Raw genomic sequence first — 69,217 nt, forward strand, 5'->3', positions numbered from 1 at the left:
GTCAATTAGATTCTTTCTAGATGGTACTGCAAAGTAGATCAAAATCTGGTGGAAATTTCACTGTATTCTCAGTGTTTTACCACTGTCCTGACCTCCTCCATATATACTGACAATCTTAACCAAAATTTCAAATTTGGATTCATCACTCCACAAGACCTTTTGTCACTGATTTTGAGTTCAGTTCTTATGTAATTTGGCCTCAGCCTTTAGTTCCTGTTTCCCTTCCTTATGAATAACTTATTTCTTTACCATTACCAATGACCAGTAAACAGTAGATGGACCAACTGACACAGGACCTGACGAGTGGCCTTAGTGGCCTAACAGACCACTTAACAGGCACAAAAAACCCACACACAAAAAATAAACAACAGCAAAAAAAAAAACCACATTCCTCTGAAAATGGTCAAGTACAAGGACTGGATTGAAAATGATTGAATAAGCATCCGTTGTCAAAAGAAAACATTTGAAAGACCTTCAGATCACCTGGAGAACTATTGCTAACGACCACTTTAAAAATAAAATTAAAATGAAGTCCCACTGCTTGGAAGCAAAGTACAAAGAAACTCATGACAGAAAACTGTGTTATAAAATGATTTGCTCACTCACCAGAGATTGTCAGAGTTGGCTACAAATATTGATTACATAATGCTTGGGCAAAACTAATGAATTACTCTCTTAAAGGTAAAGGGACCATTACACATAATTACAATTAAGCCAATTTTACATTGGTAAATTTAGTCATTAACGCTTTTGAAACTTTACCTTATAATTGAAAACAGTTTATATCTCAGTGCAATACTGATGCTTTTCCAGTCTAATCACTATAGGAAACAGAAAAGGTTGATTTCTTTTAATTCGTGTAATGAGAAATAAATGCTCAGATCACTTGTTTTCCCCCTGGATTCCATACATTAAGAAGCCAGCAAATATTTTAATGCAAAGAAGAAAAAAGTAATTTTGAAACATACACATTGAGGTTTGTTTTGCCATCACAAATATGGCGCGGTCTGTACACATTTCGTCACATCATCTAAGTAAAGTCATTAAAAACTCTTGACAAGCGACCATTATCACATGCACACCATTTTAATTCAGATTCTTAAATTTATTTATATGACCAACAGATTGACCTTCATACAATCATGTGAAGCCGACAGCTACCGGTAAGCCAGAGCTTTTCTTAAAGTGGTTGTTACTACTTTCAAACCTCTTTGTGTTTAGATATTAAGACCTCAGCTGGTCAACTACGCCATCTGCTGGTCATATGATCTAATTTGCCAGATGCCCCATCCTGAAAATCCTCCTGAGTATGCTTGTATTTACAAATGTTGGATAGGCTTTTTTTTTTTTTTAATTGATTTTTTTTTTAATGGCTTGCTATTGATCAAGTTTGGGCAGAGACTTCGATTAAATTAACATAGCACCGATCTATACATGCAGACCGGTATTAAGCCAAAAAAATTTACATGTTACAATACTAAATATAAAGTGTGCATTTTACAACGTAACAGAGAGTAAAGTAGAAGTATTGAACACAACAGTATAAAGCAAACTTTAAAAATCAAACTGAAAGAGAACACAACAGCACTTTGAATCAGGATTAATTGTAGGCACATGCGGATGTGTTTGTATATCTTGCGAAAGGCTGGAAAAGGCAGTCTTTAGCCTTCGAGCTTCACGCCTCCAAATCTCAGCTTCTAAACAGCACTTCTGGTTCTTTTAAATGAAAATTACTTACAGCATTGACTGAGGTTAAACAGCATCGGTATTAGTTCCCATACTACTGATAATCATTCACAACAAAAGGAGTATACTTGCACAAAGAACTGAAGCAAATTCTTAGGAAGGCCTCACACAGAACACACTGCTTGTAATTATCATGTGCATATGGGACAATCTGCTCTTTTTTTCTTTTTTGTTTTTTTTTTCTTCACACTGGCTGAACACAGTGACACATTCCCTGACTGGCACCATAAGCATGGGAGAGAAGCATGGTGTAAAGTGTGAACATTGCTCGTTACCCACTCTCTTCTTCACACATGCATTTGCAGTGGCACAACGAAGATGCAGCATCCACAGGTCTTTGGATGGAGACGTACGCAGGTGCTTGTGTTGTAAATCACTGCGAACAACAGCCAGGATCTTGCAAAAAAATAGAAAATAAAAAAAATAAAATAAAATCAGCCACGCATGTCTGCAAATCACCATCTTGTCCTCTGGAGAGGCATTCGCACCTACAGCCGTCTTCCTCCTTGCGGAGGTTCATCTTTCGTCACAGGCGTTTTCAGGTTCTGGATCATCACTGCTGTTGGCGCTTACCGGCTGCCCATCCTTAGACAAAGCACTGGCCTCCTTTGATGACCTCCTTTTGGAGTCACGAGTAGATTGCTGTGAAAAGATTTGGAATGCCACTTCATTTAAATGTCACCCCACTAGACAGACAGCGAGTGGGCAAAGATGGCCAATTGAGAGGTGAGTCACTGAGGTTCTGCCATGTGTGGAAGGTTAAATTATTAATATATATTTTTTTAACTGTCATTTAGAGATACTGAAATATAATTGGTAAGATAAAATTATTTTTCAGCTCATTTTTTAAAGCTTATTTCAGTTTTGAAAAGAACAAAAGTATTTTCAATTTAAACCTCACAAAAAAAGAGAGTTTCTGTTATTACTTTTCCTTTTTAAAAAGATAAACTCACCAATCACTTTATTAGGTACACTTTGCTAGCACCCCGTTCAGAACTGACGTAATTCTTCAAGGCACAGATTCAACAAGGTGCTGAAAACATTCCTCGGAGGATTTTGGTTGATACTGACACGACAGCATCACACAGCTCCTGCAGATTTGTCTGCTTCGCATCCATGATGTGAATATCCAGTTCCACCACATCCCAAAGGTGCTCTATTGGATTAAAATCTGCCGACTCTGGAGGTCATTTGAGTACACTGAACTCATTGTCTTCTTCAAGAAACCAGTTTGAGATCATCTGAGCTTTGTGACGTGATATGTTATAAGAAGCCATCAGAAGATGGGTAAACTGTGGTCATAAAAGGATGGGCATGGTCAGCAACAATACTTGGGTGGGCTATGACATTTAAACAATGGTCTGTTGGTACTGTGGGTTCACAGTGTGCCAAGAAAATATCCCCCACACCATGATGCCTAAACGTTTGATACAAGGCAAGATGGATCCATGCCTTCATGTTGACAACAATGACGTCACAATCAATGTCGCCTATATCACCTTTCTTCTCCATTCTGGTGCTCAGTTTGAACTTCAGCAGGCCGCCTTGACTATGTCTACATGTCTGAATCCATTAAGTTACTGCCATGTGATTGGCTGATTTCTTGCATTAATGAGCAGCTGAACAGGTGTGCTTAATAAAGTGGCCAGTGAGTGTACAAATGATAATGAAGGGATGTTAATTTTATACCTGACGAAGGTCAGATGAACTGACATTTTGTAATATAATGAATGAGCAGTAAGTGAGACAGTATGCGTGAACTATATTTAAGTGTCTTTTCAAAATTTCCCACAGCAAAAACAGCACAATGAGCTCAAAGAGTTTCTAGTATGTTCTATAAACAAATGCAAAAAATCTCACTAGAATAAGTTAAATCAGAAATATTAGGAATATCTTACATTTTTTTAATAACTGTTATTAATAAATGTTGAATTTGACTGTGAAGAAACAATGAAATTATATCATACTTATCATACTGTTTACTTATTTGCTTATAGTTGGATTGTAAACCATCTATGAACATTATTGTTATGTAAAATTGCAAACAATGCTTTTATGATATTTTAAATGCTGTGAGGCCCTTGCATAAATGTCATGTGGATGGCTCGAGCTGATTAAGCTTCTCTAGCTGCGCTCTATGTAAACATGTTAAAAGCTAATGATGAATATAGTTACACTTTAATTTAGATGACAGTGGTTTTGCAGGTTTGGTATGTGGCATTACTGGTGATGCTCAAATCCTGCTCATGACCACGTGTGCAAAGGTGTTTTAGGACTCACACATGCCAGTACCTGCTACCAGTGACACCTACATCACTAAAAGAGCGCCTGGGTCTCCTCTGGTGGTTGGAGCTGCTGGTGGTGAGGGCCTGCTTCCCACACTGGGTGCCCGTGTTCACCATCCTCTTCTCCCTTATGTTGGCTTCCAGAGGTTTACCTAAGGGGCAGTGGTTAGTGTTTGAAATGTGGCACTCTTTCAAACATGAAAACAAGATAGTAGAGATGGCTGCGATGGCTGTGTCAGCTCGGTCAAGTTGTGGTGTGAGTGGTTTGTTTAGCTTGTGGCTGCACCCTGTCAGCATATATGGCACCTAAAGAGAATGCATTTGGATTTGCATCTTCATGGGAGATCTTTCTCTTTATATTTTAGAGATAACGGAGGCTCTTACTGTTTGCTACTGGAAGAGGGGTCTCTACATCCGTGTTAGTAAGCCATGTCGATTCTGTTTCTCTTGTCCAGCTTTCATGGTACCTCGGCTCGATGATCGCGTCCGCCCGACTCCCTCCACAACCCATCGAGATAATCATCCACGGCAGGTGTAGCTGAGGCTGACGCGGGCTTAAACACGGCTCGCTTTGTCTCACAGCATCCGCAGCATCTCCTCCCCGGCTCTCTACTAAAGCTCCATCCGTGTTTCCATCATCAGTCGGCGGCTCTGAAGCTGCTGCTCTCCTCAAACAGCAGTGCCAGCTGACCAGCACGAGCTACCTGCGTCACCCGGAGAGGGCGGAGCTTAAAGTGGCTGCTGATTGGCCACGAGGGAAATCAACAGCTGCATCATCACTACGGCCAGCATCCTCATCATCAACATGGAAACGTGTGTGCCAAACGAAACTGCTCTTTCTGTTTTTAATGTAATTCATCGAGTTAAATCCTTACAATTGACAACAAAACGTCGATGCCATTTGTTATATTCAATAAGGCGCCAATAATTGACTTTATTGATAGGCTTTGGAGATTAATTAGAAGTCGCTGAAGTCGTAAAGTATACGATCTGGGTTGCTAAGGTGGGGCATTTTTATAGGAGACGTGCATTTGATAATAATGAAGCTTTAAATGGCTTAAAATATTTTATGATCAGAGTAAACATGCCCACACACAAAACAAAAAATGTGTGTGTGGATGGATAGCTGTGTTTGGTAACAGAAAACGAATAATAGGCTCCATCTTATTAAGAAACACTGAATATGTAGAGTAGGTTTTTTATAAAAGACAAAAAGCCAAATAATGAGAAAAAACATTTGAATCATGAGCTTGATGTGCATCTTTGTGTAAAAACAAGTGCATATACATGCACAAAAAGAAATATAAGATGCAATTTGGAATGAGCATGCAAGACAAAACTTCACACCCTCCTGATATCCCTCAGCATTGTCACTGGAATCAGTTTGTTTTCATTTATCTTTGTTTTGCATCTCTTTGTAGCGTCTGGTCATTTTGCACATGGTTGTTTTTGTCTTTAACTGATTAGTGTATGTTTTATCTTTAAGATACACTAACAAAAAGTAACCTTAAAATGATCCTTGTAGTACCTAAAACCACATCTTTATTTCAGAGATGTTATTTCCTCATAAATTATCACACAGCTTAACAACTTAGCCTTTATCTTCTTTTTTCCCCCCATTACTCTGAGCAGGTTTACACAGCATAAAAAGCCAAAGTCAAGGATCTTTCATAGAGTATTTAATTTCACATTTATTTAAATATGTGTTTTAATTTATAGATATACTGACAATACAGTATTTGCACATATACACATTATTCATTGTTCTCAAACGGCTTGATATACAGAAATCACAGGAGCATAAGATCAGCGAACATATTGCTTCTTTGTACCGTAAAATGACCAGTTTCAGTGTTTCACAGGTTTTAGCTTGAGAAGCAGAAACAACTGTCAACATCTACTTATAAACAGGCATTCCTTACATGGAGCTATAAACATGTCACTTTTTAAAAACTGAACAAACATATTCACTGATTTTGGAGGTTTGAAATAAATACTGTAGATAACACACACACCGATTTATTTATTTATTTATTTATTTTTATTCCCACTTACCCCACATATACCTTTCACGTTAATTTTAACAAGTAGGGTATGGAAGTAGTGACAGTAAAAACACTGTATTTTACATAGCATTTGAAGCAATGAGGGAATACCAACTATTGAGATGGAGGAAGCGGTTTACTTAAGTAGTGTGGTACAAACAGAAAAAGACAACAAAAAAAGTCAGTCCTCATTTAAGTATGTTGGAACAGAAGTTGTGATTAGAGACCAGTTTACCTCTAAAACAGATCCTAAGTATAGTCGCTAATCAGCACTCTGATTCCTAACAACTTATAAGGGAGGAGACCCAGGAATGTACTAGGAACATAAAACACAGGAAAGGAAGGAAGAACACAAAAAAAAGTCTAGAGTAAAAATAATTTAAGGTTTGTGGATGTGAAAGTGTCACATCAGAACACTCCTGCACGTGATGATAATGTATCTAGACCTTGAAATCCAGCAGGTTGCAGTCGATCTTGTAGTAAACATAGGGGTAGTACTCTTGCTGGCTCAAGTTCAGCCCTGGGATGTCCATGGAGGCCTGAAGGCAGAGAACAGTAATTATACAAGAGAATATGACAATACATTATCGTTCCCTTTGGAAAAATATTTTTTCACAGATCTGTGCCTTAGTTTAATTATTACAATACGCTGTCTGTGTGTCTTGTGGCCCAGCAGGAATCTCTAGAACTGAAAAATGAAAGAAAACAAAAAACAAAAAAACCTGCAGTTCCTCTAGAGACCACTTAAGGGTGCCCTTGAAAGTGAGTCAGTCTCCATCCTATTTTAAAAAAAATAAAATAATAATTCCCATGTTACTTGGACAAAAAACATTTGTCTCCATTGCCCAATTTTCCCATCCATGATTCATGATTCACTCACCCACCCAGTGCCTCAGTCACACAGTCCTAAAGACCAATCAGCAACCCTTTGCCCCTTGGCAGGTTGTTGCCGGCATTTACTTTGAAACCAGTTAACTAGTACTAATGAACGCATCATGCAGGCCTAGAGACAGGTCAGTGATCAGTCAGTTATCCCTTCTTCACCACGCAACCGAAGGCCGCTGGGAAAAATGTGCATTCCCCAACCAGTTGGCAAGTGGTTACTGCAGTCACCTGCAGCTAGCATGGAAGCATGGATGCTCTTTTCTACTCTACGTGAGCACTCAAAAGCGCTTTATACAACACATCTCATTTACATACTCACATGCACATTCACACTGGGATGAATGAACTGGGTTACCCAATACATTAAGTACGTTACACAACAATATTTTGGCATGTAGACTGGAGTAGCCCGGGATCGATCTACCAACCTTAAGATTAGTAGCTGACCTGCTCTACCTCCTTTAGCCACTCCAAAAACAACTGTGATGCAAACTGGAAATGGAAACCAGTCGCGTTCATAGGTTGCAGTGCTAAGGCACAACTTTTACTCTGAAGATGAACAAATGGTTACCAGGGGGTCATGAACTGGCCTCTAGGCCTGTCTGAGTGAGGTCAAAATTGTCTTAAGGTTAAAACTGCATTTTTAGGGGTCTACAAACAAACTGGTGGCCTCATGGTGGCTGCATTTATCCTTTATACAGTCTGTGTTTTTAGTATAAAGGTCATTTAGACTCGAGGTCATAATCTGTGGTGGATTTGTACTTTACTGTATAACACAGTCCTCAGATTACTTCATTTAACACTGCCCCCCAAAAAAACAAAAAACAGGTAAGTAACGAACAAATGTGCGGCTGAGACTCACGTCAATGATTGCAGCACTGCTGTCCAGGTGCTTGTACAGGTCGTACAGCACCTCTCTGAGTTTCTTCATGTTCTTCTTGTTGGGCTGAAGCAGCATAGCCTGGAAGTTGACTGGCAGCCCATATCTATGAAATACAAGGTAACCATGAATTTGAGCGCCTGGTGGTAAAGGATGCACATCTGTACATTAATAAATTCATAATCTCCTGCATGACAACTCACCTGAGCACTGACTCCACAAACACGCGTAGAGCTTTTATGTGAATCCATGCGATGAAGGCCTCACTGAAATTCACCTTCAGCCATCGTACCAAAGGGCCCTAGATTGAATGCAACAACATATCATCAATTTTTGCCATTCTTAAACGTAAGGGTGATAAATACCACAGCAATATGAAAATGAAACCGCGTGCTTACTTTCTGATTACTAGTTAACTATAACTACAAACAGCAGTTGCAAACGGATGTACAGATGTACTACAAAAGCAACTCTTTCTGTACAGAGCGAGCTCCACTAACTACACAGTCAGCAGCATTGTTAGTGAAGTAAGCAGCAGGCATACAAACTGTTTCTTCTTGTCGGTGGACAAGCGTGTCATCTCTTCTTTGTCTGCCTTCATCTCCTCCTCATTGTACTGGAAGTCCCGCACTGTAAACCTGAGCCAGGACACACAGCAGAGAGGTGGCTATCAGCTTTCACAGAGATGAGTATAACCAAGCACCTAATACACACATACGTCCTCAAAATATGTTTAGCACACACAGTCGTGCTAATGTAAGAGCCCTATGAAGCTGAGAGTATAACACAAGCGCAGCCTATTTCAATCCTCATGAGCCACTTATCCATTTATGGAGCATTTATTACTAAAGGAAACATTTGTCATTTAGAGAAAACACAAAGCTGGATTGGCTGGAGTGTATCAAGTGCAACACACAACATAAGCTTTAGACATTAACTCTGAAAAGCTCATATTCTTTTGAGTAAACAGAAGTGGAATAGTTTACTTGTTTTCTCTAGCCTTGTGTTTGAAGTCGTCTACAGCTTTCCTGAAGAGGGTGACACTGAACAGACCGCTTTCGTTGTCTTCAAACAGCAGCCTGGAGAAGAGGACAGAATGCACAAGAGGTGTGGGAAAATAAATATCAATACAGCAGAGTATTGTGACATTTTGTGGAGCAACAATGCAACCACACAGAGACGCAATATATTTATATTTGATCATAAAATAAACATTATGTAATATAATAAAAATACATTTCAGATGCAAATCAAACTTTTTAGCATAAAAATAATAAATTTCAATAAAACAAAAGTTTATTTTATTTAACAGTAATTTACTTTCCAATTCTTCAGCTGCCGACTTTTGCAACTTTGCAAATTGGACTGTTTAAAATACCTGTAATTGTACAACAGTCCACACATGTTTGCACTCAGTTAAGTTGGACTACACTTGAATAAAAACAGTTCAGTTTGTCAGAAATAAAAATGACTGAAGTGAGAAAAATACAGAAATTCATGTTAAACCAGACACTGAGAAGGTTGGGAAAAAACTGATACACTGTGGCTCGTCTTACCACCATGCCAGTTTAGAGGAGTTAAAAAAAAAACAAGAACTGGTGATATCTGTTAAGTTGGATTTACTATAACTATAATTATACTATAAAGTGAAACATCCCTCACTGGTGTCCATAGAAATGAACACTGGAGAATATTTTCAGCAGAGAATAAACTCTGTTTAATCAAACTATGCAAACCATACAGAATGTGTCTGTCTTCCTGCTGAGAATGCTCTAGATTTGGATCACCAGGATGTTGAGGTCACATTTGCCCAGAAAGTAAACACAATGTCCTAAATCACCTGGCCATGTTGACACAGGGTCAATTGCCTTCTACAGGTCAACCACGTAACGTCTTCTATTCTAATACGGGTCACATCGTTTTTCACAGTTCACACGAGAAATGGTTCCAGTTTTAATCAGAGTCAAGCACAAAGCTAAACTCAGTAGAAGACACAGGAAGTGAAAATTCTGGTCTACCTCAACTATTATCATAATAACATGGAGCAGCCATGTGCAATTCATGACATGCACAAATATATTAAAAAAGCAAACCGTTGTTGGACCTTTTGTATTTAGCAGCGTCTGGAGAGGACTTACTTGGTGGAGCGTGGTACGACCATTTCAGCCAGTGTTTCGTATGTCTTCTGCCAGTCAGCGTAGCTCGTCCTGATGAGGGTGGAAATGAGAAAATAACATCTTTGACTTTTATTTTACTTTGATAAAAAAAAACATTCTCAGACCAAAATTAATAATTTAACAATTTCCACAGCCAAATTCTGTACAGTTATGAAATGACTTCCTCATAAATTAATGATCACAAAACTTCTTCACAATGTCTACAACCTTATGCAATTATTCTGCAAATCTCATAAACCCCGCAATTTACAGTAGGACATGCAAAACATATCAAATGTTTACAATGACAAAATGGACCATTTATGAGCTAATTTTCAAGTTGATGGCATCAAAACATCTCAAAAAAAAGCAACAAAAGGCTGGAAAAGTAAAAGTAAGTGGTGGTAAAAAGAAACTGTTTTCTCAACATAGAATTGTGAAGACTTTCTTTAAACATATCACCTGCAATACATAATATCAACAGAAGAGAAATCTCTGTGCGCAAGGAAAAAGGTTGAAAATCAGTATTGCACGTGATCTTCAGTGTCTCAGGCAGCACTCCATTAAAAACATGCGATTCTGTCATTAAAATCACTGCGTGGGCTCAGGAACACTTCCAGAAATCACCATCTGTGAAAACAGTTTATTGCGCCATCCACAAATGCAAAGACTCCACACGTGAACATGGTTAGTGTTGTTTCTCGGCACTGCTTTATATATATATAGGAGAGTGGCCTCTCAACCTCTGAGGATCTTTGAGCCTCTCTATGCAAGTCTCCGCCTGATTGGCTGAATCCATGGCTGGGCCATGTGACATGCCAGCTGCTGATTGGTCCCTATCAACATCTGGTATTTCAAAAAAATAAAATAAAATAAAAATCCTACTCCCAGCAGCACTTTCCTAGCAGAAATGACAGCAGCAGCTTCTGGTCCTGTCCTCGGCCTCCAAACCTTCGATAGTTTTGTGCATGTTTTTTGTGGAGACACATTAGTTCTGCTAGGCCCTGTGACTGTTAGCTGTTTATATTTTGTATATAGCTTAACTCACTCACTGTGTGTGTGTATCACTAAAGCAAAAGGGCTGAACTCCCTCTTTGTTTCTGGTTTGCTAGTGAGTTAAGTTTAGCACACCTTTTGTTTGGTTTTGCTTCATGTAGGGATTAGGTAGTAGTTTTCCTTATAAGGTAACTGGTTTTATTTGTTGTTTTGGCCTCAGTTCACCTTGAACTTTTTTGCTCTGAGTTATGGGTATATTGGCCTTGTTCTTGACCAAGCATGTATTAATGAAGTGTATTTTAATTGAGAATTACTGGTTGGACACTGGTACACCTTATAACTTGTGTATTACGCTTCGTTAGCTCATTAGAAACGGCGCTAAAGCTCATCTAAAATAGACTAAAACAAACTGGAAAACTGCTCCTTGGACAGAGAACATTGACATTTTAAGCTGTATTTTTCAAAACATGGACGCAATATCCTTTGACATGCCTCCTTGTCAAGGTCATGCGACACAGTAGTTTGGTTTTTTTGTTCTTTTAGACATGGCCTTGTCCAACCTTTTTGACACTTGTTGGTATCAGATTGAAAATGACTATTTTATATTAAAATGGTACATTTACATAGTTTAAACATTTGATGTTTTCCGTGTTCTACTGTGAATAAAATGTGGGAATTATGAGATTTACAAATCATTGCATTTTTATTCACATTTTACACAGTGTCCCAACATTTTCTGAACTGGGATTGTACCATGAATGCAAGCGCTCAAGAAATAAGTATTCACAACACACACACACTGCATACAATGATGCTGGTGCACTTACTTTGGGACGACCACCAGCATGGTAATCAGGTACTCTGAGTCCAGCACAAAGTCCTCTTTCTTCACTATGTCAGCCAGACTTCTGGTCATCAAGCTCCCCCTAGAAGGAAGACACATGCATATACACACAGAGCACATGAAACAGAAAAGATGTTGAATAAAGTTAGATACAAACAGCATTGTTAACTATATTGAAGCTATGCTGACAAGGAAGATGGTTTGACATTATGCTCACGCAACAACCTAAAACATTGTTTTGCTCTACAGTGATGAGAAAAAAAAATCCTATACATATGACAAAAATGCATATAACATACAAATTTTCAGTGCAACTCTAAATCCAGTTTTGTTTTGTTTTTTTAAATAATAGTGTCCATGTGTGAAAGCTCTTAATGCAGAGCACCCGATTCCACAATATCAATTTGCAAATATATGGAAACACAATGAATGAAAAAAGCATGGTTTTTGTTTTTGTTGTTAACTTTCACTTAACCAAAAGTGACTCTTGTGAGATGAATAATCTCTTTTGCATGAGCGCGCTGGGCTCACATAGGCGGCATTAACATATTTATGCAGGGGTGCGCTCTGGTCTGAGGGACACACATTTCATTACGAGGCTCAGTGCAGATGACTATGTGCCCTTTAAATTCCTTGTAATCACACACAACTCTTCAACCATGCACAGATGGACTCCAAGCAGACTTGAAACAAGCACAACAACAACAGCTACTCGTCCACAAACGTCTGTGTTAACGACGGCTGTTTTACTCACGCGTTCTTCCTCTCCAGATTCTGCAGGTTTCCCTTTAGATTGTTGTAAGCCGAAGCTCTGGCCTTCAGGTCGTTGTCTATCTGAGTCACTTGCTAGAAAACCAAGCAAGTATGGGTGAATACATCATTGCCGATCAGTGCAGCTGGAAAAATCTGATATAGTCAGTGTACTCTCTGGGACAATGAATGTCTTAATACAATACATGAAATCTCAACTCATCAACCAGGACTTTAGCAACCAAAACTTAGACAAAAGAACAAATTTATCATGGGGATATACAACACGAGCCATTAACAATTAATTGACTAAGAGAGCTGATTTTACCTTGGAAATGATCTCCGAGATGTTTTTCAGAGACTGTTTGATCGGATATTTTGCCATATCCCACTGAAATCTGGTGACATAGGTGACCAGATCAACTGTATCAAGTAGAAACAAGATCAAAGACATCAGAATCAATCTCCATTTCCATATACTTTAATAGGTGTAAAGCAAATAGACTTGTTTTTCTGAGAAGCTGCCTGATTATGTATGCAGAGGTTACCTCCATTGGCCAACAGGTTCTCCTGGACTTTGTCTCGGCTGTCCTCCAGAACATCGGCCATGTACTGAGCAACCTTCTTTACCACACTGCATCCGATTTCAGGATGAGAAGTGAATACAAACCAGCAGAGAGAGCAGAAAAACGAAACAGCAATTAGCATGATTCTATCTAAATGTTGCATTCACTCTTTATAAAACTGAGCTCACAACTCTTCCGCTGCCTGACAAACACATAACACAAAACTCTGCCATGTTTCAGTAAACTTTACCTTTCCACAAAAGTGTCTAGTTTAGCCAGCTCATCTGACAGGCCCACTAAGACATCCAAAGTCCCAACCTGTTAGAGGTAGACCAGAAAACATAAGCAAAAAGGCAAATAATGGCCACGCTGGTGTCCACCTATGCATTCCTCACTGAGGCCTTAGCCACAGAGGACTGCTGTGTTTTGTTTTGTTCACCTTGAGGTCAGGGATGTTGAACTTGTTGTTAGTGGAGAGGTTGTTGGTGCGCGTAGTGGCCACCATCAGCTTGTCCCAAGTCTGCTGGCAGGTCTTCTCCCCGGGAGCCGAGATCAACCAGAATTCTGTCATGGCTGCTGGCAGGAATTTTGTCCCCCGTGCCGCTGATGTAAGGAAGTTACTGAGGGTGAAATAACAAGATTTACTTTTTTCATGTTAAGTTTTCGATTTACAGCACTGCCTGAAATGCTCCAGTAAAATCATAATCTGATAATATAATAATACTTATCTAATACTTTGGAGGCAGGTTATTCATTTTGCATCGTTACTTAATTAACATATGAATGCATGGCTTTTACCTTTTACTTTTACCTTTAGACCAGACCTGGGCAATGTACAGCCCGAAGGCCATATCCAGGGCATTGGTTTTTCCTGATTGGCCCATTTGAGGTTGGTGGGAAATTAGAATTAAAATAGAAGTATATATCTTGCAGTTTGTCCTGTTTTCAGTCTCAAAACACTCTTTGATAAATTCCTCACCATAAGCTGTAATGAGATAATAGCTTACAATTTTTTCTGATTTTGTGGATTTGCTGCCTTTATTTTAAAGGTGACTGCTATTTCTTTTTTAATGTACATAGGTAAGTGTATGCAAGCATCACTGTAAATGTTGCTTTGGAACCAACATTTATGAGAAACGTGAGTTTGTTAGTATTGAAAGATGAGTGTAGAGTTTTTAATAAGAAATGGACTCAAGTCAGAGGCTGTGTGTTTAGTTTGTGGAGAGCTTTAAATTGTTGTTTAAAGATTACAGTCTGAATCGCAATTATGATACTAAACACACTGAAAAATACAAGAACTTGACTGATGCATAGCGGGGACGGACGTCTCACATTTAGCTAGCAAAGCTGCAAAAGCAACAAGGACTGTTCCTCTGGACGTACAATTAGCTTCTTGATTCACTACAGGCAGAGCACTTTAAGTCAGTATCACTGCTGGATTTGTATTCTTCTCTCAAAGTTAAGGAGGCATGCTCAGAAGATGTTGCTTCTCTTTAGATCAACCTTCATATGTGAGCAAAGATTATCGGTATGAAGTATAAGAAATACAGATCAAATACAAAAGATCAAATTAATATTGAACAGAACTGCGTTCGGTTAAATGGTGTGGCTGTCCACAACAGACCCTGCTTTAAACTGTGTTCTCACATCTTTTGATTAAGAAAAATCTCAGTTCTTTTCCGATCACTTTGCATTAGACAGACACACATGTCAAACTAACACTGTAAAAATCCTCTTTCTTCCTCTTTTGACTCTTATTTGGTTCTGAATCTTGAACTTCCTCATTATTTCCCACTGGTTTTAAAGAGTCACACAGACATACAGAAGTGGCTGATTTCATCACAGCTGCACAGCAGAGACTGACAAGTCTCCATGTCTGCTGACTGACTGTCATATGATCAACTTCTTGTTGATGCAGACCGCTAAAAAGCGACCCTCCTCTTGATTAAACACCCAGAACGCCACATGAATAGAAACCGCCGCTCTTTGATTTGTGACTCGGTATCAGGGAAAGGAAAGAAGAAGAAAAAATCAGTGACAGCAGAATAAACCTGTTTCATGCAGTGTTAGCTTACTGCTGCTGCTGCCAGCAGCTTGTTTATCAGTGTGGCCTCACGGTGTCACGACGTCACTAACCGAAGCACCGCAATACTCACCGACGCGTTTAACGGCTTCAGCGCGCAGTCCACTCGGTATATTTCAGCCAAACACACGCAGTTTCCCGCACATAGCGCAGATAGAAGCAGGTTTTCGACACACGGGGCTCCTTCAACAGAGCATCTCACTCAAAGTCAGCTGATCAGAGGAGGAAATCTGCGCCTGCGCAAACGGTTGCCGTCACGTGATCGACTCCTCGTGAGATTCAGTGAAACATGTCTTAAGCACGTTGTACTAGGAACAAGGAGACTTAAGCATGAATTATAATTAATTAAAAGCAAAGTTTACCGCATATTTAAAAACTACTTATCAATGTAATACTGAGCAAATAGTTGATGGTGATAAAAAAAAAATGGTAAAAGACATCAACCTAATGGGGAAGTGGGAGAAAATTGCTAAAGTAACAGATACATTATACTAAGCTACTTAAAATAATTGATGAGAGTGCGAGTCATAAATGTTTTTCGTGTGTGTGTGTGTGTGTGTGTGTGCAAGATATTAAAAACAAAAACGGAAAGAAAACAGCTCCATGGTGCTGAAGGTCAAAAACTCTACTGGAAACTTTTGAAAAGGGAGTAAAACTTATATTCATTTTTATTCACATATTACACAGACTGTGTACTCACCTAGCCTAGCAGCCGTGCGCCTGGGCTATTTTCAAGTATCATTAAAGTTACAGTATGTAAAATCTCACCATTAGATGTCAGTAGATTGGAGTCAGTTGAATTCACTTTTCTTGTCCCTCCTAATTCAAGTCCATGAACCGAGCTACAGTGGGTAAGTAGCTCTGCTAAATCAGGTAATTCCAAAATATATCTTTGATTAATCTCTTTAATTGCTTTTTGGACAAGTTTTACGTTGGTCAACAGAAAGAAAAAAAAAACATTGCACACTGTTTGGGCTAACTTTTCATAATGTGGGACATCAGTACTGAATTTTGAAAACTGAATTTTATGCTTTTAGTTGTATTTAGCTACCAAAAATATTCTGACGATATAATTATTATGATACTGAGAAGACAAATAGTCAAAGATGTGCTGTCAGATAAAGGTGGAGGTGTGGCTGTCTTAGTTCCATTTCTGTAGCAGAACTTCAAAAAGCTGACTCAATTCATCTGACCAGCTCTTGTCTGAGGTTTAGACCAGAAAGAATATAATTATGAATATATATCTTGAACCTGAAGTAAGATCCTCCAAGACACCAGGGAACCGCTCCCAGCTGTGGGTTCACCTCCTCCTGCTGAACTCACAGAGCAGCAAACAACCAGTCCAAAGACATTTTACATTACACAATGTTTGGAGTGTATTTGACAGTTTTTATTTCCGACTGTGATACAACAACAACATTTCAAAGCTGACAAACTGAGAATCGACTTAAGTAGCAATAAGGAACTTCTTATTTCTTTGACAGGTGTTGTTCAATACACCCATTTATAACACAGCTGTGAAGATCTGCTGGGATCTTCCAGGCTACAGGGCTCAGGTAAGACCCACAGTTGACATAAAATATCAGGTAGTTTCTGAGGACCTGAGAGTGGTAGTGATGAAATGGCTCCTTTTATTTTTAGATTGCAATGATGATGGAGTTCCTTAGACTTCAGCAGGGGAATCAAATCCCATCGCACATCCCTATTGAAAATCTGAGAAATCTCTTGGTGGAGAAGAGCAAAGCAACACTCAGAGAGCAGTGTGTTACTGTGATACCTACAGACCATCCCCATCACACCTGACAGTCTGTTTGTGTTAAAGTGTAAATGCTGAGAGAAAACCTCTGTTTTGTTTTCTTTTGAAGGCTTTGAGAGTTTGAACTTGAGGATTTTGACGAAAAAGAAGCCAAACCTCTACTGAAACTGGTGAGACTAGAAAACTCACAAGACCTGTAGTAATTTGGGGATTGTAGATGTGTTTTCTGTTTCAGGTATGGGCAGTGAACATTATTAATAAAATGAGGGACTGAGAGTTTCAAGCCTGGATGCTCCTTAAATTTCCTGAATTTCAGTGAGTTACATCTGACGTACATTTGTTAACAGCCCAGCTACAGTGTTTCAATATTTCTGTGATGCTTTAAATATGTTCAGATCCTTCTTTTAACTTTATTCTACAGAACACCTGAACTCCTCAACATGGTCAGAAATTACATTGAAATCCTTAAAGAGAAGAAGCAGGAGCATTGCTCCAAACTGCTCACCGCACAGGAAGTGGTAATAGAGGTAGTTCCCTGCATCCTGCACGGCTTCTGGGAGCTTCCTCCTCCCCCTCCTCCCCCTCCTTGATCCCTCTGGATCGAGTCTCCAAAATTATCACATCAATAGAAACCCAGGCCATCTTCTCCCGTGGCATCAGAGATGACATGGTCCAGACAATCCTGACAGAAATCAGAGAGAAAAATCCTTTAAAGGTTCTACTCAACAACATTGCAAACTTTGTACCAGTGCTGCTCACTACAATTGCTAATGTGGCAAAGAACCACATCAGCATCATCATCATCATCACCTTTATTTATAAAGCACTTTAAAACAACCACAGCTGACACAAAGTGCTGTACATAGGAACTATATAATAAAAGTACATAAGATATAAAAAAAAAAGCCAAATAAAAGAAAAAGTAAAATAATGAATTAAATAACTAATTTCATTACAAGAGAACTAAGTCTCACTGAGGTCAAAAGCCAAAGAATAAAAGTGGGTTTTAAGACGCGATTTAAAAGTGGACAGTGAAGAGGCCTCTCTAACGTGCAGTTGCAAATTATTCCAGCACAAATCTAGAGCGAGAGAGTGGGCTGGAAAGCCTGCAGTGAAATGCTGTATAAAGTGCTTGTACAAATAAATGTTGTGCAGGAAACTGTCTGCTGGTATGGGTCCTTGTTGCATGGGGATATACTAACTAAACAACAGCTTTGTTCAAGTCAAGTTTCTCTCTAAATCAAGCATAACTAGGTCTTATTTATACTTTACACCTGTACACTTGATCTTTATTCTGTACATCTGAGCTATGACATACTGCCACAGATCTCTTTTAAAGCCATTTTGACAAGAAATTGTGTTTGAATAAAAGTGTTTCCTGTAGCCTTATGATGGCACTGTACCTGAATAAAAGTAACAATTTTCTCATAGGGTTAATAACATGTCTACCAACTATTTCATCTCCAAATAACTGCTGAGAGTTACTTCAAATGGGTTATTTAGTAGCAGGTTATTTAGATTTTCATGTAAAAAGCTCCAAAAAGGTTAAGTATGCAGTGTACTGTATAACGATAGAGGTTGCTGAAAAATTACCAATACCTGAAGATTGCTGTCTCATAGACATTCAGTGCCACCTAAAGGCAGTAACTGACAAGTAAGACAGCGCAGCAGTTACATGATTACATCTTACCACAAGAGGTCGATACAGAAAGGAAGAAACTGAACTTTAAAATCACAAATACATTAATGTAGTGGACACAAATTATGCAGGTTAAGGCATAAAAAGGTACAGGGTAGAAAGGTAAGTGAGGTAAACAGGTTGAAATTAGTTTTTTCTTTTTCTGCACACAGTCCAGTAGAGACTGTATACTTTTCCTCTGCTCTAAATGTGTGTTTTTCAGGCTTGTTGCTTCTTTTTTTGTTCTTCACTTACAGAGATTGTTGCATTGGAAAATCCCAGAGGAGTTTCTGAAATACTCCAATCAGCCCATTTTACACCCGCAGCGATGCCACGTTCAAAATCCCACCATTCTGATGCTCAATTTAAACTTTGGTGGGTCATCTGGACCATGTCTACGTGCCTAAATGCACTGATTTCCAGCCATGTGACTGGCTGATTAGATATTTGTGTTAATGAGCAGTTGAGCAAGTGTACCTAACACAGTGGCCAGTGAGTGTATACTGCCATTTCTGTCTTAATATTTCTAGTAACAGTACTTAAACTGCAGTGAGCACATGAAACATCCCTGCAGATTTCTTACTGCAGTCTTCACACAATGGAAAGTGTGTTAACTTTGAAAATATTTGTTAGTTTTGGTGGTAAATTGAATTTATTTGCTACAGACAGTGACTAAATCTAATTTACTCCTGACCCCATGGGCCCCGATATGAAACTTGAAGCACATACTTTTATACTTCAGTTGATGGTTTTCTTGTCCAAATTGCCCAAATAGACTTTGAAGTTTTAGAAGAAGCTTTAGAGTAATTTTTCCGAAGTCAGAAGTACAGTAATTTGTTTAGTTGTTTCTACAATATGTGCAAAACAGTTGAAAAGACCGGTCAGACGAGGGTCATAAATAGAATCACTGCAGTGCTTCCAGATGGGACTTTCCATGTTGTTTGGTTAAGCATTTCTGGGTCATGCTGTTTTGTGAACATTGTGTCTACTGCAGCGTCATAAAGCAAAGATAAGAGCTGTAGGACCTCCATGCTGTTTACAAACACATGGGTGAAGACGTGCAACACGTTGTTTGGGTGCAACAGAAAGTCATACGACTAAAGTGCCTGCAGGCTGTGTTTCCGCACTTATCTTTGCAGTGTTCCAGTGCTTTAGCGTCATACTGAACTCCGTGTTTGTTGAAATGAATTTTACATCCCTTTTGAGCTGAAATTATCACAGCTGAAATAAGGCTATGAGAGACCGTGACAGATCTCGAGGATCGAAGAACAGAACATTCTGAAAAAAGTCTCACATCTTATTTCATCATGTGACGAAAGCACCAATACCAAAACGTGTACAACTGAAACAGGAAGCATGTTTTGTGTTCTCAGTGTCATAAAAGTGTGAGTCACCAAGCAAAGCTTTAGGAAAAGACTCGGGTGGCTACCTAAAGACAGGGCAGGTTGAGTGGGTATGACTTTATTAGATACCCTTTTAATAAAGTTTAACAAGTGCGGGCCTTATTCCCATGCATACATTCTCTAAGGTTTGGCCTCAGGTTCACGTTCACCTTCAGGTAACCCATAGTTACATTTATTCTGAAGTGGGGATTCATCCATCTTTACATGCACACTGTCAATACAGCCACAACAGACAACAATTAATACAAAATAATACAAAATACTGAAAAAAAAAGACTAAACATAACTTGGACTTGATAATATATTATTCAGCTGTGGTTCACCATTCAGCCTGTTAGTTTCTTTCCTTTACAGATAAGTATTTAAACCACTATACCAAAGAAAAAGATCAAACATATTGAAGTTGTTTACAGGCAGAAATGCTGAAAATAACAGAAATCCAAAGCACACTATTATACTATTATACCATTGTAAATTTAATCTGCATTGTTTTGTCACCATTGACTTTCATAAAGACAGCAAATAATCTGAAGGTATTTGCCAACAGGTGCAAAGAATCCACAGTGACAGCATATTTATTGCATATTGTTTTTTAATGTACTCTGGAAATTGAACAGCAAAGTATAATTTATATTTGCAATAATATGTTTATAAATAATTTCACTTTGGAATCCTATAACTAATAGTCGGACATCTCCTGCCTTGTCCATGTGATTTTTACATGCAAAGACGGTTGCTTACATTTTACAGTGCTAATAATGCCAGAAGTTTTCTCTTTGGCTAAACAGAATACTGGAAGATAATCAGTAAATGAAAACCACAGATATAAGAGTATACACTCGGCACAGATAGCTATTTTCATCTGATCTGTGTTTTTTTTTCCACTAATGTGGTAAAAACTTGCTGTGGTAATGTTCAGGTATTTTCTTCCTTTTTCTCACAAGTTTGATGCAGCGTTTAAATACTGCATTCAACAGAAATCAAGAAAACATGTTATTTTAATCTGTTGTGTTCATTGTTCATTCACAGCGAACTGCTGAGCTAAACACAAAGCAGGTGCAAAGTTTCAGCCACGCCTGAGCAATACTATTTAACTCTGGAAATTAGACAGATGCTGATAGCTGATATCTTTTGACAAATATGACATTTAAAAAACAATTACTACTTTCTAGAAAATAGTGTTTTCACATTCTGTTTATGATTTTACTTAGCGTGTATGCCCTATACATAGTATTTTCCTATATGTATTTTCCTAAATATAAAATATAGCAGCTATAGCTCTGTAGCAACCACAAAAGTCCGTGTGAGCTGTTCCCTGACAAACGGAGCAGTTGTATTCTTGAGCTCATTTACTGGGTGGCCCTCTTTGGAAAGTTTATGGTTATGTAACCTGAAAAAACATCACAGATGTACTGCAGCCTGTATAATTTTCGGAAATGCATATTTGGTATGCGCTCGCGAATGCAGAGCGTTAATTGGTCAAACTGAACGTTCAAGCCACGCCCACGAGCCGTTGATTACCTTTTCCTCTTCCCCAGCCTCGTTTCCAGTCTAGCTCCACCCCACTCTCAGGCAGAGAAGACACTACTCGAGCGACGCGCGTTCTTAGCCTAAACATATGGCAAAAACAGCCGTCTTTCTTTCTTACATCATTGTGCCCACTACTCTTTAAAAATTCCGCCGAAAAAGAGAAGACGATTTTCCAAAACCTTCTGGCCGTTATCTCACGTAAGTACAGCGAAATACTTCGATTGAGTTCTTTGGGTTCAGCGGGCGGACGTAACATGGCGGGCTCGTCTTTCTGCCTTCTTGCTCCACATGACCGAGCCACGCATTGAAATATGTGTTTTCCGGGTATTTTCGTGTTCAGCTCAAAGCTATTAAGAAATTGTAACGCAATCACAGCACCACTATGTAGCTTTTATTCGTTTATTGTGTCATTTAGTGGCTTGTTATTGAAAATTTAAGGACACCCAGCTCTAACGTAAGCTCCTTCCGTCGTCAGTTAGCGGCTCTGTCGTTTCCATGAACCTCTCAGCAGTGTGTTTTGTCACAATGGCGTTTCCTTTAAGCAATACAAATTTCTTGTAACTAGTCAAATGTAACGTATTACATCTATTTGCTCTAGTTGGGGGTTATGCTTTGTCTGCGCATTGAAATAATACTCAATTTGTCAAGTTGTGACACTGTTGTCAGTACTACAGCGCATGCGCGTGTTTTATTTGGACAGCTATCGCGTAAGGAGTACCAGCAGCCATAAAAACACTGACGACAGGGGTAGTAGTTTAAGTACAGGCATTAAGTCTGGTGTAATTGAACCGATAAGGATGTTGTGTCATTCAGGTTTTGACCCATGACAAATATTCAATAGATAAGACCTAAACACCAAAAGCAACAATCAGGATTGTTGAGCCTCGTTAAGAACGCTGTGCTACATGTTTCCTAAAAGTGTCTTTCCTCTGGATCTATATCTAATATTAAGTGTGCTTGTCCTTCAGGGCTCCCCTGTCTCTGCACAGGTGTATGAACGCTACCCAGAGGGCCTAGGGGCGGCTCTTTACCGGGAGCACTTTGACTTCAACGCTGAGCCACCTTGGGATCCTAGCTGATAGAGGGACAGGTCCATCTCCTGACTTGTCCATGTGAGTAGCTATGTGTGTCTTATACACAAAGATGCATGCCTTTTTATAGTGAAGGGGTGTGTGTGTGGTGGGTGTTTTGTTGCTGCAGAATTCTGAACTTAAATATTTACTTATACTAATATACAAAGTTTTCTCTGTGCATGAGAAGGACTGAAAGATAAGTAGACACAAATAGGGTTCATAAACCATAGATAAGAGTACATCGTGTGTGTGTGTGTGTGTGTGTGTGTGAAGGACTACATTCTGCACACAAAGCTGTCTTTGTTTTTTTGTTTTTTTTAAAGCCATAGGAATATACATTCCTTTCTTCTTTTTTCCCCCTCTTCTCTCCAGTTTGTTGCATACCGGCAGGACCCATTGGCTCAGTCGTGACCCCCTGACTTGTTTATCTGCTCTTTATGATTGTCGGATTAACGGAATACGGTTGAGATGAAAGGACTCACTGACCAACCCAGCTACATCGTTGAACTCCTGGAGGGAGGAGTGACTCTGGAAGATGTTATTGATGGACACATCTGTGAACAGGCTGTGGTCAGTTCAGCTTCTATAACACTCTTTTAAGGATATCCCTGAATTCTATTTTACATCAGTGAATTACTTAATCTGATGGGATTTGCATTTATACATGTTGTTTGATAAATTTGTCTGCCTAGACCTACCTTCTCTCTGATTTCTCAGGTGGAGAAAAGTGCTTTTGTGGTGGGTGATCTCGGTGCACTGATGCGACAGCATTTGTGCTGGCAGAGCCTGGTGCCACATGTGCAGCCCTACTACCCAGTCAAGTGCAACAGCAGCCCTGTGGCCATTGAGTTGCTGGCATCCTTGGGCCTGGGCTTCATTTGCACCAACAAGGTAAGCTTTTTCATGTAGTTTTGACTCAGTCAGTAATTATTTTTAAGCTGCAAAGTACTTCATCCTCTTATGTAAGCACTTCATGTTTTTAAGGGCAATTACATTACAAGCATCATTGATTGGTAGTCAGCTGATGACTTTTATCCTTTCAACTTATGCAACGCATTTAGTACTGCTTTTGATTGTTTTAATGAGTGTGTGGTTTTATTTTTTATTTTATTTTGTTTTAATTTTTTGTGCATCCTGTTTCCTGCAGGCTGAAATGAGCCTGGTGCTGGATCATGGTGTACCACCGGAAAACATCATCCTCTCAAGTGTGTTCAAGCAACTGGCACACATCAAGTATGCTGCCAAGAACAACATCCAGCATCTTGTTTGTGAAAATGAGGCAGAGTTGTCCAAGATTGCCCGTCTGCACCCTGATGCAAAGTAAATGAGCTAACTTTTTTTTAATAAACGTAAAGTCCAAAAGAAGATCCTTGGTCTAATTTAGAATACATCTGACCCCCACCCCCCCATACAGGTTGCTGCTGCAGTTGACCACAGAGGCCCACGCGGCTGAGACCAGCATGGCCTTCGGCTCCTCTCTCAAGAGCTGCCGGCACCTGCTGGAAGCAGCCAAGGAGCTGGGAGTCGAGGTGGTGGGGGTAACCTTCCACATCCCCAGCTCCTGCCAGGACCTGCAACAGGCCTACACCCATGCACTGTCAGATGCCCGCTGTGTGTTTGACATGGGGGTGAGTGCTGTCTTAATTATGAAATCATAACTCTATTAGTAGACATATATAAACTAGATTATTATTTTTTTTTTTTTTTTTTTTTTTTCCCTCAGTATTCTGTCTTGAAATGTACTTTATCTGATGTGACAACTGTCTGTATCTGTATCTACTCAGGTGGAATTGGGGTTTAACATGAACATCCTTGACATTGGTGGTGGATTTACTGGCTCGGAGTTTCAGCTGAAACAGGCAAGTAGTGAACTGTAGTGACTTGTTTAGAAATGCTTCAATCTTCTTTTTAACTGCTTTATTAGCAAGAAGCATGAAGTTACAGGTTTCAGCTCCAAAAGCATTTATTCCTATGATCCAGCAGTCCTTTGTTTTTGTTTCTTTTTTTTTAAATCTGAAAATATCTGATCTGTTTGTTCACTGTATGCAGGTTGAAACTGCAGTCAGGCCACTGCTGGCTGCCTACTTCCCCCAGCTTTCTGGTGTGCAGGTCTTGGCCCAGCCAGGCAGCTTCTACGTAGCCTCCGCCTTCAGCCTGGCTGTCAATGTGATTGGCAAGAAGGTGGTGACTCGCCACTGGGACACCCTAGCTCAAGGTGAGTTACTTTACTCTCTGAGGTTGTGATTATTTAATAAATTTTTCACATAATCAGAACCAAACTAGTTGAAGTAAAATCCCCACTCTTGTTTTAGATTTCTAAAATGGTTATCTAATGTATTAACTCAGGTGAGAACAATGAGGATACTGAGTTCCTGTACTACATGAATGAGGGTGTTTATGGTCCATTTGGCCGCAAGCTGCTGGGAAACTCCATCCCTGCCCCATCAGTACACAAGGTTAGTAGAGGAGAGTAAACTCAATTCATGACTGAATAGATCATGTGATAGCAGCTCTAAGCAGAGGTTAATTTATTTTTGAGAACTTACGGAAGAAGGCTTGTTTTAGATTGTTAATGGTTGAACCGTAATAAGACACCACATTAGTTATTGTTTTCCAGACTAAACCAATAACTGTGCGTTTCCGTCTGATCTCACATCAGATGAGATATGAAGGGCTATTACATGTATAAATTCATGTCAGTTGTTAGTCACTTAAATTGAAGAGGATAAAATCAGTAGCCATGAATAGTTTTTGAACTTACTGAGGCTCTCAAATTTGGTATTCAAGTGCAAGAGCAGAAATGTCTGGCATTACAGTTTGACAGGGAAATGGGGAAATGGTGTTTGATTGTGTCAACTCTTCTCAATCTCTTGGAGAAGATGGCAAATGGTCCAAAGCTCTCCAAACAGCAAAATGAAGCACTAATGGCCATTTATGTTAAAGGACTTTGTTTCAGTGACTCTGCATCTATTAATATGTTACATGACAACGTAACACATGGTGCTAAGACTGCAAGCATGCAAGCTAACACTGTCCAAACAGTGGAAAACGCATGAGTCTGTGCTAATACAGCACGTTGTAGTGCCTTAAACTAAAAACGTACAGCAGGATTTCAAGAGTAGACGGTATATTATCAATACTTTTATTATTATTTTTTTCTTCCATAAGTGTTCCCTCCTTGAGTGCTAATTGCTCAGCCTCAGCTGGCCTCTTCCTCAGATTTACTCTCCACTTTACATTTCCATTGTCCTGGAGAACAAAATCCTAGATAATCCAAAACAACCGGATTGAAATTACAAATGACTCTGCTATTGCCATGTCTCCGCCCACTACAGATGCTGTGTTTGGGTTAAAACGTTTCCCCTTCTGGGCTTTGAGCAACTCATAATAAGAACTGTGAAACTAAAACCATTAGGAAAAGGAACTAAGGCTGCTTCTAAGTGAATAATAATTACAGAGGTCCAGGATAAAATTAACGCACACGGTTGCTGTTGTCTGTTTGTTTGTGTTTTTGTTTTTTGTTTGTTTGGTTTTTTTCTTGCCTGTTTTAATGGGTTTTGTTTGCCCCCCCCAGCGTGCGTTGTGTGCTGAGGAGGCAATGTATGCCAGCAGCCTGTGGGGGCCCTCACTGGACCCCTTGGACCAGGTGGTGGAGCGCTGCCTGCTACCAGAGCTCAGTGTGGGAGACTGGCTTCTGTTCTCCAACATGGGGGTGTGCGGCCTAGAGGACCTAAGCTGCCTCTCCACTGCCCCTCCACTGCCCATCTACTACACAGTCTCCACCTCTGACTGGTGAGTATGTCGATGTTTGCCACTCATGAAAATGTAGAAACGATACGAGACATTAAGAGAACTGATCATCACACTGTTGTCCTCAGGTACGAAATGCAGGAGGCCGGCGTGACACTGGATGGCACCATGAAGAACTTCTCCTTCCTCCCGTACAGTCCCTAAGTACCCTCAGCCTCTGTCCCATATTTTATTGCACAGATCTTCCTTACCTCTGCTTTCACTGTGTGAGAGGAGAGGTCAGCGTGGTGTTTGGGATGAGGGGTTAAATGTGGTCAACATTCCAGCCGCTTTGGAAAACAGCAGTGTCCTGTAATTTCTTCCAGAATTTCACTTTTGTACCTCCAGCAAGACACACGGTTGGTTGTTTGATACCTCAGTTCAAATTTTTTCCTGGAAGATGATCCTAGTTTTGACTCTCTGCGACTTTAATCTGTTTGCTAAAAGAACTCTTGCCCAAGCTTTTATGACATTATGCAACAAAATGGATGACTCTTTGGAGATGGGACCCCCCACCCCTACCCCCCATATGTTTGGGGTGGTTTGTTTCCTAATTAAAATTCAGTTTACAAAATGTACAATTGATTTAGATCCATTGAATCACATGCTTTGTATTGATTACCTATCAACAGTTGTGTAGCTCCTGTGTCTGAAAACAGTACATTTGGTCTGTAGGCGACTTTTGAAGTGTTTAAAAGAATCACTGCCACGTGAGGACTCTGCACCTCGGACTCCTCACTTGGTGCTGCTTAAATGAAATAATGACAATGATGTATTTTTCTGTATTGCAGTTCACTCAATGCATCTTGTTTTTTGTTTTTAATATTTATTGGATTCAGATATTACCTGGGCAAATTTAAAGCTCCATCCTTGTGTGTTTATTGCCTAGGTATTATTGCAATGGCCCATTTAACAGTGTTTTCGTGATAAGTTATTGGGTTGGTTTTTTTTGTTTTGTTTTGTTTTGTTTTGTTTTTTTTAAATGATACGTGGATTACGTGTGCTGTGATTTCCATTTGTGACCTCAGTGGTTTCCTTTCACTCGAAAGGCATGATGGAATTACTGTAGGAGATTCCCTCTGTGCTGAGCTGTAGCTTGGATATAGGGACACTGTATTCAGTGCACTCCTTTCTCTCAGAGGTTAATCTGGTTTATAAATGCACAAAATCTTATGTGGGTTAAAGAAAAATACTGTGACACTTGTCGAGGGGATTGGACCTTGTTCACTAGCTCCTTTGCTGGCTCTGAAAACCAACAAAGGAAGGTTTTTTTGGGGGGGAGGGGTTTTTTTTTTTTTGTTTTTTTTCTTTTGAAACATGCTCAAACACATATGATTTGTATTTGTCAGATATGGATGTACATGTCTGTATCTTTAAAGTGAGAGATGCTAGTTGTACACAGACCTCTCTGGGGCAGTGCAAATGCTAAATAACACGACAGATCTTTCATGCCTCTGAAGTCGAGGGACTTCCTGCACAGTCTCCTCTACAGCTACATGTTCACTCATGTTAAAGATGACCTGAAGCATCGGTTTTTATCGACTCTCGCCCCTGTGTGTCACGTGTGACTAATGTATTAATTTGCTTGTCTAAGGCACTAATGGACCATAGCCTGTTTTTTGACTGTACATTGTGCTCGTTAAAGTAATAAGTGATTAATTTAATATACATTTCTGACTGAAATCCTTTCATCTGGTGTTTGTGTGGTTTTTGGCATTGGTGGGTGGAGGGGCTGGAAATAATTGTGTTCAGAATAACATTGTTCCTGTAGGCCAGCATAATTTCGAGCTTTAGCAATTTGCTGCATCCCACAGCTAGGATTATTTTGAAGACAATGACTTTACTTGGATATATAGACTCTTTAAATCTGAAGAAAACTTAATACTACTATAACAGCCTAGTTATAGACTAACATGGTCTTTAACTGATTCACAGATCTAGTGACATCACCTCATTTTAACTCTGTAAAAACTAAAAACACCTAACATGAATCTTGTGGTGAATAAAGTTAACTAAAAACTAATGCTAGTTAACAAAAGTAGACTTGAACTAAAAACTGAAATAGGTTGATGTTTTAAACAGCCAAGAATGTGCTGCACCAACCAGCATTATTGTTCTTACATTTATTTATTTTTTTTAGTTATTGGTGTTTAAAGAGTAAAGTTTTGGGGGGTTTTTTAAGCTAAAAAAAAAATATGTGGACTATTTGTCCAATGCAAGATGTGGGAAGTTGCGAATATTCATACGTCTCAATCCAAGCCTTCTCTTGCTTGTGTTGATCAAATACTTTATTACTTTTTTGGTTAGTTTTTGCCCTGGTGTTATTTCAGTTTGTTTGCTTGTTAATTAAGATTTAGGTTAAAATAGTTTAACTATTAGTTTTGCAGTATTTACCAAGTTAAAATGGGATGATGTCATTGGACCTCTGCATCAGTTAAAAGGCACTCAAAAAGGGAAAAAGCTAAAATTTTGGCTGTTAATACTCATGGACCATGCTTAGTTAGACTTTGTCCTACTAGTATTAACAGTTTTATTCATATTTTTAGTGGTCTGCATATCCTAATAGTATGCTGGTAGAGTAATTTAGGTCTACCGAAGTTAGCTATGGATCCTAGCTTTCCCATTGCAGAAGTGCTATAGAAGTGCTATCTTTTCAGCACTAAACTGACAGTGCAAATATATTTGAGGGGAATGGTAATAACCATTTGCTGGCTGTCCACTAGAAGCACTCCAGCAGTTTATCACACTGCATTGCATCTTTAGACAGAAAGGAGCTTTTAATCAGCTGCTGCTGTGGGTCCTGTTATAATGAAAACTGACCTGCTTGCGGGATTTCATCCTAAACACTTCAATTACAGTTGAATACAGTTGAGTTCAACCTGTACAGTGTTGTGTTTCCACCATACATTGCAATATTTGCGTATGTGTTCAAGCAGTGTGGTTCATTTTCAGCACTTAGATCAAATTAAGAGCTGATCCTTCAGATCAGGATGCCAGTGCGGCCACAGCTGCGCTGAGAGTACACTGGATAAAATGGATAAAGCCCTGCCCTCACTGTGTGTAAATTACCTTGCATGCCCTGTCAGTGAATGAGACACCCAGCTCGGACCTGTGAGTGTTCTCTGAAGCTTCCAGTAAGATCCATGAATGACAATATACAAAACAAGGTGTAATTTTGATAATTACAGATAATAAGAAAGATGTTTTAAGTGCAGACCATAAGCAGCACTGGGGCGCGAAGGAAAGATTGATGTGTTTGTATGCAAAGTTATTTCCTCAGAATAAATACACTTCAGGGTGAATTAAAGCTGCTGAATTATTTCCTTGGCGTTGCACGTCAGAATCGAGTTAATCTGAGGGATGTATTTGTCTAACGGGGATCATTACAGCTCCTATCAAGTGTCTCATGTGCCTCAAGTGTTCATTAGAGAAGTGTTGCTTGCATTTTAATTGGATTAAAAGATGAATAGATCAGCAGAAGGATCACGCAGAGTGCTTTCCATTGTGTTTGGAGTGTGTATTGATGAATTGGACATTGTGCTTGATAGCAGTGGTTCTGATTGTAATAAAAAGTAAATAATTGCACCTGAATAGTCTGGAGGGGGAACATAAACACAGCAGTGTAGAGAAAAATAGCTTAAATTCAAGGTTACCACACACTCGATCGATCTGAAATTACATGCTTGAGCGATCCACATCATCCACTCTTTGACTGCACAAATCGAGTCTGATTGGACCATTGCTAATTGGTCTAAAGTGAACACCCTTGTGTTGGTATGAGCAAAGGAAATCGCAAAGAAAAAAAATAAATAAATCTTTGTCTTCGCTAACTTTTTGTTGGAGACAATGCTAATCTAACTTAGCTGTTAGCCTTAGAGATACATACTGCAGTACAGCCATCATATGTGTAAATATGGCACTTCGTGTGTCCATTCTGTTTGCAGTGTCTGACTTGGGTGTGAGCATAAATCAGGCAGTGCAAGTGTTGGTTATCAGGTCATTACAAAGAAGAGACTGTTGAAGGGATTATTGATTTGCTTATCCAAAAACTGGATAAAATATATATATTTTATCCAGTTTTTGCCAAGTTAACCTTGATTGTTAAGGTTAGCGCGCAGGCGACAGTCAGATAGGTGGTTAACGCAGCGCTCAAGCTGTGCTTGAATTACCTGTGGGCGGGAAAAGGTGAAGGTAACATTGTTAACCTGGAAATTGCTCTGATCGACTTTTACAGTTAGCTACAACTACATATAAAATATATGTAACAAGGTTTCGCAGTTGGTAAAAATGACCACATGATGGTAACTAGCCATTTTGTCATGTTGTAACTGTAAAACACAATAAAAAATCCTAACACTTAATCTTTTGCTAGCCTAAAGACATCTAACCTACTCATTTCGCTTTCTCCCTCAATCAAAATGGTGGCTCAAAGTAATTGGGTACAGAAAGTAGCATGATATGACATCACACGCCAAGGACCACCCATTTAGCTCATTTTCTCGACACCTCATTGGTTGGGCTTGGTCGTGTATCACGTGACTTGCCGCTGTGGGGGGTGGGGGTCGCAGGAGCCACGCCCCCCTACCTAGCTATTAGATGGGAATGGGAAATATGGGCTCACCCGGTCAGATGTGGCATGAAATTCAGAAAGTGAACCACAGAGTGCGTCATCTGGGCAACCGGGAGCCGGGCTGAGGGTCCCAGTGAGAGAATAAAAAGTTATTCAGGTTTTAGCAGGCGAGCTCTCCCATTGGTCAGTTTGTGCTGTATGCAAATGAGGCAGCTACGTCAGATCCTGAACTTGAGCGCCATTTTTTTCCTCAATAGGGGGGAAGAAAGGGACAAAAGCTGAACCAAAAAAGAAAAAAAATAACTTGTCTCCGGAGTGGGTTCGCAAACATCACGTTTCATATTTAAGCAGGGTGTTCGCAGAGCGGTGTGCACGGACAACGAATGCCGCTCGGGGGAGCGTCTGCGCGCAGCACCGCCTGTAGACGCAGCTCACTGACACACACAGTTGCGGGCCGGTGGAAGTAGGAAACCCTTAGCTCTGTCGGTGGTGGCACAGCGACAACTAACGTTAATCTACGCTGAAAATTGGACGAGGTAAATATGTGCGAGGAGGCTGTGGGCATCCTCGAGTAGGCGGATGCGCCCTCGCGGTCTTAGTCACCGGCTTGTTGCTGTCAACGTGCCTCCCCGGGCTTTTTTAGGACTTGAGTGCGGCCAGCAGACACATTGTAGTGTTAGCATGGATGGCATGTGCGAGGGGGACAGGCTTTTTAGTTTACAGGTGATCTAAATCTCGCACTTTTAACTGACTAAAAATAACTTGTTTTTTAGTGCTCACCGGCGAACGGCTGGTGTTTTTGCACAAATGCTGAGAGTGATATCACCTGATGCACACTCACTGTTATGGCTTTTATTTGTGTTACCACAGAGCCTGTGCAGACATTATACCCATATTCAGCCATGCTGTGATTCTCATCAATCAGTACTAAATGCAGGCAGGTTGTCACTATGCTGCAGTGAATTATTTAACTACATCATTATTACCCGGTACATTATTCCATCTTCATTTACGGTTTATGTGTTTTATTTATTGGCTTAATAGGGTTATAAATTATTGATGTAATACTGCATACATTACCTGACCTCAGCTAACCTTTGTTATTCTGCCCAGTGTGTGCCATTTTCACCTTTTCACCATACTATTCACTTGTTTTGGGGGCTACAGAAAATATTTTTACTAATTTATTGATGCTACAAGTGGAAAAACAATGGTAATTTTGTAGGCTGGGAAATATCATGATGTATGTTTGCACTATAAATGCAATAAAAGCATATTTTGATAATTATTTTATAATTAATAGAAGAGCACGAATGCTTTGTAACCAGTTGAAAACTTATTTTTCCTTTATAAGGGCTTGTGAGGAATCATGTATCAGGTCCCGGTTGGAAGTATCGAAAAGATTCGCAAAGCGAGGAAGGCAGTGAAGAGCATCTTGAGTGAGATCGGCCTGGAAGACTGTCAGAACCTGCTGAAGGTATGTTTCTGTCGTGGAGAATAATCTGACAGCTCTCTCGGCCTGAGTGTTGTTTACTCTGTTCTGCTCTAGTAACAGCAAGTCAAGTAGAAAGAAAGCAGAACGTGCTGATTTTCAGACATGCGTTAGCCCATGTTTGTTTAAAAATAACATAAAAACGAAACTGAGATTTTTGGATTGTCTTAAAAAAGGCTCATTTTGAATTTAATGTGAGTAACACATCCAGGAAGCAGGGGACAGGTTATGTAATGCTGGTGCAACATAACACACCTAATTAGTTTAATTGGTGACCGTTCAGCAACATGGCTGGGTATAAGAAGAAGTCTCTTCAAAAAGAATAGTGGTCCTCAGTGTAAAAACCGCAGCATTTGGGTGTTTCATCATCTACATTGTTGTAAAAATGTGGTGTCTTAAGGGTTTTGCGCTGGTTGTGGCTGCGATAGTTGCCCTAAGGAGGCCCGGGATCAGAGAGGACAGAGTGCTCAGTGAATTTTCTTCACTCATTGATTTATTAGAAATGCCAGAACCACAGGGGGGCGGCTCACAGCTGTTAGTGCCCTGCCAAGGCTTTGGGCCGAGGCTGGCAAACGTGTGGCTCCCGCTCCCTGCAGCTAAGACAAAAGAAAGAGAGAGGAGAAAAAAATGACTTTATTATGGAGTAGTTATTTTTCATTTTTAGTCCTTGTATTTGTGAGTAATGTTTTACATTTTCCAGTTGTAAAAATGTTCTGCCTTTAAAAAACAAAAAATTGAATCAGTTAAATCAAAACCTACAACCACCTTAAATTTTGCTGGACCTAAAAAGCAGCAGCTGGCATGGATGTAGACAAATAAATGGGTTCAGAGTCCCTCCCACTGTTTGTTATGGACTCCAACCCAAAAGAGGAAAAGCTTAAGAGGAAATTGGAGACTCTTACACTGTATGAGCAGATTCGGTATGCTTGATCTGGATGAGAAACTAGCAAAACGAGAAAAACAAAATGAACAAGCACGTAGCAATGCTGATATTTGTAGGGAGGGTCAAAAATGTTTCTTTTGATGGTAAGTGTTGCCGACCTCTGCTGTGTGAAGCTCGTCACCTCCGAATGTTGAGAGCTGAATCCTGCGTTTTTCTGTTGTCGATATTTTAATGAAAGTTAAGGTGGAGTGTTGGTGGGACAGGCTCTGTTGTTGCTCATTACATCTCTCTCTCACACACACACACACACACACACACGATACAAACAGATAATAAACAGTAGTTGGTGCACAGAGATTGGTCCACACGATAGAGCACACTTTGTGTGCACACAGCTCTCAAATTCCACTTTCACATATTTTGTTTATTTTCGTTCTCTGTCAGTGATGGATAATACTTACATAATATACTGACATCTCTGAAACAATACAGCTGTTAAAGTCTAGATCTACCATGTGTCTGAATTAGGGCTGCCACAAACGATTATTTTGATAGTCGACTAGTCACCGATTATTTTTGCGATTAGTTGACTAATCAGATCATGTATCCATTGAACGTAAAACATACAGCTTATTGCACCAGCATGCATCTGCTCTTATATAACTATCATTATCTTCCAGCTTTAAGTGTTTAAGGTATGTGCTAACTAAAAATAAAGACAAGATGATAGTTTATTGAATTTAAATGAAATTTGCAGATTGTTTCGGAGGAGTTTAATAAACGCAGCCGTCTGCTCCTTGCTATCTAAAATATAACAGGACACCGGAGTATATTCTCGAGCATCTCACACTTCTGATAATCAGTCGTGGTTTATTCAGCTGTGTAAAAACTATAACTTTCATCTCAGCCAAACCGATTTACTCAGGATCAAATAAAATACTGAAAAAAGCCAAACAATAACATTTTTAAGTTATCTAAGTGACTTATATATCATGTTTAATCTGAGTAGCGAAAGATGGCGGTGGGTTTGAAAACGATTTGCCGGGAGTCCGATGTTCTCACCGGCTCTAGTGAGCCTTTCAACACCAGCTAGCTATCGAGCTAGTGGGTAACAGACATCTCCGAAAACGTCGGAGCGCTTTTGAAAATATGTGATGTCTTGATAAACTGAGCAGATATTTTAAGTTTACACAGCTACATTCCCGCCTGAAAATATATTAAACGTTTATTTTGTGACCCAGAAAGAATAATAAGAGTAACATTAAAACTAACTAGCTGCCGCCATTGTTGGAAACTGAGCAGGGCCGCGATGGGTCGCGCTATGAATTCTGGGACAGTTTCTTCTTCTTCGGGGTTTAACGGCAGCTGGCATCCTTGTGCATGCAGTGCTGCCATCTTCTGTTTCAGTCCGTTATTACACTCTTAAATCCTACTACTTATTCCTGCGTGTTTTGCGATCTTACAAAGCTTCAAACGACGTGTCGACTATTAAATTAGTCGTCGACTATCGTGACTCGTCGACTAATCGTGGCAGCCCTAGTCTAAATCTCAGTCTTATGTTGTCCTGATGTCTCTGAACGTGACTTAGGATTTTTCAGACCAAAAGAAGTCTAGGCATCTGCTGATTGTGTGTCATAGCACCTCCTTCACTTGTTATAAATTCTTGCAGCATTCACATTTCACATCACACAATGCACATCAGCAGAGTTTGTGAGAGTTTCTTTAAACTGAGAGTGATGTGCACATTTTTATGTGTGATACAGCTTCGGTAAACAATGATTTGTGGGTTTAAGCAGACATCAGATTTGCAGAAAGTTTGGCGAGCATGCATAGTTCGTGCATTGCAATGTAAATTCAGTGAGGTTACAGAAAACAGCCAGGCGTGCAGACATCCACACAGACCCTCACACTAAATTTACGTGAGTGGGACCCGAGCGGACTTACAGTTGCAGAAAATATAGTCCCAGCTTTAGCTAGTACACCCAGCTTGTTGTCTCGAATGTGCCCACATTGGTATTGCGGTTCTACTTTGGAAAATCTGAATGTACAATATGCAAGTCTATATACTTCACAAAGATGTGCAGAAAACCAACATGTTTGCAAGTGATCAAGAATTTGATCAGTTGTTATTTTGTTTCCAGTTTTGTGGAAATTTGTTTGAATTAATAATATGTTAAAATGTAGATTTATCAGTTACAGAACACCACTTCAGTGGGGACACATACGTTACAGCTATAGTTTCATATCCTCTTCAAATAAGGAAATACTATCAACACGCAACTAGGCTGACCTTGTTGCTCATCAGAGAGCCAAAACAAACGGCAGACAGTACAGAAGGTTTGGGTTACAGCATTTTTCAGAGAAGTTCTTGCTTATTTCACTAAGATGATGCCAACCTACATTAGGTATATATTCCAAAAGCATGACTCTGCAGTATGGGTTCAGGAGCTAAAATGGCCTGCCTGCGCTCTAGAAATGTCACCCACTGCAGAGATCTTGTGCTTGTGGTTGAAAAAGAGGTGCTAATATTGCATCAAGCAAGAATGAGGAAAATATGAAGCTGTTTGCTGCAGCTGGTGGCAGAGGCCTGGCTGGAGGTATCAGGTTTTCAGGCTTCCGTCTGCCCATCGGTTCTATTCTTGTGAACACGATAGCGCAGGGATGTCTTGAGGGAACTGCTTTTAAAATGACTTGAAAGGATTCGCTTGAACTCGAGAACAAACTTTGTAAAAAAAGATCTTTGAGGATGCAAATGAGCATGATTGGTCTGCTTGTAGATGAGGGAAAAGAGTTTGAGTTTTAACTTTAAAAAGAAATCAGTTCATTTAGCTTTTTTTTTTTTTTAGCAATTTGATGAGTAAAATATTTAAGTAATAAAAGCCTGCTTTAAAAAAAAAATTAAAAAAAGACAGTTAAAAAAATATTTATATGACCGTTCTTGTGGTTTCCTTTAGAGGGAAGGCCAAAACCTTCTCAGTGAGAGGCCCTGAACCTACATTTCACACTTCAGATGCCCAGTTTGTGACACTGATCTTTATCACCTTAAACCTCAAGAGACTGTAAAGATTGTCTTTGTTTCCGGGACGAAGATGTGTAGAACAAGAGGCTTACAATCTGTCACAGCTACAGTTATGTGTTCTGTATGCTTTTTTTTTTTTTTTTTTTCATAAATTAAGTTAAATCCTTTTTAAAAAAAATTAAATCCAAGTCTGTAATACTTTGTTTTACATGAGACACAGATGCAGGCTAAAGCGAAGGATTGGCGGTTGAAAACACCATATCTAGGTTATTCTGTTGTTGTTGTTATGGCAACAGGTGGGGTTGGGTGATGTGATATGGCCTGATAACTGTCAAGAGATGTCTGTGGTGTTGGGTCAGTGAGCGGGGTAATAATGAATTGGCATAAGTGCATTAGACTGTAGACAGCTGTAAATGGAAGTTGATAAGTTAGAGTTTCATGGTGCTTTTACTTTTATTTAAAATGTGTGTCTGTGTGTGTTCTGTGCAGGAAATAAATGAAAACTCGGAGAAAAACTCGGATGAAGATGACGCTTTTCAGGAAACTGAGTGGATGGATTTCGCGGAAGGATACTACAGCAGAATGCAAAAGAAGGTAAACCTGAATTTTTTTTATTTTTTTCTCATGCTGTGGATTCTTTAAAAGCACTTTTTGCCTCCTCTTACGCTTTCATCGTCTTGTCTCCGTCCTCAGTGGCCGTATCGGTCTCGATCTCTGTGCTGCAGCCTGTGCAAGTACTCTTCACAAAACATCTACAACTTCAGGAGCCATGTCTCCCGCTGCCACGGTTACGTCCAGTCCTTCTGTGCGCTGACACCCTGCTCACAGTGCGTCTTCATCGGCCACCCCAAGGTTGTGAAGAAGCACATGCTGTTCTTCCACGCCAAACTCCCCGTGTCAAACACCCAGATACCGCTGCAGAGGGAAACATCTTTACCCACCCATCGCGGAAACGAGAGGTATCAGTGTCGAAGATGTGCGTTTCCCACCTCTTCTATCTTCGCAATGAAGAAGCACATTATTCTCAAGCACATGGAGAGTTTGGCAGAGCAGTACATCGGTTACAGGTTGCACCTTCAGGGGAATTCATCCGTCAAAGTGTATTGCTGCAAGATGTGCAAGGTGAACACTGGAACTCTAGACCAAATGTTGCATCACATGCTCATCGAGCCATCACATTATTCAGTGAGCACACAAGTGCAGGTTCTGATTTATGAGAATAAGAACTACATTGTTAAACCGACTCCTAATGGGAATGGTTTGTTTGTGACATTCCCAAGTATTGCTCCCAAACCACAGCAACCTCAAATGCTCAATAGTAAATCTTTGGTCTTGCCAAGTAACGGCCAACATGCTGGGACTGTAGTGGCATTACAGCAAGTACAAGGGACTGCAAACAGTACCACTCTGATCTGTGCCCCTGGAACTAACCAAGCTTTCTTGCCACCTCAGGCCTCAGCGCTAGTGCAGCTAGCTAGTGCGGAGGCTAAAGGTTTGCTTCAGCCCGGTGCCACGATAGCCCTCCGAAGTGCTTTGCCCCAAGGACCGCCTATGGTCCAGCTTCCCACAGTTTCTAATCTTGCTCTAAAACAGGCGCCAGTGACCTTAACTCCCGCTTCAGCGCCTCCTTCGGCTCCTGCACAACAGACTCCACAAGCGCAGCAGATCCTCCTTCCGTCAGGACTGCAGGCGAACGTAGCAGCTGGACCTGGGACTGTACCCAAGCCTGCTGCAGTTACACATAATTTAGCAACAAACCAAATCGGCCTACAAGGTACTATGTTGACTTCACAGTCTCTGCTGAGTCACCTGATCCCGACTGGCAACAAGGTGAACGGCATGCCCACGTACACTTTTGCTCCCCTGCAAGTAGCAGTGCCAGTCTCTCACAGCACAAGTACTCCCCTCAAGTCAGTTGAACAAATAAATTCCACGCCACAAACTAAGAAATGGATAACCTGTCCCCTCTGCAATGAACTCTTTCCTTCCAATGTCTTTGACATGCACACCGAGGTCGCCCACCAGACAAAATCTTCCTCGTCCAAGTCCGAAAGTGTAGCTGCGCGAGCAGCATTCCTGAAAAAAATGCCTGACAAAACTGTGAAATGTTTAACCTGCAAAATTCTACTATCAGAAAAGAGCGTCTTCCAGCACCTGCTGCATGGCTTGAATTGCTTGTACTGCTCAGCCTTGTTCTTCTCAATCAAACAGCTCATCGAACATGTAAAGCAGCACAATCCTACGAGCAAGGCATACTGTGATTTCCTGAGGCAGAAGTACAGGGTCTACTCAAAGGGTGCTGGAGGGATCCTGTTCCCTTATTTTGACGTTCACACCTCTGCACCAAGAGAGATCCTTGGTGATGCAGAGGTCAAGCTTGCCTTGGTCACAAGTTCCCTAGATCTGATTTTCTTTAAGTTGCAGCCAAGCAACCACCCAGAAATCTGCTCTGTACCCATCAAAGTCAACAGCTCCTACTGTCCCTTTTGTGATGAAAAGTTTCAGCAGGAGTCAGACTACCTGCAGCACCTGAAACAGAAGCACTTTGTAGCACCCACTATCCACGCTATTCTCAAGACGGAGGCTTTCAAGTGCATCTACTGCAACGGCGTATACACAGGAAAGGTCACCCAGCAGGCTGTGATGCTCCACATTCAGCGATGTCGTTGTTCACCCAAGCCACAACAACCACCCACACCTGCTGCAGCACCCCAGCCGCCACCAAAACCAGCTCAGCAGGTCAATCAGGCTTCCGGTCTCTACTTCCTTCAAGTACCACAAGGGCTGACTATGAAACAGACATTGACTCCAGCTCGCGTGACTGCAGCTCGGGTGGCTCCAGCTCGTGTGACTCCAGCTCGCGTGTTTCCTGTCGCACGTCCCACAGAGCCTCCGGAAACCGAAGCAGAGCTGCAGTCGAAGAGGAGGCTGGAAGCCGCGTGGCGGGAGGTCCTCGAGGCCAACAAACGAGAGCGTGAACAGAGGGCGGCCATGCGCAAGAAGCGAGAGCAGGAGAAGTTGTTGCCTCCGCCGGAGCCTGAGGTTCAGAGCGACACTGCGGTCAAGCTGCTGCTGGAGCCCACCTCAACGGAGCGCCGCTGCAGCGAGGAACGCAGAGACTTCATATCCAAATACTTCAACGTGAACCCGTACGCGACCAAAGCAGAGACCGAAGAGCTGTGCAAGAGGCTGTCTCTCACCAAGGCGGAGCTAGCGGCGCTCTTCAGCAAGAAACGCAGCAAGTGCATGAAGAGTCTCAAGAGGAACACTGCAGCCGTCCTCCTCGGCTTCAACATGGCCGAACTGAGCAAACTCAAGCACAGCCTGGTCATCCCGGAGCAGCAGCCCGCCGAATCGGCAGCCGACGCGACAGAGGAGATGGAAAGCGATGAAGACGGACCAGAACCGATGGACGAAAGTGGAAACGAAAAAGTCACCGATGGGGAGCAGATGGAGTGAGCTCAGAAGTGCGTGAAAGTGGAACCTGAAAAAGTGCAAAAAAAAATAACGCATTTAAAAGTAGAAAATAAGCTCATTAATTATGACCACGTTTGTGTTAACAGTCATCAGAGAGGTTGATCATGCAGTGTAAATGGATGATGTATAACTTTACATAGAAGCTTACCTGTAACAGAGGGTGGTTTATTAATGTAGCCTTCATTATTAGTGCTTCGTTTGACTTCAGTACATCGTCAGTGGTCCATATTTTTCCACAGAAATGCAAAGTCTTGTGGGAAAGCAGGTCCAAGTGTATTGTCTGATACATTGCATTTAGCTAGATACGATATCTCTTTCCACAATGGTTTCAACTTAAGTACTTCTGCCTCTTTTTGCAATCATTATGTTTGTTCATTTGTATCTGGTGCACAGCACAACACAAACAAACTGATCAAACCAAGTTTTCCCTTTTCATGTTTGTTTGTTTTAACCTGTTCTCACCTTCTGCCTTTTGATTTCTTCCACTGGATCTTTTAAGGTTACTCACTCCACTTGTCCCTCAACATTTATACAGTTTAAGGAGATTACTATCTTTTTTTTTTTTTTTTTTTTTTTTTTCTCGCCCAGCTCACCAGCTCATGTGGACCTACTGAGATGAATGCTCATCTCACAGTGTGGAAGCTAATCTTTTAAAGAATGTATAAGTGTTTTGAGTTCTGAACTTGCTGTTGGCCATGTTCCCCGCATGAGCCTTTGTTTTACTTTCAGATTAAATTATAATTTGTGCCATTGTGAAGTCTGTGCATTTCCTCAGATTTGAGGAAATTGCTTGGAGATTCAGCAGAACCTAGAACGTGTTATTGGGTGTTCCCCGCATAGGTTTCCTGTTTTGTTTTCTATATACTTGTATTTTCTATAAGTCCAAGAGTATAAATATATTGAAATATTGGGAGGCGTTAAAATAAATACTGTCCAAGGCCACTGTGGTGTAAACAAAATAACATGGTTTCCTTTTACACGAATGGTCCATTTTTATTTTCATTTTGTAATAAAAATGTAATTTTTAATTAAGCTGTGTTAAAGCATCCCAAGGTATGTTTTTATTTTCCTTTTTTTCCCATGTGTAATTACAAACTGCAGGCCCCTTTTTCTTTTCTCACAGAAGTGAACAAACTGGTTTAAAGTCATAATACAGGCAGTGCATTATGTGTAATAAAAGGCGGACAAGTGTAGAGTCTTAAGGGTGTGTCATCAGTGTTTAATATTCCCCAGAGGAACACTGTGGTAACAAGTGCCTGCGCTGCATATTTTTAGTCTTTGAAATGAAACACATTTTTCAACACAATCTAATTGCTCAGCGGTGATTAAGACATGGTTTGTGTTGGGCTCAGCCAAATGTCTCCTTATTAAATTGCATGCATTATTAAGTTCTGTCCACACAGTGGTGCCACTTTCATAACATAAGAGAGTTATTTGCAAAACAAAAAACATTTTTCCCTGTCCTGTTAATCATATCTCAGTCTCAATCTTGTTATATAATGGTAATAATTTATAGTCATGTTTGAGGTTAAAAGGTCCATAATCTGCAAAAAAAAAAAAGAAAAAGTGTGATATCTTCCTCACCACGAGGTTCCTCCACTAATTAGCTGCTCTATATCTCATTCTGGTGTATTTCTGCTGACTTTCATTCCAAGTTCAGGAAGCTGAATTTGAACTGTTTAACAGGTTCATGACCGTCGGGATTTGGTCCAGGATCGAGGGGCCGCTGTAGTTGTTGGTTTGAACCTCCTCCAGGCTCTTCTTGTACTCCACAGGGAGTCCGTTCTGCTCCGCGCCCACACACACCACCTTACATGAGACACAGAGCGTGATGCATACATGAGCAGATATTACGTTAAATATTAAGTTTTTTCCAAAAAAGGGGAGAGAGAGAGATTTGTGTTGCAATGCATAGTAGTTCGAACACTCCCTGGCCACTGTATTAGGTACACATGTTCAGCTGCTACTTAGTGCAAATCTCTAATCGCCCACCAATCTCATGGGAGCAACTCTGTGCTTTTACAGATGTAGACATGGTTGAAGATGAGAACAGAGAATATAGGTGATTTAAGTGACTTGGAACGTGGAATTCCTGTTGGTGACAGATGGTCTGCTGATCTGGGATTTTCCCACATAAGCATCTCTAGAGTTTACAGAAAATATTCTGTTAAAGAAGATATCCAGTGAGCCTTTCTGGGTGAAAATATCTTGTTGATGCCAGAGGTCAGACGAGAATGAGGAAAATAAACTTAAAATGAGTTGAACAACAGAAGGTTGGGGAAACTGGCTTGGTCTGATGAGTCTTGAGTTCTGCTGCAGTGTTCAGATGGTAGGGTCAGAATTTAGACATGAAAGCATGGATCCATCCAGCCTTGTTTCAACAGTTCACGCTGGCGGTAACGGAGTTGGGGATATTTTCTTTGCGCAATTTGGCCTCTACTGAGCATCGTGTAATGCTACAGCCTACCTGAGTATTGCTGCTGACCATGTCGCCTTTATAACCACAGTGTAGCTATCTTCTAATGGCAGCGTCCAGTAGGATAAGACACAGTCACCAAATCTCAGTCCAGTAATGCACCTTTTGGATGTGCAGCTGAAAAATGTGCAGCAACTGTGTAATGCTGTCATGTAAATATAGAGCAAAATCTCTGAGGAATGTTTCCAGCACCTTGTTGAATCTGTGCTATGATTAATTAAAGCAGCTCTGAAGAAAAAAACGTGGTCCAACCTGGCACTAGTAAGGTGTACCTAATAAAGTGGTGGGTCAGTGTATCTTATTGCATTGCATACTCTAAGAATCAGGGTGTGTTCCTCACACCTGTTTGTACTGTGGAGAGGGAGGACAGGCGTGGAAGTTGTTCATCTGATACGTCCTGCAGAGCACCGTCCCGTTATCAGTCTCCACAGAGACCTCTAGTGGAGAGTATATACCGGCCTTCACTCCTTCCTGGCTAAAGAAGAAAAACAAAACAAACAACAAAACAAAACAGTTGGTTAAAATTACACAAATTAACTCAGAAATTGACCAACAGATGTGTGTTCATGTGTGGCTCTCACTCATCAAGGCTCGAGAGGTGTTCGTTGTTCAAAGTCCAGATGACCCCCCACACTTCTGCGCCTGGATAAGACTCAATGGTTGCCACGCCACCGTGCCAAGCATTATTGTCTATGTGTTCTTTCCACAGTCCAAAGTTCAGTTTGTAGTCCTGTACACACAGAGAACAATGACCAGTCATTATGTGGAGATTTGCTACTTCTAATGCGCTTCATCTGAGTGTGAAACACACTTTTTTACCTTTAACATTATCTGCAGCTGGATACAAAGTAACAGCACTTCAACCAAGTCTCTTTGTTTTACTGTGATAGTGTAAGGAAGGTGCTGTTTGTGATTTCAGCAGTGCCCCCTGTGAGCTTGTTTTGCTGTTGTAACAGTCAAACTGCAGTACACTCCAGTCCTGTTATTACAGCTGGCACATCAGAGGAGGAGGTAGAGCAGCAAACTTTATTTGACCAATCTAAGACGCTATACAGGAGGGGGCTGACTCAGTTGTTTTCCATATCCCTTGATTCCTTCAAGACTTTTGAGAAATAATAAATCGACATTTAAACCACTCGTAGGGAAAGGAGGGGTGAAAATAACTAGTAAACAGTTATTCTCCCTCTTGGTTAAAACGTGGTTAGTGTTTGTCTTTGTTCTTGCTAGCTAATGATCAGACACACAAACAGGGGAGCTGCAGCTCTCAGGTGAAATCAGCTTCATCAGCAACCAGTCAAATCAATGATATAAACCACATTTAAAATTTTGCTTATGATTTACAATAACTTTACTGTTTAATTTTCCATATAAACAAAAAGGAAGAAGGACTGCTACCGTTTATAGCTAAACTATATCCTATTTGATTTTAGTAGCCTGTAGTTAACAGGATTTATAAAGGGGTTATGCATATATAAAACAAAGAAATTGCCTGTTTTTGCAAATGCCCTTATGACTCAGCATTATTTTACCAACTCTGCGTTCAACATTATAATCAATCTAGTCCTTTTTTGTCACTTGAAAGATTTTTATTAAGCTGTTATACTACACTTATTGCAATTTCTGATTCCCTTGTGTCCATATCTCTTAAAAAAAAATGTAAAAAAAATACTTTTTTTCACTGATAGATTAAGGCTATTTTACGTCACACTGAAAAACACCTGACTGTAGCTTCTACCTAATGACTCGATAGCATTCGTGAGACATTTTTGACAGCTTATAGACGCACAAATCAATTCTTTGACGACACCTCAAGCCGAAATACCTGAGGCACTGCTGCGTTCACGTCCCCAGGGATCGAAGGTGATGCCAAAATCGCTACACTGTGAACTTGGAGGTGTTTGTATAAACCATGAGAACAGTTAAGACGGAAATTAATACGTTAACAATTTAACACATCGCACAACCAAGCAAGAATATTTTGGGACGTTTATATTTAATGGAACCAAAAGAGCAACACAGCTATTTTTTGTACTCACCTTCAGCCGACCGGTCTGATAAAATTTCGCTGACGGGTTTGCCAGCTGTAGCCTTTCTTTCAACATGTTGCTTCCGAAGGCGAAATACAGGAAAAAACCAGCGGCTCCCGACATCTCCATATTACTTCGTGTGACTCGAGACCAAACAGGCACGAGGAACCTTCTTGCTTTGGAACATTGGTGTGACGGTGCTAAAGCTACCTGCTTGCCCGGTGGACCTGCGCGTAATTACGTAAAATATATATCAATTTTTAAATTTGATCTTATTCTCAGTTTAACCATCTCATACGCAAACTCTATATGTTTATGTTATATTATGAATTTATTAATAGCGCGTTCTTTATTTATATATTAGAGTCGTTTTATTACTTCCGGTTCAAGTAGCCCCCCTCAGACACACAAAAAAATCGCGTCACGGCTGTATCCCAATTCAGGGTCTGCAGCCTTAAAGTACGCAGCCTCAACGATCCTCAAGGGCCGCGTACTCAAAGACCGCTAAGGCCGGAAGTGCGAAACTTGTGAAATGGGACGGTCTAGCCTCCGTCGCGCTGCCCGGGTTGCCTTAGCAACCATGATACTAACAGCTGGAAACGTTTCATACAGCTTTGTTTGACAGAAATGAAGGAGAACATATTTTGTTCATTTGTTTCTACATGAGCTTTGTGTGATTTAATAACTATCTGAGGCTGAGACCACAGGACTGTAAAACATGATTGTTGGGCTTCATTTCTGTACTGAACAGTCATTTAAGATTAGCTAGTAAATAACAATTAGCCAATGTTGTTCATGAGACTAAAGTCAGTGTAAATATGATATGGCCAATATTATAGTTAGTATATTAATCATCATAAGTTATTACAGCAGTGAGTTTGAACTCTCAAATCAAATCACTTCTATTGTCACATCACATGTGCAGGTACACTGGTACAGCACATGTGAGTGAAATTCATGTGAGTGAACTCTGTGTCAAATACTGAGCTTCAGTAAAGATTCAAGTTGCAGTTATTTATATTTCCTATCACCTTAAATCTTCACTCAAGCATCTTTGACAGTGTATATATAGATGTATTATATATAAGAGACAAATATTGTTCGTTTAATATGTTGGCATTACTAAATTTGTTTCAATGCTTACATATATTTATAAAAAGGAAATGTACGAGCTGTGATAACTGTTTCTGATAGAATGAAGAGTAGACTGATATATGAAATATTCCTTCATGGGGTGAGAAAATCAGACCATGTCATAACTGCTTTAAGTCATACAGAATAGATATCAGAGCCTTAAACAGGCTGACTTCTGCTAAATGGGTCAAACTGGGCAGAAAGTATACAAAAACATAACATCCTTATAGAATATGATGTAACACTATAGATCAACTTAGCTCAGAATATATAAAGCATATAAACAATTACAGCAATATGATGCAACAAACACAGCAGTACTACTAATCCAAAATACTCAAAGCTTCATAGAACTGAAACAAACATTTATTTTTAGCTCTATTCTGCTGCTGATACATACTTTAGGTTTCTGAATATTAAACTTGTTGCTGCCTTTCATAGTGTGTAACTTGAAGGCCCTGAGTACTTTCTCCCACACCGAAAACACTGGAATGATAACATTATTTGAACATTACCTAATAAGACTGATTCGGGACAGACAATTAGTTATTTTAAACTTTTCTAGCAGTCCTTCACAAACAGGGTTCAAGGTTCAAGGTTCTTTATTTGTCACATGCATAGTTATACAAGTATAACACACAGTGAAATGTATCCTGACACGATCCTCAACATGTGCAAAAACATGGGGGGGGGGGGGAATAACATTATAAACATATATATATATATAGTATATACATTGGGTGAATGTGCAGTAGAAGCAGCAGCAGGTGAATTCTGTACATTAATATGAATAGACATCTGACTATTTTACAGAATGGACACTATAAACATATTTAAAGTTAAAGGAAGTTAAAGGAATTGAGTGTCTGGAGGAGAGTCTCAGTCAATTATAGATGATGTGAGATGGCGGGTGTGTGTGTGTGTGTGTGTGTGTGTGGGGTGGGGGGTTGGGGGGTGTTGGTTTAGGGTCCGGATGGCTTGAGGATAGAAGCTCTTCTTGAGTCTCTCTGTCCTTGCCCGGATGATGCGGAACCTTCTACCAGATTGTAGAAGTTGGAACAGTTTGTTGTCAGGATGGGGCGGGTCCTTCAGTATCTGCGTTGCTCTAGTCCGGCATCTCCTGGTGTAGGTGTCCTGAAGTGGGGGGAGAGCAATCCTGCGGCAGCGTTCTGCTGTACGGATCACTCTCTGGAGAGCTTTTTGGTCCTTCACACAGCTGTTCCCGAACCACACTGTCATGTTCTGTGTGAGGATACTCTCCACAGCGCCTGTATAGAAGATCCTGAGGATCTTTGGAGAGACCCTGAACTTCCTTAGTTGTCGGAGGTGATACAGGCGCTGCCTAGCCTTCTTGGTCTGGACCTGAATGTGGGCAGCCCATGTCAGGTCTGAGGAGATGTGGACACCAAGATATTTGAAGGACTGCACCCTCTCCACTGGAGCTCCATTGATGAAAATGGGCTTGTAGTCTCTGTGCTGACTCCTTCTGAAGTCCACCACCAGCTCCTTGGTCTTGCTGACGTTCAGCTGGAGGTGGTTGTCCTGGCACCAAAACAGGGAACAGTCTGTCTATTCTCTCCATCTGTCAGCTGCTGCTGGCTCTTCCTCCTCCTCTTCCTCACACACTGCTGAGTTTGTCCTGGTGGATCATCAGGGGTGCAAAGCCTCACAGATGATGTGCAGCAGTGGGTCCCTCAGTCTGTCCTCACTCTGGACACTTGCAGTTGTCACACATGGAAATCAAATGTGTGATAAGCTGCAGGATTCAAACACAAGTGTAACTTATAAATACATGTTCATACTTTTATTCCACAATCAGAGAGAAAGAAACAGAGAGAGAGTGCAGGACAGACAGGTGACAGTCTCAGGTGTATACACTGCTACAAAACAGCACAAGAGAAGGAGGATTTAGTGTTTGTGTTATTACGAGTGCTAAACAAGAAGAGTTCCCAGATGGTCCAGTGGACACATGTGTGACTCCTGTGATTACAGCATCTTTCTTTCAGCTTAACGAGTGAACCGTCAGCTCGTTCAAACACACGTTAAAGTCCGTTTGGCTCGACACCACCGAACAGAGGCAGCAATATAACATAGCTAACATTAACAGTGCAGTGAATCCTGCTTGTGCCGTCATATTCAGGACTGCAAACCGAGCAGCATCACTGACTTTCAGCTTGTTGTGTTTGTGGATATATGACTGACTTTAATTATCCACAAAATCATCACATTCTCTGTAAGATAAGGTCGACTATTGTATTATTATATTTTAAAGGCTTTAAAACCAAGTAAACGCTGAAAGTACAAACATCGCTAATGGCAAATAACTTTGCCGACATGTGGCTAACAGTAATGTTTTAATGTTCTTCATTATTAAACATTTGCACATAAATAAGTGACATCATATTCAGTACTTACGTTTAACAGTTTACTCTTCGGCCGCTCCGCTTCTGCCGTCTGCGGCAAAATTATCCACAGTGACTGCCGCGCTATGAATTGTGGGATATGTTGGGCCACGAAGTCTACATCGCCACAGCCTTAAAATTCAGGGAAACGAAGGCCGCATTTCAGGGCCGCATTTCGAGCAGCCTTCGGCGCGCCGCTGTGACGTAATCGGCCTTAAAATGCGGCCTTTAAGGCTGCAGACCCTGAATTGGGATACAGCCTCGCCATGTTCGTATAACCTCTTACGTACAATTAGTTATCTGGAAAACCGGTTTATCCCGACATGGGTCAAAGTTCAACTATCATCAAACCCCGACAGGAACGCCTGGTTTAAGCCTGAAATGTGCTTCCTTTGAAAAGTTCACAAAATAACTAACAATACAGCAAATTGAGGGTCAGTTTAATGTAATTTTTTTTTATTTAACTCCTCCAGTGTCTCGTGGAAAGGTATTTGGGGCTTTTCCGGTGAAATCGAACTTAGCGCCCAACAGCGGTATTGCACTTTCAGGTACTTTATTTGCTTTCAGTTTTATTTCTAAAACTAAATAAAATTCACTTCAGTTTTATTCATAAACACGCACACCAATCCAAAATGTTTGCTGATATTACCTCTTCAAGAGCTTAGCCTCCATATGTGTACCTAATTTTATTTTTACTTACATTATTGGCAGCTGAATAGCCAAGATTTAGATCCTTTTTATTTACCATATATAAGACATAACAAAATGTAAGACTGTGTGCCATTTTATAAAAAAAAAAAAAAAAAAAATATTCTTCAGATTTGGACCCCTCTCACAACATAATCTGTTGTGTTTTGAGTGCTTCAAATTAAGTTTCTGTTAAAATCATGATAATTAAGACATTTCTGTACAAAGAAACTTTATTCAATCTTGTAAATAAAGAAATTTTTTTAACCTGAACCTCTGTCACATAGGTGTTGTAATAATGCACTGGAGTCAAGTTTATCCTCTTAATGAGGAACATTTTTAATGTACAAAATAATGAAAAACACACTGAAATTCACAAACTGTTTCCTTTGAGCAAATTGGGGAAAAAAAAAAAATCCTGTACAAACAGTGGATGGTGAGATGCAGCTTTAAGGCTTTTGGATCATCTCCTTGGTCCACCCCGTCCTCTTCCTCTTCCTCTGCCACGTCCTCGCCCTCTGCCTCGCCCCCGTCCAGCCACTGAGGAGAGAGCAACAGATTTGTCACAAACATTCACCTGCATGTGTTTAGTTGCTATGTTACTATAAACATAAGGCTATTTTATGCATAGCTTAAAATCAAATCTGTGCTACCCTATTTAATTTAAATCTGAGCACTTATCCTGATTTACTTGTGGTTTAGGTAATGTTTAATATATGTAATAGAAAGTGTAAATACATTTATTTGAACAGGAGTAACATTTCTTTGAGCAGCAGCATAATTTCAGGGCCTCACAATGGCTCTAAAGTACAGTAAGAGTAAATATGAAGAACAAAAACAGGCGAACCAGTTTTCTGTCACATGTTTAAAGATGCACATGTATGTTGTTCGGTGTGGTAAATGGAAGATATTAGAGACTGAATAAAGGCTACAGGTCTGTGGCGAGTATAAATTCAGCCATACTGACTGGTGTTTAAATCCATCATCCTTATATCCTTATATATATATGTTTATCAGTATTAACTTTGTGTCTGGTCATCTCATGCTGTGAAGACAAACTCTCACAAACCCTGCTGAAACTCACACCAACGATAACTCAGCACAAATCAATTTCCATTTCTTAAGGTGACCATATAACAGCCAGTGTCTGACATTTTCTGGGCTCAATGCTCCCGTGACTACAGCAGGACAGAGTGTACAACAGGCCTGAGTACAAAAAGCCCTGTTTAAGATCAATTTGATACCACAGCTTAAAACTGCATCAACTCTGAAAAACTTCCTATACACAAATTTAAAAACACAGGCCCTGAGAATATAAACGTAATACTGTAGAAGTGAACAAATGTGATCACTGAAACAACCCTGAGCACCTATGCGATTTCAAAGCGGGCTGTTTAACATTTCTATTGCAGACCACATGTTTACGTGGAAGAGACCAGGGACTATAAGAATCTGACTGCACAACTTGTACAAAAGAGAGCTGTGCCCAATTAAAAACCTACTGGAAACAGGTATGAGCAGTGAGTGAGCGAGAGCTTCAGATGTGACAGAGGACATCAGTGGAAATGCCTCTGAGGCATATTATGTTATTGTTAAGATAGACGTACTGGTCATTGCTTGCACCAACTGTGACGTCAGCACGGGACTGTTTTCATTTATGCTCAAACTTTAGATGCGCATGAATAGCTAGTGTGTTCCTATATGCTTTCACAACTCAGGGGAAAAAAAACACCCCAACAACAACAAAACACCACAGCTTCAACAACGGCGGGATGGAACAACTGAAAACATCACACAGCGATCGTGCATAAGGCCGCTACGCTCCCACACCCACAGCCCTCGTTTGCTTTTCTGCACAAAGCTTCCAGATTTAACTTTTCCAAAGAACATGAAAAGCTGCCGTACGGATACTGGGATCATGTGACGTGTGACCCTTTGTCCACACGAGACAAATATAAATTTGCATTTCACCAGTCAATAATGAGTGAAGCGTCATGCATGTAAAAAGTGTTGGGAAATTACACTTATAAAACAACCCCGTGGGTACAAAAAAAGTCTTTAAAGACAACAAAAAGAGCCAGGTCAGCCAGCAGCTGTGGGGCATTTCTCAGAGAATGACATCGCCTCCCCCCAGCTGCACAGCAAACACTTCCTCACCTGCTTCTCGCTTCTTGGACTTGATCTTTGGCTCGATGTCGACCAACAAGGTGTCCAACGGGAGGCTGTCCGGCAGGATAAAATAGCGGATGTTGTTGCCACGGATACTCAGTGACTCCAGCTGAGTGGGTTCCCGGTTTTTCAGGGTCATTTTCACCGCCTTCAGGTGGGTGTTCATGCTCACATCAACACCTACAGAAAGGAAAGGAAAGAAAAATCTTAAAAACTGAATACAGTAGATGGAAGTAAGACTCTGAGCGAGTCCAAATGAGTGTAGAAACATCTGTTCTCGACTGTTCTGACTTCCATCCTCCAACTGTGTGCTTCAGTGTAGACAACTACAACTAAACTGTACTATATGAACATCCTTTATTATTTCACCTGCAGTGTAACTGCTGCCCTTTTTTTTGTTCAGTTGGTCTGACAAGCAGATAAAGAAAATGCAGTTTTAAATCTTTCAGCTATTCCCAGCTCCTTTAATATTTTACATAGAAACCTAAAATGTCAGCACTGAATGCAAACATATTTGCCAACAGTCCAGTAACTGTAAGGCATCAATCTGTTAGTGTTTTACTGCGGACGACTTGAATCACAATGGAAGAAGGGTGACCAGATGCCCACTTTCTGTGGGTCTACACTGCATTTTGTGTCAGTCGTTCTCACGTCCCTCATCACTGTACATCATACAAGCACTTGTCTAAAGTCTGTCTTTTATCCAATGGCTGTGAAGGAAGAAGGGAAGACTGTCATCACTGACACGGTTTAGACAAATGCTGAAATTAAGGTTTATAGGTGGTGTGTTGTTATTACGTGGATAGCTCATCTACCTACAAGCAAGCGTCTCTTGTCAGATGGCGCACGTGTCAAAGGAGGTTGTCTGTGGGCCACATGTGCTGTTGATCAACCAGCCAACCGTGGAGAAGGGCGAAGTTATGACATAAACAGCTAAAGTGTTTAAAAACTAGGGAAAGTATAATCTGCGGCCACAGTCTGTACTTTGTGCTTTTTCTGTATTGTAGTGGATGACTGTATGACACTAATGCTCCAATACAAGTTGCTTTAAAGCTCGCATCGGTGCGAGGAAAAACAACAACACCAAACACTTGATCAGTGACATCTGCTTCGGTGTGGACCTGACTGAAATCACATGACTGGTCCAAACAAGTTTATACTGCTATGCAACGAGAGATGCTTCGTAACCCTTCATCAGAACCATGTGAATGTGTTTTCGAAAGCTGTAAAGTTGTCAATAGCAAAAGAAGCCAGGTCAGTCTAACAATGGTGGAAAAAAATATCGTTTCTCAATAAAAATCTTCAAATCCCCTGTACATAAGCACACCTTACCATCCCAGCACATCCTGGGCTTCCCAAAGCACGCCTCCTTCCAACTATTACATAAGTTTACAGAATCAACTGACCGCCTTTGCAAAATTGTATTTATATCATTCAAACAAACCCTTGTTACAATCAGCACATGATTATCGACACATTGTTTTGCTGACTCCTTCTCCACCACTAGATGTCACTGAAACAAAGCTGTGAATGAATGAATGAACCCATTTTCAATGCAACTGATGAATTGGCTCAGTACTGGTTCTATGCTTCATTTGCACATCATTACTTTGTTGTGTTTCTAACATTCCTGGTGAACACCGCTGTTACTTCCTTCCCACAAACACAGCATCATCTATGTTGACTACTGTGCAGTTTGGATTATGGAGGGCTGCACTGGAGCACATTTAACAGTGGAGAGTAATGACATGAAGTCACGCAGTACACAGAATTAGCAAAGCTAACAGTTTTATCTGATTTAGAGTTCTGTGGGAAATCTTTCTAGGTCCTATAACATTTATGCTGTGTGTGGTGCAGTATGTGCTAATTACAGTGCGGTCATATCCCAGCATTTCATAAGCAGTGCCAGCTGATAGAAACAAATAAAATATCTTAGGTTACAACTCTTTGTTGAGGTTAGATCTGTTTTTTCCCCCCCACTTCCTCCTTTGTATATCCCCCGTCTTCCATTTCGATAATTTCTGCAAACTCCTTCCAGGAATTCAGTGACATCTATAAATCCTTATACTGATGCTATGATTGCTATTCTTTTATTAAGAAATTGAAAACAGCAGCGAAGAAGTACAATGCACAGGAGGACTTAATAGTGCTTTCCCACTGAAGTATTATTGGGACATGTAAGGGAATACACAAGCATAAGAAGACTATGGAACAAACCTCACTTTTTGTGATGCTCACTGTATTTACCAAAAGAGGGAGCTGGGAAAGTTACATTCAGCTAAAACCAGTTTATTGATCTTTAAAATGATTAATCACAAACCTGGGACCTGCATACTTTGCTTATATTTAAGTGAGTTAGAGATATCTATCTATCTATCTATCTATCTATCTATACACATTTCCCAGTATTTCCACAGGACTCTAGCTTTAGGTAGAATTGGGTGTTGGCTTGAAAATGAGCCCTACAGGCCACCGTTACATTAAAATTACTTTGAAACAACTGAACTACAGCAGTGTTAGTGGACTGAATTAGCTTAGTGTAGCTAATAAACTGCAGCACAACTAATAAAAGCGTTAAGGCACCTCCAGCTGAGTCCTACCTGTGATGGTGCCGTGGACCTGGGTGCCGTTCTTCAGCTCGATGGTAACCGTCTCATGGCTGAGCTTCATCAAAAACCTGTGGGCATCGTGGAAGAAGACGAACATCTATGTTTGAGTTCAGCCTGGAAATGAACCACAAACTAGCCTCAAGCTAGCTACTAGCTGCATAGCTTTCAGCTGCAAAACAAAACCACCCCAGGAGTGAGATGACCATATGAAAACCCGCTGAAACCCTCCAGATTTAACCGCCATAACTAAAACAAATACTGGACTAGCTTTGTACTCCTGCTACTAAACATTTAGGTTACGTTCATTTCGTTCGCTGAGTAGCAGGTTAACCAAGGCCGGGCCTGCGAGTCTGCTAACGTCCACGAACCAAAGTATGTTTAAAAATCGTCGATGCATAGAGCTAATTTCAACTACCGAGCGTCAGGGTTAATACTGCAGGTGTATTTTAATTACGAGTGTGAGCATTGTAACTCCGGACAGCCTCCATTCATTCGGCCCGATGCTTCCCGCTCATATCTTATCCTCCTCTTCTCCGCTTTCCATCTAAACCCATCCAGCCGCAGCACCCTCACTCCATCATCCCACGTTCACCTGTTCGTTAAATGGCGCATTCCAGACTCTGCTTACCTGACTAGTTTCATGATGGTGATGGACTGTAGAGACAAATCCTCCACCAAAGAGAAAAATTACAGCGAGCAGGTGAAAACACACACAGGCCGCTGTGGTAACAATTACGTTTGACTCGCGCACTTACGACGTCATTAAAGGAGCGACGGCGACGAAGAAGAAGACACGCTGCACGACAACACTGCCGCCTACCGATGGAAGAATAAACAGCGTTTTGAACTTATGCCCCGAATCTAACAAATATTTGGATTTATTGAACTTTACAGAAGCAAATATTTAATAGAAGAAATGCGTATATATATATTTTTTATTATAATATATGTTGTCAAAGTGTCAACATAAATGTAGTAAACTGTAACAACAGTAAAAACTTACTGTGTATAAAATAACAAATAATCCAAAAACGCTACAATACAGTGCAAACGTCTTGAGATACCCTTATTTCTTTCTACTTTGCTAGGAAAATAGATCTTCTTCACAGACATCCTTCCAGTGAAAAAGATTTCTGATGAAACTGACGAGTAGGTGTATGAACTGAAGAGCCAGATGCATCCCTGAGGTGTAAATAACAACTGAAAGACCTTCAGAAAGCCTCAAGAACAGAGATCAAGAAGTTTGGCTGCTTAAAAGCAAAATATAAAGAAAGCAAAGGGCGACTCAAGTCTTTTGCACAGTGCTGTGTCTTGTTTAAGTCTTTGGCAGTTTGGTCGTACTTAGTGAGGCTGAGATGCCGCATTGGATTTGTGCTGTAATAGCTGAATATCTAAAAATTTTCCTCCTGACAGATTACAGAAATAAATCGTGAAACTAATCAAACTAAGCATTTTACACAATGAAAACAAATTAAAATAAGGAAAGCCTTCCCGAACCCAAAATCAATTAAAAAAAAGTAATAAAAACAAATAAAATCTAACACTTCTGCTCTCCTGAGGTGCAGCTGTGTTAGTTTTTCAAATAAATGCAGTCTAAACCTAAAGATAATGGGTTTACTTATCATTTCCATGTACATGCTAAGAGCTGTTGCGGATTTGACAGCAACATGAAGTGAAATGATGTCAGTCTACCATGTACATTATGATAAATAGGAGACTAATCAGGGAACATGTTCCCTTTTCTTGCTGATGGAAGTTCAGAAATCAAAGCACTAAAACAAAAAAATAAAAATGTCACTGCAGTGCACTTTCAGTTCTTTTTATTGAGAGTAAACTTTGCACTGACACTTTCATTTTTAGTTTTGGCCACACATCAAACCCTTTCTTTTGACCAGCTGGGAATGTATCAAGTATAATCTATGAGAGTGCAATTTCAATCTCTTAAACTCTAAAGATGTCAGATGAGGGAGCACTAAATCATAAACACTAATGCAACTGCTTGTGTGACGCCATCGACGGCACACATACAAAAAAGGGAATATTTAACCGCTGTCCCTCTGCAGCCCAACCACACATCCGACACTCGCCAGCATGTTTCTGCAAAACAAAGACGCAGTGCGTGCCCAAACACTGACGTGAATCCCTCTTTCCTCAGGGAGCGGCGCCTGAAATGTCACAGCTGCCCTCACATCTCAGCGGGCTTCGTGCAATGCTATGAGCCAGCCACCTTCACAGTTCTCACTTTATCACTTCAGGTTTCAGAAAATGCTTAAAAATCAGTTTTAAGTGAGTCAGTTTGAGTTTTACAAAGGGTGTCTTTGTATTTGTCTGGCATACCATCAAAGGACATTTAAAATCCTCACATTTATTCTCATTTCACTCCCCAGAGCACCAAATCAGTCCTCATCACAGCAGGCAGTGTTTAGTTCCCTTGTAAACATTGTATTTGGGCAATAAAGTTTAAAGATTTGAGGCTTGATGACATCCCGGCAGTTACATCTCAGAGGCGGTGTCAAATCAAAGGTCAACATTCACATAAAGTGTTTTTTAATCATCGTGGAAAAGCAGCGGATTCCTTCAGAGAGGTTCAAAGAGGTTTTTCATTCAGGGCTGAAAATGTGGGCGCTGCGACTCTCCCGGGGGGGGGGGGAATAAAACAAAATCAGTGTATTAAAGTGTTTTCATCATCATCTTTCATTATGAAGCATGTTTAAAAAGCAATGACACTAATAAATAGCAACAGATAAATACAATCAGAACAAAACAAAACAAAACAAAAAAAGGCACACAGATCCAACAAGTCTGGTCTCAACAGGAAGAAACATCTTGTCTATAATTAAAGGAATAAAAAGAATCAAATACAGTAGAAACCCAAACCCACGTCCCGTCGATTAGAGCACACTGCAGGGCGCTATAGGTAGTGGAAAAGATATGATAAAAAGTTACATAAAACCATAAAATGTGCTCACATTTACAGTATTTATTATGCCTGCTTTGGCTCAGAAACCGCACGACTCAAAGAACCGACTCACACGAGCACCAAACAATAAACAGATTCATGAATCAGCGCAGCAGCGTTTTAACAATATATTCTCATTTATTTATTTTACAGTCGTATAAAAACCGTTTACAGCAGCTTCTGTGAAGACAAAACTTGTGAAAGTGGCTGAAATCTCGCTTTTTATGAAAAATCAGCTTTTTTAAATGTGCTGCAGTGTAAAGTCAAACCTTAAAACACATTGGATTATGCACAAAGTGATAAAGCATATTTTAGTTTACCGTCTGCTAACTGTTTACTCTTTTAATTGGTTAAACATTTAATAATTTTAATTGGACGACTTGTGTGAAGCACTTTAAACCTGTTGACTGTATTTTATTTATCAGGTTTAATAAAGTAAAGGATCATTCTGAAGTCAGTCTTCAGCTTAAAATGCCAAATTATTTCCTCCGTGATATTTGTAGTTTTTTAAAATCAAAGCAACTATGAATGATCTGAGGAGGTTAAATGCTGGATATCATTATTCTCAGATTAATTTGATTGGTTGATGCATTACCTCATTTAATACCCACTGTATTTTGTGTGCTACGTGAGATCTGGTGCACAAGTACTGAGCCAAAGTGGCAGAAAAACACTGTAAATCTCTGCAGATTAAACATGAAGATGCATCTTTGATACAAAACATTTGAAATGTGCAGCGAGTAGCAAAAAAACAAAACAAGACAACCCCCCCCCCCCAAAAAAAGCCCAAACAGAACAAAAACCAGAGAACTCAATCCACTCTGCAAACAAGCACCCACTGAACTTCCAGCTTTATGGGCGCTGCTCTGCAGCTGGGACTGACCTCTGACCTTCACGTGCAGAGAGGTGCTGTAATAGTGTGACGTTTACGCAGCAGACTGTGCCAGCCTGCTGAAGAGAAAGATCAGGACTGTATTGGCACTAACACAAACAGGCACAGTGTGCATGAAGGTCCAGAAATCAGAATTAGGCCCTCTGATTGTACAGCACGCTATAAACAGGCTCCAAAGTTACAGTTATCTTCATATATTTGGCTCTTGGAGCTCTGAACTGGCTTGTGGTTGGGTTAGTGTGAGAATCAAGTGTAGTTAAATGAGGCAAGTTTGGATTTCAGCATGAACAGCACCAAAACTTCACCCTGAACAAACTTAGGAGACAAACAGAAGAGGTGGGGAATTAAATTAAAATAAGAAAAAAAACTAAACTAAACTAAAACATGGAGCATTTTGTTGTGTTATGATATCAGTAGCTCTCCGTTCATGGTTTAAACACTTCAAAGAATAATTTGTCTGTTTTTAGAGCAGACAAAAAGCACTTAAAAATAATCAAAACGTGTATGACATCATCTTTACTGGACAGAGTCCACAGGTCTTTAAGTCCTCTCTAAATATAGTATAATACATACAGTAAACACTCCACCCCCCAAACACAGGCACCACCATCACACATCTTCCATCATCCATCAGTGCTTCTCTCTGATTGGTTTTCTTTCTCTTTATCTCGGCTCTACCTTCTCTTTCTCTCTATATCTGTCACTTTCACACTAGGTGTTCCTGCTCCGTCCACTCTTCAGGTGACCGGTCCTCCTCTAACTGAAGGACGAGGTCTGAGTCTCTCTCCATTGCCGGGGCAGTGTGTGCGGGACTGTTTCCATGTTGGGAGTGTGAGTGCGGGTGTGTGTGCGCTTCGTCCAGCGACAGGTCAGCCACACACCCTGCGTCCACACCCTCTTCTCCAGCGTCTCTTTTTTCCAGCTCCAGAGTGCTCGGCCTCGACGTCTTCACGCCCTCGGCTCCCGGTGGGCCGGTCGCCAACCCTCTGCCTACTTCCGACTCGCCCTCCAGGGGCTGCCGGATGGGGGCGGAGGTCTGGCTCTCAGTCTCGGTGTGTGTGTCAGGAGAGGAGTCCGTCTCTGTGGTGGGCGGGGAGGGGATGAGAGCCAGGCTCTGCGGGTTATTCTGGGGGTTTATGTTGTTGTTAAACCAGGCCATGATGTTATCCAGCAGCTGAGCGCTGGCTGTGGGGTCCAAGGGCTCCAGGCTCTGAGGGTCACTGGGGGTGAAAGGGCCCCCTGGGGGAATCACTGGTGAGAGCAGCAGCTCTGGCTCAAGCTCTGGAGATGGGAGGCACAACTGAGTAGGGGGCTGGGGCTCTGATTTAGGGGGGCGTTCGAGGGCGTAGGCAGCAGGGCGCTCTGCGGTGTAAGAGCTGCTGTGTTCAGGGCAGGGGTTGTAGGAGCTGTCTGGTTTAGGGTTGCTGTTGTACGTGGCTGCATGTTCCCGGTTATAGGAACTAGGATGTGCGGGGTTTGGAGTGGGGAGGCAGGAGGCGGCGTGCTCAGCCTTGGCTAAATATGCACTCGAATGGCAGGAAGTCTGCTCTTTGCTGTCATAACGAGGGTCTGTGATGGTGATATGATCGAGCACATATGGGGCAGTCAGTGCACTCTGGTCCTGTCTGTGGCTGCTGGGGTTGCTGCAGGCAGGTTCAGTGGTGTAAGGAGCAGCATGTGTACTGTGTGTGTATGTGTGGTGTGAGCTGAGCTGCTCCTGCGTGTGTGTGTCCAGGTCGTAAGGAGTGGTTATGCTCCCCAGTTTCATAAGGCTGTCTCCCAGCTCCAGCAGCTCTGCGCTGAGGGAGGGAGGAGGCGGAGGGAGGGGGAGGGAGCTGGATACAGAAGGCTGGGAGGTGGAGTCTGTCCTGTTAGGCGGGTGAGGAGGATCCAGGTGGGACGCGGGGAAGGATGAGCCTCTGGCTCCTGGAGGACCCTCTGTGCTGAGAGAGTGTAAAACAGCATCGACCAGGTCTCCCGCTGGAGCCGCTCTTCTCTCCTGATCCACCCTCCCCTCCATCCCTCCCTCCAGCCCTCGCTCTCGGCGCGACTCCTGCAGCGACAGCTGGATGGCCAGAAGGATGTTGGGATCGTCTTCGTCGAGCGAGCCGAGCGCTCTCCTGCGACCCTCGCCTCTCTCCGTGCCTTCTGAAACACAAAATGTCACATTAAAGCACGGACTGCTGTGCGTGGCTTGATTACAAATTGATCCCAGTGATCGATGGCTCTGGGTGCTTCGACTGGAACAGACTGATGGAGTAATAAAGTAAAATCCCATTTACTGGTTGTCTCGTGCACTGACAAGACAATTTATTAATATAGGCAGGGTCCAGAGCAGAGTGTGTGCAAATATACTGCCTGTACCGGCTGTATACAGAACAGTAAATTAACGAACACTATGCTGTATTAATCTGAAAATCTTTTTTTTGTAATACTTTATATAAGCCAGTTATACGGTGCATTAAAATGCTTGCCACACCTGTGTTGTCACTCCTCCTGCTGGTCTCTGGTGTGTTACTGCTGCTTCTAAGGCTGTGCAAACTCAGCATGTCTCCTCTGCGCCGTGGCCTGTGTCTGCGACGGTACTGGATGTCAGCATAATCCTGCAAAGAGTTATTCGAGTTCTATTATAAGAAAAAGACAACTTGAGGGAGCTATTTTGTGTCCAGCAGCTTCAAACTCTCAAGCACAGAAAACAACATTCAGCCCATCATGCTCGCCCCTCAATATGCCAAAAAAAACTGGTGAATTACCTGCGACTGTCTCTCTCTCTGATCTGCTCCCAGTACGGAGTGCCGACTTCCCATCTTAACACACATAAGCACACTATGTCAGCTGCTGCCGCCGCAGTCATGCATTACTACAACCTCATACACAAGTAGGTCACTAAAGCGGAGGTTTAGAAGTAGCCTTAGCGAGGCATGAGCCAAGATATTAGCAGAACAAAGAAAAGTTAGTGTTTGTGAGTGTGGGGTGACAGAAGGCATTTGTGTTTACCTCAGGAGAAGCAAAGCCAAGGTACTCCCAATCCCACGATCCTCCAGGGTAACTGAAATGAATGTTAGCACACAATGTTTTGTTTTGTTTTTAGAAAAGCACATTTGAAGCAAACTAAACAACACTCAGCTTCAGTTTAAGTTCTTACGCCACTTCTTTATCCCCTGAATCCCTCTAAGTGGCTCTTTGTAGTGAATTTGTTAACTTGAGCCAAAGGAGAACCATGTTGTCTCTCTGTGTGGTGTGCGTGTGCTTGCTTACTTCCTGCGAGGAGGCTCTGGAGAGTCATTGGGAGCGACGCCACGGGCCACTGATGCCAAGAACTCCTGCCTCTTCTGCTGCACCAGGCGGGCCGCGCTGATGATCTTATGGCACGGCGTCCTCAGGTACGGACGGTTGACCTTCTGGGCCAGATCCTCTACGACCATCTCCAAGTCAGTCTGGGAGGACAAACAGAAGAAAGTGTTGAACACTGTCTTCCCCCCGTCAGACTGTGTAATCGTCTTGCAATCAACAGTGGTAGGTTGATCGTGCTGCTCAACCTCTGCGTGACCACTTGGTTGCATCAAGTACTTGCACTTGCAAAAATAGCGCAATCACTCATTTTTCCTAATAAGAGGTTTCCATCCCATTTTTAATCTAGTGTGACTGGAATGCGAAAAAACAACATTAAACCGACTCTTTTGCATGTATATTTTAACAGATGTACTCAGTCCTCTGTCCACCAAGGCCATAATACACCCCAAAATTTGTTTATGTTCTACACAGTTTACTCCTACAGAGTCCAGGAATCCCTGTAGGCACTTCAGGGGTGTTAGTCCTGTTCATGCAGAGGATGCACACTTGTTGGATATATATTAAATTACCTGCATGAGCTCAAATATCTCTTTCTGGGTGCTGCCTTGCTGGAGGAAGAAGCCGTATGGGTAAGAGCACTTCAGCACGCGCCGCGTCTTCAGCAGCTCAGTCACGCCATCCTCAATGAAGCGTGTGTCTGGGGGAGTGCCTTCACCTGCAGAAGAAAAGACACACATTTTACAGCTAGCCATGACTTTAATGAGCACAGGATTAATGTCTTATGACCCGGACGCACCAAAGCTTGGGTGTGAGTCTGAAAGACATGATCTATTTGCGCTTTGGCAAAAACAAATATGCTATTCTCGGGCAAATGGCTTGCAGCTGACAAGCAGTTTACTCAGACTTCTTTTAAATCCTTTTCATGAGATCAGTGCAGGACACTTACGGCTAATGAAGGCCCTGCTCAGCTGCTCCATCTTCTCTTTAGCCGTTTTTAGCAGCTTTTGTTCCAACTAACACACACAGAGAGAAGAGAGAATACACACACCAAATGATCACGAGATGTTTCTCTGGAAGCATTTTAGATTTTTGGGCGAGGTTTGCATCGTTATGAACGTATCTGTCAAGTGTATTACCTTGTAACTGTGTTCATGGTTCTTGAAGCGAGTGTAGTAGTGCATGAAACGGTCCAGCTCCTGGAAACTTTTGTGCTTCTTTTCTGCCTGTAAAAAAACAACTCCCACTTCATTTAAACTCCTCTGTGTGTGTGTGTGTGTGTGTGTGTGTGTGTGTGTGTGTGTGTGTGTGTGTGTGTGTGTGTGTGTGTTCACTGACTGTACTCAGTGAAAGAGACTGAACAACTTGTATATTTGTGTGAATACAGACTCACTCAGCTATATCTATTTAGCTGCTATGTATATATCTAATCAGCCAATCACATGGAAACAACTCACTGCATGTAGACAGGGTCGAGACAACCATTTGAAGTTCAAATTGAGCATAAGAGCGAGGAAGAAAGGTGATTAAAGTGATTTGGAACGCGGTGTTGTTGTTGGTCTGAGTATTTAAGAAACTGCTGATCTACTTCAAGGTTTACAGAGAGTAAGAAGAGAAAATATCCAGTGAGCAGCAGTTCTCTAGGTGAAAATGCCCTGTAGATCCTAGAGGTCAGAGGAAAAAGGGCACACTGCCATGAGCTGATAGGAACACAACAGCGATAACAACTACGATATGCAGAAGACCTAAGAACAGGAAACATACATGCTCAGTGAAATTTGACAGAGGATTGAAAAAATGTTGCCTGGTCTGATATGTTCCAATTTCTGCTGCCGATGACAAAGTCAAAAATAACATGATAGCATGGATCCATCCTGGCTTGTATCAACAATTCAGGCTGGTGTTGGTCATTTAATGGTGTGGAGGCCCCCTAGTACCAAATAACCATCGTCTAAACACCACAGCTGCTCCATCCCTATATGACCACAATGTAAGCGTCTTCTGATTGCCACTTCCGACAGGATAATGAACCTTGTGACAAAGGTCAAATCATCTCAAACTGCTTTCTTGAACATGAGTTTACTCAGCTCAAGTGGCCTCCACAGTCACCAGATCTCAATCCAATAGAGCATCTTTGGGATGCGGTGAAACACGAGATTCACATCACAGCTGGGCAGGCAACTGTGTGACCCTATCATATATTTTGGTGACATCCAATATGGACCAAAATCTAAGAGCAATGTTTTCAGGGGGAAAGGGGGTCCAACCAGGTACTAACAAACTGGACCTAAAAAAGTGTCCAGCAAGTGTATTTTACATCAGTGGAAGCTTATATGGGATAAACTGAGTGTGTATTCTCCATTTTATGAGCGAGTGATTGTTTATACCTCTACAGTCATCTCTTTGGACTGCTCTTCAAGCTGCTGGATGACCTCATAGCGAGTACAGCGATAGTAGCCACCTGTTGATGAGCTGTGTTTCTTCCACTCCTCCAGACAGATCCAACAGAAGTCATACTTACACTACAGAAAGAGAAAATCATCAAGGTTAATTTATCAGGAATAAAATTAAATACAGAAATTTTTTTTAATACACCGAGCAATCAACATTCATGCCTTTAAACGAAGACACAGCAGATAGAGTTTAGTGTGTACCTTGGCACACTGCATGTGGTTGCAGCCCTCATTCTTCTGAATGGGAGACTTGCAGTTGGCACACGGTTTGGAGTTGGTCAGCAGCCACAGGCAGTTAGCAGCATCCTCATAGGCCTCGCTCACACCTGCCACTGTGGGAAAGCACACACAAACACACAGGTGGACGCACACACATTAGCAACATCTCTGCAGTCTAACACCTGGCCTGCAGACACATTCCAGCACATTATGCAAATATTAGTGACTTAAACACCTGCCAGTATCATATAAAATACAACAGGCACATCCAGATAAGAGCAGCTGTCAGGACGTCTTAACTACCATATTGCTGGGCAGCTAAAGTTACAGTAAAACAAACAAAACAGCACAGGCTTACACTCCTCAGGCTTCATCTCTGTGACTTTCTGGAGCCAGTTCCTCCACATCTGACAATCACATGGCTCGTGGGCCTCGCCAAGGCACTCCCTGCAGACACCAGGAGATAAAGAGAGAAGTTAATAAAGTCAAATCCAGCTAACCAAGACTACATAAGCATAAGAGCAAACACTGAATCCTAAGAGTTTCTAGGAATAAAGAAAACAGAGACGGGAACAAAAAGAGGGAAAGAAGTAAAAGTTCCTGATAAAAACATATTTGGCTGGCGTGGTTTCAGATTAAACAGCAATAACTGCTTTTTTGCGTAGTAAGTTAGAAAAGGTGTATGCACAGTGTAGTTTTCATAAAACAATATTTATTCATGCCATTATAATCTGCGTGCACAATGCTGACGTTACTGCTCACACAGCAGCCTTTGTCCAGCTGCATGAACATAAAATGACTATAATATTTAGGTGTTTGGGTTAAATAACACACTAGCCTGTAATGTAACAGATCCAGACTTGTGTCCGGCTTTGCTAAATTACATGTCAGTGACAGTGTCAATAAAACATGTAAAGAGAAGGCTGTGTGAGATGAACATGTCTGAATCATAAATCCTGCAGCTTACCAGCAGAAAAGGTGACCCTTTCCACAATCAACAGCAGGGGAGGGCAGCAGGGGGAAGCTTGATGGGTCAGTGTCCCCTGGGCCCGGTCGGGTCAGCCTCACCGCCCGCTCGCAACGAGCTGCAGGACACCAACGGATGGATGGATTGTTTTCCACAAATGCCTGCAAACGGGGATGTTGGAAACAATGTCAGAGAACAGACAGAGAAGAAGTAAATCAGAGAACCTTGAAGAAACAAAGAAAATGTCACTAAATAGTGCAACAAGAAGCAAAACAAAGGCCCAGTCTTGAAGAGAAGGTGCAAACGACTATTTTGACTTCTACCTTGATGTCAAACTGCAGATAGCGCTGGTCCATCTCTCTGGAAACCACGCTCTCTATCACATGCACAGGCACCAGCTGGTAGCACTCATAGGCCGGACAGAAGATATTATGAGCATCTCCCTCCTGAATCTTTACATTGAGGAACCTGAGACAGACACACAGACAGACACACACACACACACACACAGACACACACACACACACAGAACTGAGCTAAAAACACATCTGCTTCAATAAAAAAACACACACGCTTACACACTGAAGGTTCATGCGCGTACCCTTCCCAGCAGGCTCTGCAGAACTCGTGGCCACAGGACATGTCCACTGGGTCCTCAAAGACTGAGATGGAGCAGAGACAGATTCCACACTGCAGGGGGACGGAGGAGATCAGTCACATGATTTCAAATTATTTTTATTCTGTTGATAAGATTACTTCTCTTTGACATGTCATTTCCATCCTCATGCACAGAGGAGAAACACAATAACAGAACCAGTTCAGGATGTTCTGTCTTTGATTAACTCAAAGACAGAACATCTTGTCTTTGAGTTAAACGTACTTTTGAGGCCACAGATTGCTGGACTGTTGTACTTTAGCCATATCAGACTCTCTGGCATTTCTTCTATGGCCCAAACAGCTTTTATCTTATTCTGCAAATGTTCCACCTCACAGTTCAAACATTCTGAAAACCTAACAGAAAACCTCAACGTTGATTTTCAGGCAGAATTCCTTAAGACTGACAGTAAACCAGAGGCTAATGCTTATATGGAATGACAAAGAATTACTGCTGATGGCCTTGACCCCCTTTTTAGTAGGATTAGACATTAACCTGCAACCATCAGATAAGTGAGACATCTTTTTCGACCTACAAAAAGAAAGAGCACAAAGAGTCTACCCTGTACTTTACTAAATATGCCCTCATACATGATCTATTTTTCATCATGAATGACTGATGTACTTATATTAACATATATCACCACTGCTCACCATGGCCAGGCCCTCCTCTCCAGGCGTGAGGCAGCTGTCGGTGGTAGAAGTGAGAGTGAGAGTGAGGGGAGAGCGTGGGGTCCTAGGAGTGCGGGGTGAGGGCAGGGTGTCCCAGGCGTTGTACCCGCTAGGCGGTGGGGTCGGCATGGTGACACCAGAGCGCTGGCAGCAGCCCTCAGCGTCGGACATCCAGGCTTCCAGAAGCTTTTCTCTGTCCCAGTCTGAGCAAGTCAAACGTAATTAGAAAGATTGAGACAAACGCATGCATCGTGACAACAGCGCTCCAAGGGTTACTTAAGGTCACGTATGAACGTCAACTTTATGACAAACCATGTGCTCGAAGCAGGGCCTCTGCAGTGAAGAGGGGGGCTTGCAGCATGTCGGCTGTCTCTACAATCAACATGTCCTTCAGCCTGCGCAGATCCTGAATCTTCAACCCCTCGTAAGGCTGAGAGGATACAGAGGGGGAGAAATGTTAGGAAGAGAAAGAGAAAAACAGTCAGAAGGAAGGTGAAAGATGGAAACAAAAAAATATATAAGACTGAAATATGGGAAAAGAAATGAAAACAATAATGTGGAAACGATAAAAAGGACTGGGATGTGGGGCGGTTGGGGGTGGAGGTGGGTGAGACAGATTAAGTATTAGCATGGATTTGGCTGCAGGAAGGAAGATCAAAATGCTATCAGCTGGCAGCAGCCGCAGCTATACAGCTGTGCTGGTGACCTCGGTTTAACTGGGACTCTGAGAGACGTGGTGTGTGTGTGTGTGTGTGTGTGTGTGTGGGTGGAACTGTGTATTACTATATATGTGTAAGAACCACTGTAAGTTGTGGATTGTGAAGAGAGAAAATCAACAAGGGACAATTTGGCCAAGAAGCTGGTGACACTGAGTAGAAATATTCTGAAAATCTATAAACAATCTGCTCAGTGTCTGCACAAATGCAAACACAAAACACTACGTACAGTTCAGGTTAGACAGTGTTGAAACAAAATCACATACATGACCTTCAAAATACAGACAGCACATTTCGCCCCCAGATTGTTTTAATCTACACAGATTAGCAATGGTGACCTCAAGATATATAGCCTTGAATCTGAAAAATAAACACACTGTACGAGTTCATGAGGGCAACCATCTACCTCTTTATCTTCACCTGCTATGCTTACGCTTCTTATTTTCTGTCATATTCATGTTACAATGATAAACGCTTATGTTGATGTCCAAAGTTTCAAATAATGAGGTCAACGTGCGTGTAAGTAATCCGTGTAAGCCTAAAGCTCAGGATTCAGATCGCCATAAACGCTCTGCTTCACGGACAGAGCGCCTAATCTTGGATCTTTAGGATATCAGTGGAAACTGATAACAATTCTCAATATGGTCATCTGAGGCACGCAGCTCCGACTGTGAGACACAAGCTCCTCGCCGTTTTGTTTTTTTGGTCACGATGGGCAACCACTCAGAAGAAAGCGGTCTTAAAGAGATAGGAGCTAAAACAGCTTGTTCCAGGCAGTGGATGAGCTTAAGTGCTGCACAAACATAAAATAAATACAGATTATTCTGTACTGTGAATTAAGCAAAGCTATCCTTGATTAGAGCTGTGCCATATCATATAATGGCAATAATACCGGTATAAATTCTGGGCTTGTCTCATTGTGCAACAACACAGACAAGGAGACACGTCTGAGAGCGAAAGCTACGTGTCATTCTCTGATAACAATTCAGTACCTAAAAAAGGAGCCACTACAGTACTTTGCAAAATATGCAAGAAACAAACAAATTTGTTTCACCACTTGAGGCAAAACAAACCATTGAGTACAACCAGGCTATGAAGAAATGCGAGGAGCAGATACTAGCAATCAAAACTTAAACAAATGACTGCACCGAGTCCCGCTGGAGCGCTCACTAGCTGCACTCCATATGACAAGAAGACCAAGCTGTGGATGGAAATTACTGATGCATTTATATGGTGGTAAATGAGGGCTTTAAGCAACTGGTTAAAAAGCTTGACCCAAGATATTTTTGTGCTTATGCCATGTCACTGCTATTGTACGTTCATCTTGCTGCTGCTCTGAATCAATGACAGTAACTTAATGAAAAAGAAGAATGGAAAATGCTGTTCATTTCATTTGCACTAATAAATGCTGCTGCCTGCACGCTGCAATCACAGATAACCTGCTATTCAGTATTTTTTTTCCTCCATTATCACCAAACCCTACCATAGATATAGTCCAAAAGTGAAAATAGGGCTGGAAATGCTCCACTTAAAGAGTAATCTGGTGTAATCACATTATTGTCATACATTTACCAGTCCTCATTATCTTCATAAAATAAAAAGTCAAACCTTAAATCTGATAAATATTTCAATTCTTGTTTGAATTTGTACACAAGAGTTGTTTTCTATGCAAAAATGTAATCATAAGATCTAAATGAACATGCTTGTGCACACTGAGGATATTCCTTGTCAAGCAAATGTTTAAAAGACGCAACAGTGACTAAAAAGCTTAAAAATAACTTAGGCCAGCAGGGAAACCCTAGATCGGGTAACCACGGTCTCACCTCCTTGTACTGCAGCAGGTTGGTTTCACCATGTGCGTCTGTGTGCGACTGCTGAGCTGAAGAGGAGGAGAAAACCATCTGCGACTCCAGGCTGAGGGCCAGCTCGGTGTGGTGGTGCCGCTCGGCGTGATCGCATGGCGTCAGCTTGTCTTCGTCCTCCACAAAAAGGTCCGCCTCACTCTGGATCAGCAGCTAGAGGAGGGACGAGGCAACAAAAGGAAGGGGAGAAAGAGGGGAGAAATAGATAATAGAGAGAAACAAGAAATTAAGGCACTTTCAACAAATGACGCAGAGGAAGGAAGAGGCAAAGACAATGGGAGCAAACAGCAGGAACACAAAGGGGAAGATGAGAAAACAACAGGACAGGAAACCAAAAATATGGGAAAGGGGAAGAGATGAAAAAAAATTACAAGAGGAGCAAAGGCAAACAGTAAAAGAGATTAAAATCAACAGGAGTCAAAAGACAGTTTTTGGTAAGTATACATCAAGAAAAGTTGAAGGAAGGATGGAGAAGCCAACGGAAAAGTGTTTTTTTACATGTGAGATTTATGCAAACCTTTATTCCAGAAAAGGTTAATTTTCTGCCTAAGTGCTCGTTTGAGCTGGTAAAATACAAAGCAGATATACCAGGAGTTGGCATAATTCAAAATCATTGGATTGCAGATTATTTGACTGTTCCAGTTACATAAAATACAGATCACCCGCAGAGAAAATAGGATTTGAACTTAAACTGACCTCTGGGTAGTGACTACACACGCAAGCATTCATACAGGGTTAAAAGAGTCTGTTACTTAACAGAAGTATCTGTATTTTACTGTCATTACAACCACTTCATATTCAAAAAGTGTATTTTAACTTTGAATCAACTAAACCACATTTTAAAAAAGGGTTAAATTATTATTTTTTAAGCACTGCCCTGGTTTTCACCTTTGGTTGAAGGTCAAAACCTCTTTGTTGGACTCCAAACATTTTCATATGCATCAAAAACCCTGGAGTTTGAACAGCGTCCAAGACTTTGTCTCACCTCCACACAGCTCTTCATGCCTGCAGCGGCAGCATAGTGCAGACAGGTGCTGTGGTGGTTGTCAGTGGCGTTAACATTAGCTTTCTCGTACTGGCCTCCCTCTAGCCTGGCCCCGGTCCAGTTCAGGATCATCTGGT

The 69,217-nt window shown here is 41.2% G+C and overlaps 7 protein-coding genes across 12 annotated transcripts in view; 2 read left to right on the forward strand and 5 right to left on the reverse strand.

Annotated features, from left to right (window-relative positions):
* Positions 1-1,318: 1,318 nt before the first annotated feature.
* si:ch211-215i13.3 (brain and acute leukemia cytoplasmic protein) lies at positions 1,319-4,700 on the reverse strand. 6 transcript variants are annotated; one of them, XR_005609918.1, is made up of 4 exons: positions 4,416-4,700; positions 4,039-4,183; positions 2,239-2,388; positions 1,319-2,142 (listed from the first exon to the last, which is right to left on the reverse strand). XR_005609918.1 is itself a non-coding variant. In XM_039605925.1 (4 exons), exons 1-3 carry the CDS (start codon positions 4,552-4,554, stop codon positions 2,263-2,265), a joined length of 390 nt encoding a protein of 129 aa, XP_039461859.1. In that variant the 5' UTR covers positions 4,555-4,700; the 3' UTR covers positions 1,319-2,142; positions 2,239-2,262. The 6 variants fall into 6 exon arrangements, 4 of the variants coding, with proteins under 4 accessions (XP_039461859.1, XP_039461858.1, XP_039461857.1 ...); XR_005609917.1 differs by having other exon boundaries at positions 2,235-2,388; XM_039605925.1 differs by having other exon boundaries at positions 4,059-4,183.
* Positions 4,701-5,695: 995 nt separating this feature from the next.
* On the reverse strand, positions 5,696-15,494 carry atp6v1c1b (ATPase H+ transporting V1 subunit C1b). The gene is made up of 13 exons (XM_031729401.2): positions 15,310-15,494; positions 13,593-13,773; positions 13,404-13,471; positions 13,136-13,221; positions 12,916-13,010; positions 12,592-12,683; positions 11,821-11,919; positions 9,980-10,048; positions 8,828-8,920; positions 8,386-8,479; positions 8,045-8,142; positions 7,824-7,947; positions 5,696-6,615 (listed from the first exon to the last, which is right to left on the reverse strand). Exons 2-13 carry the CDS (start codon positions 13,722-13,724, stop codon positions 6,517-6,519), a joined length of 1,149 nt encoding a protein of 382 aa, XP_031585261.1. The 5' UTR covers positions 13,725-13,773; positions 15,310-15,494; the 3' UTR covers positions 5,696-6,516.
* A 6,118-nt stretch (positions 15,495-21,612) lies between these two features.
* On the forward strand, positions 21,613-28,154 carry azin1b (antizyme inhibitor 1b). The gene is made up of 11 exons (XM_031729402.2): positions 21,613-21,801; positions 22,572-22,715; positions 23,049-23,246; positions 23,394-23,567; positions 23,824-23,996; positions 24,091-24,304; positions 24,461-24,535; positions 24,726-24,891; positions 25,023-25,132; positions 26,251-26,468; positions 26,555-28,154. The coding sequence occupies exons 3-11, from the start codon at positions 23,145-23,147 to the stop codon at positions 26,628-26,630; spliced, it is 1,308 nt and encodes a 435-aa protein (XP_031585262.1). The 5' UTR covers positions 21,613-21,801; positions 22,572-22,715; positions 23,049-23,144; the 3' UTR covers positions 26,631-28,154.
* A 3,018-nt stretch (positions 28,155-31,172) lies between these two features.
* adnp2b (ADNP homeobox 2b) lies at positions 31,173-40,938 on the forward strand. The gene is made up of 4 exons (XM_031729403.2): positions 31,173-31,571; positions 32,390-32,512; positions 36,919-37,023; positions 37,123-40,938. Exons 2-4 carry the CDS (start codon positions 32,405-32,407, stop codon positions 39,886-39,888), a joined length of 2,979 nt encoding a protein of 992 aa, XP_031585263.1. The 5' UTR covers positions 31,173-31,571; positions 32,390-32,404; the 3' UTR covers positions 39,889-40,938.
* Positions 40,879-44,755, reverse strand: ggcta (gamma-glutamylcyclotransferase a). The gene is made up of 4 exons (XM_031729404.2): positions 44,419-44,755; positions 42,964-43,112; positions 42,725-42,857; positions 40,879-41,715 (listed from the first exon to the last, which is right to left on the reverse strand). Exons 1-4 carry the CDS (start codon positions 44,536-44,538, stop codon positions 41,563-41,565), a joined length of 555 nt encoding a protein of 184 aa, XP_031585264.1. The 5' UTR covers positions 44,539-44,755; the 3' UTR covers positions 40,879-41,562.
* A 4,186-nt stretch (positions 44,756-48,941) lies between these two features.
* Positions 48,942-54,194, reverse strand: snrpd1 (small nuclear ribonucleoprotein D1 polypeptide). The gene is made up of 4 exons (XM_031729462.2): positions 54,039-54,194; positions 53,402-53,478; positions 50,790-50,981; positions 48,942-49,172 (listed from the first exon to the last, which is right to left on the reverse strand). The coding sequence occupies exons 1-4, from the start codon at positions 54,050-54,052 to the stop codon at positions 49,096-49,098; spliced, it is 360 nt and encodes a 119-aa protein (XP_031585322.1). The 5' UTR covers positions 54,053-54,194; the 3' UTR covers positions 48,942-49,095.
* Positions 54,195-55,215: 1,021 nt separating this feature from the next.
* Positions 55,216-69,217, reverse strand: part of LOC116312061 (ankyrin repeat and IBR domain-containing protein 1-like) — a 22,348-nt gene continuing 8,346 nt past the window's right edge. Inside the window, exons 4-21 of the mRNA XM_031729405.2 lie at positions 69,081-69,212; positions 68,057-68,248; positions 65,830-65,947; positions 65,500-65,720; positions 64,793-64,881; positions 64,515-64,659; positions 64,192-64,352; positions 63,583-63,671; positions 63,207-63,337; positions 62,940-63,074; positions 61,692-61,778; positions 61,502-61,568; positions 61,125-61,270; positions 60,520-60,698; positions 60,259-60,310; positions 60,015-60,068; positions 59,741-59,864; positions 55,216-59,409 (exon numbers count right to left, since the gene is read on the reverse strand). Of these exons, the coding sequence (XP_031585265.1) occupies positions 57,968-59,409; positions 59,741-59,864; positions 60,015-60,068; positions 60,259-60,310; positions 60,520-60,698; positions 61,125-61,270; positions 61,502-61,568; positions 61,692-61,778; positions 62,940-63,074; positions 63,207-63,337; positions 63,583-63,671; positions 64,192-64,352; positions 64,515-64,659; positions 64,793-64,881; positions 65,500-65,720; positions 65,830-65,947; positions 68,057-68,248; positions 69,081-69,212 (3,564 nt within the window). The 3' untranslated portion in view covers positions 55,216-57,967. The remainder of the gene's footprint in view (positions 59,410-59,740; positions 59,865-60,014; positions 60,069-60,258; positions 60,311-60,519; positions 60,699-61,124; positions 61,271-61,501; positions 61,569-61,691; positions 61,779-62,939; positions 63,075-63,206; positions 63,338-63,582; positions 63,672-64,191; positions 64,353-64,514; positions 64,660-64,792; positions 64,882-65,499; positions 65,721-65,829; positions 65,948-68,056; positions 68,249-69,080; positions 69,213-69,217) is intronic.

This window comes from Oreochromis aureus, linkage group 22 (genome assembly GCF_013358895.1).
Source record: "Oreochromis aureus strain Israel breed Guangdong linkage group 22, ZZ_aureus, whole genome shotgun sequence".
NCBI lineage: Eukaryota > Metazoa > Chordata > Actinopteri > Cichliformes > Cichlidae > Oreochromis > Oreochromis aureus.

Bases quoted from the DNA above. Each gene is read 5' to 3' on its own strand.
- adnp2b (XM_031729403.2), top strand. From the start codon at position 32,405: ATGTATCAGGTCCCGGTTGGAAGTATCGAAAAGATTCGCAAAGCGAGG. The intron at 32,513-36,918 runs GTATGTTTCTGT...TGTTCTGTGCAG, and splicing joins ACTGTCAGAACCTGCTGAAG to GAAATAAATGAAAACTCGGA. The intron at 37,024-37,122 runs GTAAACCTGAAT...CTCCGTCCTCAG, and splicing joins ACAGCAGAATGCAAAAGAAG to TGGCCGTATCGGTCTCGATC.
- ggcta (XM_031729404.2), bottom strand. From the start codon at position 44,538: ATGGAGATGTCGGGAGCCGCTGGTTTTTTCCTGTATTTCGCCTTCGGA. The intron at 42,858-42,963 runs GTGAGAGCCACA...TTTCTTCTTTAG, and splicing joins CACCTCTCGAGCCTTGATGA to CCAGGAAGGAGTGAAGGCCG. The intron at 41,716-42,724 runs GTGTGAGGAACA...GTCTCATGTAAG, and splicing joins CCTCTCCACAGTACAAACAG to GTGGTGTGTGTGGGCGCGGA.
- azin1b (XM_031729402.2), top strand. From the start codon at position 23,145: ATGAAAGGACTCACTGACCAACCCAGCTACATCGTTGAACTCCTGGAG. The intron at 23,568-23,823 runs GTAAGCTTTTTC...TGTTTCCTGCAG, and splicing joins GCTTCATTTGCACCAACAAG to GCTGAAATGAGCCTGGTGCT. The intron at 24,892-25,022 runs GTGAGTTACTTT...GTATTAACTCAG, and splicing joins CTGGGACACCCTAGCTCAAG to GTGAGAACAATGAGGATACT.
- snrpd1 (XM_031729462.2), bottom strand. The intron at 50,982-53,401 runs GTAGGACTCAGC...TCCTTTCTGTAG, and splicing joins GGTCCACGGCACCATCACAG to GTGTTGATGTGAGCATGAAC. The intron at 49,173-50,789 runs GTGAGGAAGTGT...CTCTCTCCTCAG, and splicing joins GTCCAAGAAGCGAGAAGCAG to TGGCTGGACGGGGGCGAGGC.
- si:ch211-215i13.3 (XM_039605925.1), bottom strand. From the start codon at position 4,554: ATGATTATCTCGATGGGTTGTGGAGGGAGTCGGGCGGACGCGATCATC. The intron at 4,184-4,415 runs GTAAGAGCCTCC...ACTGCCCCTTAG, and splicing joins CCCTCTTCCAGTAGCAAACA to GTAAACCTCTGGAAGCCAAC. The intron at 2,389-4,058 runs GTAGGTGTCACT...ATCTTTTCACAG, and splicing joins CCAGGCGCTCTTTTAGTGAT to CAATCTACTCGTGACTCCAA.
- atp6v1c1b (XM_031729401.2), bottom strand. From the start codon at position 13,724: ATGACAGAATTCTGGTTGATCTCGGCTCCCGGGGAGAAGACCTGCCAG. The intron at 7,948-8,044 runs GTGAGTTGTCAT...TGTATTTCATAG, and splicing joins TTTGTGGAGTCAGTGCTCAG to ATATGGGCTGCCAGTCAACT. The intron at 6,616-7,823 runs GTGAGTCTCAGC...CTCTGCCTTCAG, and splicing joins GCAGTGCTGCAATCATTGAC to GCCTCCATGGACATCCCAGG.